This window comes from Salvelinus fontinalis, chromosome 36 (assembly GCF_029448725.1).
Source record: "Salvelinus fontinalis isolate EN_2023a chromosome 36, ASM2944872v1, whole genome shotgun sequence".
NCBI lineage: Eukaryota > Metazoa > Chordata > Actinopteri > Salmoniformes > Salmonidae > Salvelinus > Salvelinus fontinalis.
This window is the reverse complement of record NC_074700.1, coordinates 24,295,889-24,359,498: the sequence shown is the minus strand read 5'-3', so window position 1 is coordinate 24,359,498 and position 63,610 is coordinate 24,295,889. Positions and strand designations below refer to the sequence as shown.

The 63,610-nt window shown below is 50.6% G+C and overlaps 1 long non-coding RNA gene across 9 annotated transcripts; it reads right to left on the bottom strand.

The window, feature by feature from the left end:
• Window positions 1–11,455: 11,455 nt before the first annotated feature.
• Window positions 11,456–26,932, bottom strand: LOC129835502 (uncharacterized). Of its 9 annotated transcripts, XR_008756422.1 has the most exons (7): window positions 26,827–26,932; window positions 26,463–26,573; window positions 25,944–26,264; window positions 25,389–25,506; window positions 25,036–25,100; window positions 23,382–23,533; window positions 11,630–14,554 (listed from the first exon to the last, which is right to left on the bottom strand). It is a non-coding gene; the product is annotated as an uncharacterized LOC129835502 (long non-coding RNA). The 9 variants fall into 9 exon arrangements; XR_008756418.1 differs by having other exon boundaries at window positions 11,456–14,554; window positions 23,930–25,506; XR_008756420.1 differs by having other exon boundaries at window positions 11,456–14,554; window positions 23,382–25,100.
• Between the last annotated feature and the right edge of the window lie 36,678 nt (window positions 26,933–63,610).

The window sequence follows — 63,610 nt, the reverse complement described above, 5'->3', positions numbered from 1 at the left end:
ACCCTGTTCTTAAACCCAGAGCCAGTGATGATATTCCCCCGCATGACATTCAGCACAGTCTGTCCATCCTTTTCACAGTAGACGTGTACCTCACTGTCAGGAGTTTGTTTTTTAGTTAACCTTGTTCTCTAAGCTCACTCCGCCTGTGAAATCTCCTTGGTGCAGTGTAGCGACCGTGGTGTGTGTAACACCTGATTTACTCTCATGGCGATGCTTCCATTCGACATCACCGTGACATGATCCAGAGAAGGGGAGTGTGAGAGTCTCATTCAAAACGACTGTAATTGTAGGAAGAACAGAGGATTCCGCAAAGTAGAAAAACACATAAAAAGCAATAAACACTGTCTTCCAAAAACAATTCGTTGTAGAATGCTGGACAGCGGTGAGCAAAGCTGGCCGTTTGGGTTCGGGGGGCCGGGCTGGAAGTTGGGTTTCGGGGGGCCGGGCTGGAAGTTGTGGTTCGGGGGCCGGGCTGGAAGTTGTGGTACGGGGGCTGGGGTGGCTGTTTGGGTCATGGGGGCGGGGTTGGCTGTTTGGGTCATGGGGGCGGGGTTGGCTGTTTGGGTTCAAGTGGGGACTAGATGGCCGTTTGGGTTCGGGGGGCCGGGCTGGAAGTTGGGGGGCCGGGCTGGCTGTTGGGGTCAGTGGGGGCTGGGCTGGCTGTTGGGGGGCCGGGCTGTTGGGGTCAGTGGGGGCCGGGCTGGCTGTTGGGGTCCAGGAGTCCGGGCTGTCTGTTGGAGGCTGGGGGGGCAAGGGTTGCTGTTGTCGTACCAGGGGCTGGGTTGGCCGCGTTCTACTCCGCTAGCCAGCACGTCACCTTAATAGGCTTCTTCCGCCTCTAGACTCCTCCTCCTTAACATTTCCCGAGAATGGACTGCTCCTCCCCTTACCGAGGTTTAGACTGCTGCTGTTTTTGTTCCAGAGTTCTGTAGGCAATATTTTTTAATTTGAAGGTTACATTAGACACTAATACGTTTCACAAATATAACGAAAAACGAATGTAGTTAATTAACTTTGTTATTGGACGTTTAAATGTAACTGGTAAAGTAGTATAGTAATAGATTGGTCTGGTAGATATTCAGTGGTAGAGAGGCAGCGGTAGCTTGGCATGTGAAGGCTACATTTCGCCTGTAGTGTAGTAGTATGCTTGGTCCTTGTTAGATAACGTAGTGTCTACTATTTTCTAAAACATATTTATTTTATAGTGACTGACTTGACTGTCCATTTCGAACCCCAGTTCACTCAGCCTACCTAATGAGTGTTATTGTAGATATTGAGAGACGACTGTAGACTACTAGAGCACTGTCGAGTCAATAATCTTGTCAGAACCGAGACACTGAGAATGCAGAGGATAGTCAGTTTCATAACAGTATAAAGACTGAAGATACCACAGCCACTGGGGCACATGGAAATCTGCCTAACCAGCCGCGATAGCAGCTTTGATCAGCTATGCCAAGAGCAGAACATTTTAAAATTACTTTTATTTCAAGACTGCCTGGCATTCTGCACGGATCAAACAAGGAAGTGAAAGACGCTCGTCCGTCGAGCCAAAACGAGCTACACCCCAGACAGCAGAGCTGCTCAGCGGCTTCACCTGCCGCTGACTGTCGTCTCCTCACACAGCCCAGACGTTATTCTCCCGTCCGGCAACACTACAACTGCCAGTTGAAATCAAACCATTTTCAGCGTCAAACCAGTAGACTAATCCTTCTACCATTACCCATATCAACCATGTCCCTGTGTCCTCAGTATCCTTTTCTCATAAATCACAATATCGCTGCTTACACTATCCTTTTATACATTATACTATTATATTCCTGTGGTACATAAATTATCTGACAGTTCTTTTAAGTTTATTCAAGTGGTTTATTCAATTTTTCTCAAGTACGTTATTTGCCATTTACAAGTATTAATAGTAATTCATACATTGGAATTATTCGTTGGAGATCTCGCTCATATAGCAGCACATACAGGTATACAGTAAAACAGTCACAAATATAATATAAATAAATATCATAAATTTAACAACAATTCAAAGTGCAGAGTGGTAAGATTATAATAACACTACAGTAATAAATGCTAAAGTGTTAAAAACTGCAGTCAGATAAAAGCTATTCTTGACCCTGGTAGTGGAGGTGCTGCTGTCCTTCCTCCACACAGTAAACCTGTCCGACTGTCCTGTACCTCCCTCTGGATGGCAGCCGTGGCAGAGTAGAGAGAGAAACCGATGAAGTGTGTAAGTCATGCTGGTGGCTGGTAGCGGAGTCGAGTAGAGAGGAGAGAGAGAAACCGATGAAGTGTGTAAGTCATGCTGGTGGCTGGTAGCGGAGTCGAGTAGAGAGGAGAGAGAGATATTGGATCCACAGAGCGAGAGCCGTACAGAATATTCCCTTTACTCGATATCTGACGGTCCATAGACTAGAGGGAAAGAGAGATGGTGAAAGACTGGTCCGTTCAGAGAACATGGGCAAAACATGCTCAAGGGATCTCCTCCATATCTCCTTACAACATTATGCGTTTCCAACCAGTAGCGGGGTAAGTCTGGGTGAAAATGATAGTGTCAACAAATCAGATGCCTGTCGCCGCGGAGTGTAGGTAGTGGAGGTGCAGGTGGCTGCGCAGTGTGTGTAGTCGCACCGGTTGCACATTGTGAGTAGTTGGGGTGGCAGCGGAGTGCGCGTACTGTGGGTGTCGTGTAGAGCGCGTAGTTGGGGCAGCCTTCTGACACTGAGGAAGTGAAAGACTCTCGGCCGAAGAGCCTTAAAGAGCTAAAGCCCATATAGCGGAGGTGTTCGGCGGCTTCACTGGCAGTGCTCCCGATACGCCCACAGCCCAGCCGTTCTCCTCCTGACCGACACCACTACAGCTGCTACTCGGAGTTATTAAGCCGCTTTTTCATCGTCAAACCAGCAGACTAATCCAACTACCATAATCATGTCCCTGTGTCCTCTGTTCCCTTTTCTTAAATACCATCAAATATACACAATATCATTATATACATTATACTACCGTTATATTTCTGTGGTAGAGAAATTATCTGACAGTTCCAAACTCAAATTTAAGCTTTTCTACGTTTTTTCAAGTAGTTTAATCCATTTTATTCAAGTAGTATATTTGCCATTTGCAAGTATCTATTAAAAGTACTACATTGGAATGATTCGTTGGAACTCTCTCACATATAGTAGACCTACATAGCACACAGAGGTACAGTATCCGTCATCACATAATGTAAACCATGGAGTTTAACGATTGATTCAGAATTGTTGTGTCTGTATCTTGTAGAATAACATTTGAGGTATGTATCCATCATTTGATGTTGAAAATGTATTGATAATGTACAAAATACATTCTGAACTACCAAAATGTTTAAGTTAAACATTTTATTAAACAAATTGGAGACAGTAAACACTCCTGAAAAATGCATTAGAGGGAGGTCCATCAGTAGCCTTGGTAACAAGGCCGGGGATTGAGGTCAATCAGTACCATTGGTAACAAGGCCTTTGGTAGAGGGAGGTCCATCAGTACCATTGGTAACAAGGCCTGCGGTACAGGGAGGTCCATCAGTAGTCTTGGTAACGTGGTCTGGGGCAGAGGGAGGTCCATCAGTAGCCTTGGTAACAAGGCCTGGGGTAGAGGGAGGTCCATCAGTACCATTGGTAACAAGGCCTGGGGTAGAGGGAGGTCCATCAGTACCCTCGGTCACAAGGCCTTTGGTAGAGGGAGGTCCATCAGTACCATTGGTAACAAGGCCTGCGGTACAGGGAGGTCCATCAGTAGTCTTGGTAACGTGGTCTGGGGCAGAGGGAGGTCCATCAGTAGCCTTGGTAACAAGGCCTGCGGTAGAGGGAGGTCCATCAGTAGTCTTGGTAACGTGGTCTGGGGCAGAGGGAGGTCCATCAGTACCATTGGTAACAAGGCCTAGGGTAGAGGGAGGTCCATCAGTACCATCGGTAACAAGGCCTTTGGTAGAGGGAGGTCCATCAGTACCATTGGTAACAAGGCCTGGGGTAGAGGGAGGTCCATCAGTACCATTGGTAACAAGGCCTGGGATAGAGGGAGGTCCATCAGTACCATTGGTAACAAGACCCGGGGTAGAGGGAGGTCCATCAGTACCATTGGTAACAAGACCCGGGGTAGAGGGAGGTCCATCAGTAGCCTTGGTAACAAGGCCTGGGGTAGAGGGAGGTCCATCAGTAGTCTTGGTAACAAGGCCTGGGGTAGAGGGAGATTCTAACTGATCTCTGATGATACAGGCAGGTGCATAGGGGACAAAACATGTCATTGTCCCAATCCTGTCTTCTTCTGTCTCTGATTCACTTTCACTTATAGTGACAGAGAGATGCTCCCCTCCCTGTTCCCCTTCTGGACAGGGACTGAATTGAGATCTTGAACACCTCTCTTTAAACCAATCAGCCATTGTTTCTTTCAATCTACCTCCAAGAAAATAGAAAACAGCAACTAGGATGATCACCAAAACAACCACCACCACCACCACCACCACCAACACCCATGTTGGCCTTCCTGTGTCGTCGCAGTGCTTCTCTATGGAAGTGATAGTGAGAGTGACAGCTTCTGGATTTCCTCTCTGGTGTTCAGGGCCAAAGAGGCACAGGTATGTCCCCTGATCAGAAAGGTGTAGGTCAGTGAGGGGGAGGGAAATGTGTCCCTGTCTGTAAGCATCGTTGGACCCAGAATCCCAGTTCTCAAACCGAGGACCATAAGATATATTCCCTGCCGTGACATTCAGCACAGTCTGTCCATCCTTTTCACAACAGACGTGTACCTCACTGTCAGGAGTTTGTTTTTTAGTAAATCCATAGAAGTTGAGTTGAAAATTAGATCCAACAAGAGCAGGTTTACCTACAACAATGGGGACTAAAACTACAAATTGTACATCTTCTTGAGTCTTACCGCAGTGACACTCAAACCACCCGTTGTCATTAAATACAACAGAGGAGATGTTGAGATAGAGGTCTCCACCCCCGAGTTTAACCCTGTTCTCAAAGCCCACTCCGGGTGTGAAATCTCCTTGGTGCAGTGTAGCGACCGTGGTGTGTGTAACACCTGATTTACTCTTATGGCGATGCTTCCATTCGACATCACCGTGACATGATCCAGAGAAGGGCAGTGTGACAGACTCATTCAAAACGACTGTAATTGTAGAAAGAACAGAGGATTCAGCAACGTAGAAAAACACATTGTGTGAAAAAGCGATAAAAAAGGTCTTCAAAAAAGAGTTCATCGTAGAATGCTGGACAGCGGTGAGCAAAGCTGGACGTTTGGTTTGGGGGGGCCGGGCTGGAAGTTGGGGTCAGAGGGCCCAGGCTGGCTGTTGGTGTCCAGGAGTCGGGCCTGTCTTTTGGAGGCTGGGGGGGGGGGGGGGCGCAAGGGTTGCTGTTGTCGTACCAGGGGCTGGGTTGGCCGTTTTAGTCCTGTGGCCTGCTGGGGTTCAGGGGCCAAGGCAGTTCTCTTGGGCAATGCTCAAACACTCAATCTGGCATCAGGCTACTTTGTTAGTGTTGGCAGCTTCCTTGTCGCTTCCTTTCTCAGCAAACATTTTACTTATAAATGTCCTTTCTCAGCAAACATTTTACTTATAAATGGGTAAGATGGTGACTCCTCCCCCTTAAATTATTGCATCTGAGCTCCTAGTGTGGTTCTCCTTTAATTTTTAAAGCGTTCTACTCCGCTAGCCAGCACGTCACCTAAATAGGCTTCTTCCGCCTCTAGACTCCTCCTCCTTAACGTTTCCCGAGAATGGACTGCTCCTCCCCTTACCGAGGTTTAGACTGCTGCTGTTTTTGTTCCAGAGTTCTGTATGCAAGCAATATTTTTTTAATAAGAACGTTACATTAGACACTAATACGTTTCACAAATATAATGTAAACGAATGTAGTTAATTAACCCTGTTATTGGACGTGTAAATGTAACTGGTAAAGTAGTATGGTCATAACTTGGTCTGGTAGAGATTCAGCGGTGCTTGGCATGTGTAGGCTACGTTTCGCTTGGTATGCTTGATCCTGGTTAGATAACTTTATGACTACTAACCGAGACTCTGACAATGCAGATGACAGTCATAACATAATAAAGACTGATAATACCACAGCCACCGCATCACATGGAATTCTGCCTAACCAGCCGATAGCAGCTCTGATCATCTATGCCACGACAAGAGCAGAACCTTCTGGACGGATTAAAACAAGGAAGTGAAAAACGCTCGTCCGTCGAGCCAAAACGAGCTTCACCCCAGATAGCAGAGCTGCTCAGCGGCTTCACCTGCCGCTGACTGTCGTCTCCTCACACAGCCCAGACGTTATTCTCCCGTCCGGCAACATTACAACTGCCAGTTGAAATCAAAGCATTTTCAGCGTCAAACCAGCAGACGAATCCTTCTACCATTACCCATATCAACCATGTCCTCAGTGTCCTTTTCTCATAAATCATAATATCGCTGCCTACACTATCATTTTATACATTATACCATTATATTCCTGTGGTACATACATTATCTGACAGTTCTTTCAAGTTTGTTCAAGTGGTTTATTCATATTTTCTCAAGTACGATATTTGCCATTTACAAGTATTAACAGTAATTGTAACGGCTTTCCTCCTCCTCTTCATCAGAAGAGGAGGAGCAGGGATCGAACCAAAATGCAGCTGAGTTTGTAGACATGATTTATTAACGAAAAAACACGAACTCGACTAATACACTAACAAAACAAATAAACGGTGTAGACAGATCTGAACGACGGACTCACAATAACACACGAGAACGCACGAACAAGGAAAAAAGCCTACACATAAATGACACTGAACAAACAAACCGAAACCAGTCCCGTGTGGCGTAACGACATACACAAACACAGGAGACAATCACCCACAACGAACACTGTGAAAACACCTACCTAAATATGACTCTTAATTAGAGGAACGCCAAACACCTGCCTCTAATTAAGAGCCATACCAGGCAACCCATAAACCAAAATAGAAACAGAAAACATAGAATGCCCACCCAAACTCACGTCCTGACCAACTAACACATATAACAAACTAACAGAAATAGGTCAGGAACGTGACAGTAATTCATACATTGGAATTATTCGTTGGAGATCTCGCTCATATAGTAGCACGTACATGTAAACAGTAAATCAGTCACAAATATAATATAAATAAATATCATAAATATAACAACAATTAAAAGTGCAGAGTGGTAAGATTATAATAACACTACAGTAATAAATGCTAAAGTGTTAAAAACTGCAGTCAGATAAAAGCTATTCTTGACCCTGGTAGTGGAGGTGCTGCTGTCCTTCCTCCACACAGTAAACCTGTCCGACTGTCCTGTACCTCCCTCTGGATGGCAGCGGTGGCAGAGTAGAGAGAGAAACCGATGAAGTGTGTAAGTCATGCTGGTGGCTGGTAGCGGAGTCGAGTAGAGAGTAGAGAGAGAGATCGAGGGATAGAGGGAGGTCCATTAGTACCATTGGTAACAAGGCCTGGAGTAGAGGGAGGTCAATCAGTAGTCTTGGTAACAAGGCCTGCGGTAGAGGGAGGTCCATCAGTACCATTGGTAACAAGGCCTGGGATAGAGGGAGGTCAATCAGTACCATTGGTAACAAGGCCTGGGATAGAGGGAGGTTCGAACTGATCTCTGATGATACAGGCAGGTGCATAGGGGACAAAACATGTCCTTGTCCCAATCCAGTCTTCTTCTGTCTCTGATTCACTTTCACTTATAGTGACAGAGAGATGCTCCCCTCCCTGTTCCCCTTCTGGACAGGGACTGAATTGAGATCTTGAGCACCTCTCTTTAAACCAAGCAGGCCTTCTTTCTTTCAATCTACCTCCAAGAAAATAGAAAACAGCAACTAGGATGATCACCAAAACAACCACCACCAACACCACCAACACCACCACCACCCTTGTTGGCATTCCTGTGTCGTCCTCGTACTTCTCTCCGAGAGTGACAGTGAGAGTGACAGCTCCTGGATTTCCTCTCTGGTGGTCAGGGCCGAAGAAACACAGGTATGTCCCCTGATCAGAAAGGCGTAGGTCGGTGAGGAATAGGTAAATATGTCCCTTTCGGAAACCATCCATGGACACAAATACCCTGTCTTTATACCCAGAGCCATAGGTTATAGTCCCTGCCCTGATGGTAAACACATCCTGTCCATCTTTCATCCATTGGATATATATCTCACTGTCCTTTGTCCATTTTGTAGTTAAGCCATGGCAGGCAAGTGTGACATTTCCTCCAACATGGGCAGATATTTCAGTGGCGACCAAGACTTCTAGTTCTACATCTTGTAAACCCTTGTTGTTGCAGAAACACTCATACCACCCCATGTCATTGTACTCAGCTGGGGAGATGGTGAGAGAGAGGTTTCCTTTCTGGAGATCAACCCTGTTCTCATAACCCTCTCCTGGGATTAAATTATTTCCGTCAAATGTAGCAACCGTCTTATCACAGAAGCTTCCTACAGGATCCTGACAATGCCTCCACTCGATGACACCACCATGACATGATCCAGAGAAGGGAAGTTCGATCCTGTCATTCAACATCACTGGTAAATGTATAGGATCAGACAAGGAGTATTGTGCAACAAGTGCAAACAATAAAAAGGTGATGACTCGTCTCGCCCTCATAATCGACGCAGTTCTCTCTGGCAGTGCTCACGCCCTCAAATCGGCTTCAGGAAACTTTGCTGTTGCTTGGCGGTTGGCAGCACTTTTATGCATCTACACCTCAGGAGGAGGAGCTTCGGGATGATGGTGAATCATCAAATGTTCTGCTCCTTCTGCTCCTTACCAAGGTTTATACTGCTGCTGTTTTTGTTCAAGAGTTCTGGATGCAATATTTTTTATTTTCTTACATTACACACTAAAACGTTTCACAAATATAACGTAAATAATGTAGTTAATTAACTTTGTTTTTTTCGTGGGCCAGAAATTGGAGTTCCGGGATACCTTCATAACAGCCGAGCTCTTGACCGGAAACACTTTGTTTTTGCTTGGCGGTTTGCAGCTGTTACTCACACTTTTATGCATTTAGAAATCTCACTTTAGGGAAGCCCTTCGGGATGATGGTGACTCATCTCCCTTATCCGAAAATGTTCTGCTCCTTACCAAGGTACTGCTGCTGTTTTTGTTTAAGTTCTGTATGCAATATTTTTTTTTCTTCTTACATACACACTAATACGTTTCACAAATATAACGTAAATAATGTAGTTAATGAACTTTGTTTTTTTCGTGGGGCAGAAATTGGAGTTCCGGGATACCTTCATAACACAGCGGAGCTCCTGACCGGAAACACTAGAGATTCTAGTCGGACTACAGATTCTAGTCGGAGGCAAGACGCTTTTTCATCGTCAAACCAGCAGACTAATCCAACTACCACAAATAATCATGTCCCTGTGTCCTCTGTTCCCTTTTCCTAAATATCATCATATAAACACAATATCATGATATACATTATACTACCGTTATATTTCTCTGGTACATAAATTATCTGACAGTGTCAAACTCAAATAAAAAAAAATCTACATTTATTCAAGGAGTTTATGAAATAAGTTTATTCAAGTAGTATTTTTCCATTTGCAAGTATTAAAAGTAATACATTGGAATTCTTCATTGGAAGAATGTATGTCTACTATATGTGAGAGAGCTCCAACGAATCATTCCAATGTAGTACTTTTAATAGGTACTTGCAAATGAAAAATATACTACTTGAATAAAATGGATTAAACTACTTGAAAAAACGTAGAAAAGCTTCTGATTGAGTTGGAACTGTCAGATAATTTCTGTACCACAGAAATATAACGGTAGTATAATGTATATAATGATATTGTGTATATTTGATGGTATTTAAGAAAAGGGAACAGAGGACACAGAGACATCGTTATGGTAGTTGGATTAGTCTGCTGGTTTGACGATGAAAAAGCGGCTTAATAACTCCGAGTAGCAGCTGTAGTGGTGTCGGTCAGGAGGAGAACGGCTGGGCTGTGAGCGAATCGGGAGCACTGCCAGTGAAGCCACCGAACACCTCCGCTATATGGGCTTTAGCTCTTTAAGGCTCTTCGGCCGAGAGTCTTTCACTTCCTCAGTGTCAGAAGGCTGCCCCAACTACGCGCTCTACACGACACCCACAGTACGCGCACTCCGCTGCCACCCCAACAACTCACAATGTGCAACCGGTGCGACTCCACACACTGCGCAGCCACCTGCACCTCCACTACCTACACTCCGCGGCGACAGGCATCTGATTTGTAAGACTCAAGAAGATGTACAATTTGTAGTTTTAGTCCCCATTGTTGTAGGTAAACCTGCTTACAATGGATCAAATTTTCAACTCAACTTCTAAATCTTAACTAAAAAACAAACTCCTGACAGTGAGGTGTACGTCTGTTGCAGAAAGAATGGACAGACTGTGCTGAATGTCACGGCAGGGAATATATCTTATGGCCCTCGGTTTGAGAACTGGGATTCTTGGTCCAACGATGCTTATAGACAGGGACACATTTCTCTCTCTCTCACTGACTTGAGCCGTTCTGATCAGGGGACATACCAGTGCCTCCTCGGCCCTGACAAACAGACGAGAGGAAATCCAGATTCTCTCACTCTCACTGTCACTACTAGAGAAAACTGTTCTGAGGACACAGGAACCCAGTTACCATGGATAAAGATAATTTTAGCATTTGCAGTAGTAGGGTGTGTGAGTTTTCTTACAGGCAGAATGTGGCCTCAGTGGTCCAGAATGAACTGTTTAGGATTTATCTTTCGTCGCATCCCCAGGGGATCACCATAGCCTTCAAAAGAGTCCCAACAGAGTTCTGATGGTCATAGTGATGAGTTACCATGTGTCCTGAGAGGGAGAAAGACACCAGAGAGGTGAATGGATCCTCTACCATCATAGAGATGGAGGAGTTACACTAGCCTGGTCCCAGACCTGTTTGTGTGTGTGTGTGTGTGTGTGTGTGTGTGTGTGTGTGTGTGTAGCCAAGCCATTAGATGTAGGACTAGTTTTTAAGATGATTATTGAATTAAAATAGAGTTTGAGAGTTTGTTGGGAACAACAGGATTTTTTTCTCTCATTTTGGTCAGTTAGTCATTACTTCAGTTTCTCCTGCTTTCATCTGCTGTAATTCATAATACTATCAATGTATAATGTGCCTGTTTGGTTCCTGCTGTATTTGTAATATTATTGATATCTGGAACTGATTACTGGTCATCCTGCAGATGTGAGAAGGATCAAATTAACACGGTGAAGGATTTCATGAAGTTAATGTATTTTCTATTATCACTTTTAAGACTAAGTTTTAAATATCATTTTGCCTTTTAAAATGAACGGTAGTTTATTATGAAATGTATGAATAAAATATTTGTTTCATTTAAACTATTCTAATGATTTTTCTTCCATTCTTTTGTAAAACATTAAAGTTGTCAAATCCATTTTACATTTGTATTCATTGTGTATCCAAGTTTAATTTTGGATTATATACTGAATTAACAGATCACAAAGGATCATTGGTAGTGCAGAATTCTATTCATGATTAATGTTCCACATCAAATGACAAATACAAACCTTCAATGTTGTTCTACAAGATCAGACACAAAACAACAAAACAAAACATTTGGGGTTTACAATATGTTTTAGGATGGATGTTTGACAAAGTACAATATAACTAAAAATATGATGGAATATTTGGAAAAATCTTAATGCAAGCATTTAACCTTTATTTAACTCGCCAAGTCAGTTTAGAACAAATTCTTATTTACAATGAAGACATACACTGGCCGAACCCGGGCAACACTGGGAAAATTGTGTACCGCCCATGGGACTCCCAATCACGGCCGGTTGTGATACAGCCTGGATTCAAACCAGGTGTCTGTAGTGAGACCTCTAGCGCTGAGATGCAGTGCCTTAGACCGCTGCGCCACTCGGGAGCCCAAATGTAGCATTGAAGTCCACAGATTCATAACATGGTAGTTTTCAATGCAACTAAGCTGCACACTCAGCTGAAAAAAACGGATAAAATGCATTAAAAATAATATATGAATTTGTCTTTTCTTTCAAAGGCAACAATAAAGGTGCTACTCTGTCGTTCATTTAGTACTTAACTTGTTGATGGAAGAGGGAAACATGACACATCCCTTTCATATACATTACATTCCCATGCAGCTCTACACTAGTCTGATCCCAGAACAGTTTGTGCTCTCATTATGAAGACATGACATCACAGTACCATTAAGGAGTTGGTAAGAGATCAGATAACTCTACACTAGCCTGATCCCAGAACAGTTTGTGCTCTCATTATGAAGACGTGACATCACAGTACCATTAAGGAGTTGGTAAGAGATCAGAAACAGACTGACACCCAGGATAACTCTACACTAGCCTGATCCCAGAACAGTTTGTGCTCTTGACAACTCCAAACTGACCCTGTAATTATTTATTTTAATTTTCTGTAAATTGACATCTATGACGGAAGCCTTTCCTTGGTGTGAAAATAGAGTCCAGGTGATAACAGGCTACACTGGTAACCAGCTTGGTTCCCAAGTTTCTAAACCATCCTTCAGATGTGAGGTAACCAGCTTGGTTCCCAAGTTTCTAATCCATCCTTCAGATGTGAGGTAACCAGCTTGGTTCCCAAGTTTCTAATCCATCCTTCAGATGTGAGGTAACCAGCTTGGTTCCCAAGTTTCTAATCCATCCTTCAGATGTGAGGTAACCAGCTTGGTTCCCAAGTTTCTAATCCATCCTTCAGATGTGAGGTAACCAGCTTGGTTCCCAAGTTTCTAATCCATCCTTCAGATGTGAGGTAACCAGCTTGGTTCCCAAGTTTCTAATCCATCCTTCAGATGTGAGGTAACCAGCTTGGTTCGCAAGTTTCTAATCCATCCTTCAGATGTGAGGTAACCAGCTTGGTTCCCAAGTTTCTAATCCATCCTTCAGATGTGAGATAACCAGCTTGGTTCCCAAGTTTCTAATCCATCCTTCAGATGTGAGGTAACCAGCTTGGTTCCCAAGTTTCTAATCCATCCTTCAGATGTGAGGTAACCAGCTTGGTTCCCAAGTTCCTAAACCATCCTTCAGATGTGAGGTAACCAGCTTGGTTCCCAAGTTCCTAAACCATCCTTCAGATGTGAGGTAACCAGCTTGGTTCCCAAGTTTCTAATCCATCCTTCAGATGTGAGGTAACCAGCTTGGTTCCCAAGTTCCTAAACCATCCTTCAGATGTGAGGTAACCAGCTTGGTTCCCAAGTTTCTAATCCATCCTTCAGATGTGAGGTACACAGCTAGGCCTAGAAAGTGAACTTGTACCAAACACTTTTTAACCTTTAACTAGGCAAGTCAGTTAAGAACAAATTCTTATTTTCAATGACGGCCTACGAACAGAACAACAGATTTTTGTCTTGTCAGCTCGGGGATTCGATTTTGGAACCTTTCGGTTACTAGTCTGACACTAACTACTATGCTACCCTGCAGCCCCTATTGGTTTAATAAGCAAACATATTTTTGTGATCCTCCAGAAATGTATTTCCCCAGAAGTCCATTTTCTAACCTGTGTTTGAAAGCTGTTAAATGGAGTGAATTATAACATACATACTTTCCCCTCCCTCCCCTCCCCCCGCCCCTACAGTACCAAGAGTTGATGAGTTATCCTGACTTCACTAGTCGGTGACACATGCATTATATTTTAAACTTTAACGCCATCTAGTGTATCTATTTTGACATCCTATGGGCTGGAACAGGTACTCTTTTTCCACCATAAGGGTACATAGCCCTTTTAGATGGGGTGCATTACAAAGGGACATAAAGAGTCAGATCCGACCACAAACTAGCAGCTGTTAATATTCAGCATCAATACAAAATCAAAGATTCACAGAATAAATAACTGCTTTAGTTGCCTTCCTTCACACTCTCCAGGACCGTAGCTACACATGAAGACACCGAGATCCGAGGTACTTTAAATGTAATATATATATATATATATATATATATATATACAGTACCAGTCAAAAGTTTTAGAACACCTACTCATTCAAGGGTTCTTCTTTATTTTTTTTTACTATTTTCTACATTTTTTAAATAATAGTGAAGACATCAACTCTAGAAAATAACAATCATGTAGTAACCAAAAAAGTGTTAAACAAATCAAATATATATTTTCTATTTGAGATTCTTCAAAGTAGCCAGCCTTTGCCTTGATGACAGCTTTGCACACTTTTAACATTTCATCAACCAGCTTCATGAGGTAGTCACCTGGAATGCATTTCAATTAACAGGTGTGCCATCTTAAATGTTAGAGCCAATTAGTTGTGTTGTGACAAGGTTGGGGGGATATACAGAAGGCAAGCAAGAAGGCATGGCAAGAACAGCTCAAAAAAGCAAAGAGAAATGACAGTCCATCATTACTTTAAGACACGAAGGTCAGTCAATATTGAACATTTCAAGATCTTTGAAAGTTTCTTCAAGTGCAGTTGCAAAACCATCAAGCGTTATGGTGAAATTGGCTCTCATGGACCGCCACAGGAATGGAAGACCCAGAGTTACCTGCAGAGGATAAGTTCATTAGAGTTACCAGCCTCAGAAATTGCAGCCCAAAAAAATGCTTCACAGAGTTCAAGTAACAGATACATCTCAACATCAACTGTTTAGAGGAGACTGAATCAGGGCTTCATGGTTGAATTGCTGCAAAGAAACCATTACTAAAGGACACCAATATAAAGAAGAGACTTGCTTGGGCCAAGAAACATGATCAATGGGCATTAGACCAGTGAAAATGTGTCATTTGGTCTGGAGTTCAAATTGGAGATTTTTGGTTCCAACAGCTGTGTCTTTGTGTATTTCCCACCCTAAAGCATAGGGGTGTTATGGTGTGGGGGTGCTTTGTAGGTGACACTGTCTGTGATTTATTCAATGTAGAAAATAGTAAAAATAAAGAAAAACCCTTCAATTAGTAGGTGTTCTAAAACGTTTGACCGGTAGTGTTTACAGTTGAAGTCGGAAGTTTACATACACCTTCGACAAATACATTTAAACTCAGTTTTTCGCAATTCCTGACATTTAATCCTAGTAAAAATTCCCTGTCTTAGGTCAGTTACATTACACACTAATACGTTTCACAAATATAATGTAAACGAATGTAGTTAATTAACCCTGTTATTGGACGTGTAAATGTAACTGGTAAAGTAGTATAGTAACAGCTTGGTCTGGTAGATATTCAGTGGTAGAGAGGCAGCGGTAGCTTGGCATGTGTAGGCTACGTTTCGCTTGGTATGCTTGGTCCTGGTTAGATAACTTTGTGTCTACTAACCGAGACTCTGACAATGCAGATGACAGTCCATTTCATAACAGAATAAAGACTGAAGATACCACAGCCACCGCATCACATGGAATTCTGCCTAACCAGCCGATAGCAGCTCTGATCATCTATGCCACGACAAGAGCAGAACCTTCTGGACGGATTAAACAAGGAAGTGAAAGACGCTCGTCCGTCGAGCCAAAACGAGGTCCACCCCAGATAGCAGAGCTGCTCAGCAGCTTCACCTGCCGCTGACTGTCGTCTCCTCACACAGCCCAGACGTTATTCTCCCGTCCGGCAACACTACAACTGCCAGTTGAAATCAAACCATTTTCAGCGTCAAACCAGCAGACTAATCCTTCTACCATTACCCATATCAAATCAAATCAAATCAAATTTATTAGTCACATACACATGGTTAGCAGATGTTAATGCGAGTGTAGCGAAATGCTTGTGCTTCTAGTTCCGACAATGCAGTAGTAACAACAAGTAATCTAACCTAACAATTCCGCAACTACTACCTTATACACGCAAGTGTAAAGGGATAAAGAATATGTACATAAAGATATATGAATGAGTGATGGTACAGAACGGCATAGGCAAGGTGCAGTAGATGGTATAGAGTACGGTATATACCTATGAGATGAGTACTGTAGGGTATGTAAACATAAAGTGGCATAGTTTAAAGTGGCTAGTGGTCCATGTATTACATAAGATGGCAAGATGCAGTAGATGATATAGAGTACAGTATATACATATACATAAGAGATGTGTAATGTAGGGTATGTAAACATTATATTAGGTGGCATTGTTTAAAGTGGCTGGTGGTACATTTTTACATAATTTCCATCAATTCCCATTTTTAAGGTGGCTGGAGCTGAGTCAGTTTGTTGGCAGCGGCCGCTAAATGTTAGTGGTGGCTGTTTAACAGTCTGATGGCCTTGAGATAGAAGCTGTTTTTCAGTCTCTCGGTCCCTGCTTGGATGCACCTGTACTGACCTCGCCTTCTGGATGATAGCGGGGTGAACAGGCAGTGGCTCGGGTGGTTGTTGTCCTTGATGATCTTTATGGCCTTCCTGTGACATCGGGTGGTGTAGGTGTACTGGAGGGCAGGTAGTTTGCCCCGGGTGATGCGTTCTGCCGACCTCACTACCCTCTGGAGAGCCTTACGGTTGTGTGCGGAGCAGTTGCCGTACCAGGCGGTGATACAGCCCGACAGGATGCTCTCGATTGTGCATCTGTAGAAGTTTGTGAGTGCTTTTGGTGACAAGCCGAATTTCTTCAGCCTCCTGAGGTTGAAGAGGCGCTGCTGCGCCTTCTTCACAACGCTGTCTGTGTGGGTGGACCAATTCAGTTTGTCCGTGATGTGTACACCGAGGAACTTAAAACTTTCCACCTTCTCCACTACTGACCCGTCGATGTGGATAGGGGGGAGCTCCCTCTGCTGTTTCCTGAAGTCCACAATCATCTCCTTTGTTTTGTTGACGTTGAGTGTGAGGTTATTTTCCTGACACCACACTCCGAGGGCCCTCACCTCCTCCCTGTAGGCCGTCTCGTCGTTGTTGGTAATCAAGCCTACCACTGTAGTGTCGTCCGCAAACTTGATGATTGAGTTGGAGGCGTGCATGGCCACGCAGTCGTGGGTGAACAGGGAGTACAGGAGAGGGCTCAGAACGCACCCTTGTGGGGCCCCAGTGTTGAGGATCAGCGGGGTGGAGATGTTGTTACCTACCCTCACCACCTGGGGGCGGCCCGTCAGGAAGTCCAGGACCCAGTTGCACAGGGCGGGGTCGAGGCCCAGGGTCTCGAGCTTGATGACGAGTTTGGAGGGTACTATGGTGTTAAATGCTGAGCTGTAGTCGATGAACAGCATTCTCACATAGGTATTCCTCTTGTCCAGATGGGTTAGGGCAGTGTGCAGTGTGGTTGGGATTGCGGCGTCTGTGGACCTATTGGGTCGGTAAGCAAATTGGAGTGGGTCTATCTATCAACCATGTCCTCAGTGTCCTTTTCTCATAAATCATAATATCGCTGCCTACACTATCATTTTATACATTATACCATTATATTCCTGTGGTACATAAATTATCTGAAAGTTATTTTAAGTTTGTTCTAGTAGTTAATAAAATTTGATTAAAGTAGAATAATTCCCATTTGCGAGTATTAACAGTAATACATACACTGGATTTCTTCGTCGGAAATCTCTCTCAAATAGTACATAGCACATACAGGTATACAGTAAAGAAGTCATGAACAACAATTAAAATTGCAGAGGGGTAAGATTATAATAACACTACAGTCATAAATGCTAAAGTGTTAAAAACAGCAGTCAGATTAAAGCTATTCTTGACCCTGGTAGTGGAGGTGCTGCTGTCCTTCCTCCACACAGTAAGCCTGTCCGACTGTCCTGTACCTCCCTCTGGATGGCAGCCGTGGCAGAGTAGAGAGAGAAACCGATGAAGTGTGTAAGACATGCTGGTGGCTGGTAGCGGAGTCGAGTAGAGAGGAGAGAGAGATCTTGGATCCACAGAGCGATAGCAGTACAGAATATTCCCTTTACTCAATATCTGACGGTCCATAGACTAGAGGGAAAGAGAGATGGTGAGAGACTGGTCCGTTCAGAGAACAGGGGGAAAACAGGCTCACGGGATCTCCTCCATATCTCTTTACAACATTATGCGTTTCCAACCAGTAGCGGGGTAAGTCTGGGTGAAAATGATAGTGTCAACAAATCAGATGCCTGTCGCCGCGGAGTGTAGGTAGTGGAGGTGTAGGTGGCTGCGCAGTGTGTGGAGTCGCACCGGTTGCACATTGTGAGTAGTTGGGGTGGCAGCGGAGTGCGCGTAATGTGGGTGTCGTGTAGAGCGCGTAGTTGGGGCAGCCTTCTGACACTGAGGAAGTGAAAGACTCTCGGCCGAAGAGCCTTAAAGAGCTAAAGCCCATATAGCGGAGGTGTTCGGCGGCTTCACTGGCAGTGCTCCCGATACGCTCACAACCCAGCAGTTCTCCTTCTGACCGACCGTTCTCCTCCTGGACATGGGAGGAAATTCTGGACGGTAAAGGACCCTGGGCAGAGCCAGAGGAGTGTCGCCGCCCCAAAGCGGAACTGGAGGCAGCAAAAGCGGAGGCAGCATTATGAGGCGCTAGCAAGGCAGAGCGGCTGGAAGCCCGAGAGGCTCACCCAAAAATGTATTGGGGGGTGGCTAAAGGGGAGTGTGGCGACGTCAGGTAGGAGACCTGCGCCAACTTCCCGGGCTTACCGTGGAAAGCGAGAGTACGGGCAGACATCGTGTTGTGCTGAAGAGCGCACGGAGTCTCCTGTGCGTGTGCTTAGCCCGGTGTGGTACATTCCAGCTCCACGTATCGGCCGGGCTAGAGTGGTGCATCGAGCCAGGTGCCATGAAGCCGGCTCATCTGGTCTCCAGTGCGTCTCCTCGGGCCGGTGTACATGGCACCAGTCTTACGTATGGTGTCCCCGGTTCGCCAGCACAGCCCAGTGCGGGCTATTCCACCTCGCCTCACTGGCCTGGCTACGGGGAGCATTAAACCAGGTAAGGTTGGGCAGGCTCGGTGCTTAAGAGCTCCTGTAAGCCTTCACGGTCCGGTATACCCGGCGCCGTCTTCACGGTACGGTATACCCGGCGCCACCTTCCCGCCCCAGCCCAGTACCACCAGTGCCTACACCACGCACCAGGCTTCCTGTGCGTGTTCAGAACTCTGTCCCTCCTCCACGCACTCTCCCTATGGTGCGTGTCTCCAGCCCAGTACCTCCAGTGCCGGTACCACGCACCATGCCTACTGTGCGGCTCAGCAGGTCAGAGTCGGCTGCCTGCCCAGCGCCGTCTGAGCTGCCTGCCTGCCCAGCGCCGTCTGAGATTTACTGGCGGGACCAGTAAATCTGTTCACAATGCGGACACAGTGGACTGATAAGACCATGTGTAGATGCATTTCTAAAAATGTGGGCACAATCAGAATGTGGACAAGATCAGGACAAAGGACGCATGTTCACGCCAAAGTATTTTGTTTTATGTTTTTCTTCCTTTTGTTTGGTCTGCTGTTGTTAAGTTAGATTATTGATTGTTTGTTAGTTTCTACAATTGTAAGCCTATGTATGTTTCATGTATAATTATTGTTATTATTAAAGTAGAGGAGTTAGTTCAGGCAAGCAACATTTCAACACATTCTTTTCACATATCCTGTGTAGGAGTTTATTTATAAACTGGGTGGTTCCAGCCCTGAATGCTGATTGTCTGAAAGCCTTGGTATATCAGTATGACCAAACATTTATTGACATTTAATGACTGTATGACAAAACATTTATTTTTACTGCTTTAATTACATTGGTTACCGGTTTATAATAGCAATAAGGCACCTCAGGGGTTTGTGGTATGGCCAATATACCACGGCTAAGGGCTGTATCCAGGCACTCCGCATTGCGTCATGCATAAGAACAGCCCTTAGCCGTGGTATATCGCCATATACCACACCTCCTCCGGACTTATTGCTTAAATATACATGCTCACCTCTGCCAATTGGAAACTGTTGTCCACTTGTCTGTCCCATTTCCTTAATATGTTCTATTTCTCATTAGCAATCAACACCCATACCCCCACACTACAACCCTCCAACCTTCCTCCTGTTGCTGCCCAAGAACTGTCTGATACAGTTGCCCCCCAGGAGACCAGCTGCACCCCCATCCTCAACCAAGTTGAACCACCAATAACCTCCACCGCCCAGGAGACCAGCTGCACCCCCATCCTCAACCAAGTTGAACCACCAATAACCTCCACCGCCCAGGAGACCAGCTGCACCCCCATCCTCAACCAAGTTGAACCACCAATAACCTCCACCGCCCAGGAGACCAGCTGCACCCCCATCCTCAACCAAGTTGAACCACCAATAACCTCCACCGCCCAGGAGACCAGCTACACCCCCATCCTCAACCAAGTTGAACCACCAATAACCCCCACCGCCCAGGAGACCAGCTACACCCCCATCCTCAACCAAGTTGAACCACCAATAACCTCCACCGCCCAGGAGACCAGCTGCACCCCCATCCTCAACCAAGTTGAACCACCAATAACCTCCACCGCCCAGGAGACCAGCTACACCCCCATCCTCAACCAAGTTGAACCACCAATAACCCCCACCGCCCAGGAGACCAGCTACACCCCCATCCTCAACCAAGTTGAACCACCAATAACCCCCACCGCCCAGGAGACCAGCTACACCCAAACCAAAGAAGACGAGGAGAAAGTCCTGTCACCCTCAAAAAACCCTCACACTCGCTGAGCATGACACAGTCAACCCCATCCAACCCCACCCAACCCATCCTACCCCATCCAACCCATCCTACCCCATCCTACCCCATCCTACCCATCCTACCCCATTCTACCCCATTCTACCCCATCCAACCCATCCTACCCCATCCAACCCATCCTACCCCACCCTACCCCATCCAACCCATCCTACCCCATCCAACCCATCCTACCCCATCCAACCCATCCTACCCCATTCTACCCCATCCTACCCCATCCAACCCCATCCTACCCCATCCAACCCCATCCTACCCCATCCAACCCATCCTATCCCACCCAACCCCGAACAAGGAAAAGGAAATATGACTACATGCAAAAAGGTCAATCAGTATCTAACTTATATGGTTTATTCATAAATGTTACTGATGTCAATAACTTCATTTATGTTTTTAATAAATGTATAAAACAATTCCAGTGATTGACGGTCCCCTACTTTTCAGGAGGCAGGTATACTGTACACTCTTAGAAAGAAGGGTTCCAAAAGGGTTCTTCAGCTGTCCCCAAAGGAGAACCCTTTTGGTTCCAGGTAGAACTCTATTGGGTTCAATGTAGAACCCTTTGTCTTAAGGGTTCTACATGGAACCAAAAGGGTTCTACATGGAACCAAAAGGGTTCTACCCGGAACCAAAAGGGGTTCTCCTATGGTGACAGCCAAAGAACCATTTCTAAGAGTGTAGTCTAAGGCTAGGCATAGATGGAAAATGAATAATGCAATTGACTGTCCCGTTAACTTTATTCATGTTCTGGTGGGTGGTGATTAAATAAATACATGCATGTATTGTTTCAGAGTGTCCAGTGCATCCGGGGCAAACGATTTTCCCTATTCTCAAGATTCTTGCCAATAGAACTTCAAAGGTTGTCAATCTGCAGAACATTGACATTCCTTCGACTGTTTTTACAGGCTAATCCAAGTGCAACACCAATTGTAGTTAACTTGCAGTGCATAGACCTTGTAGTTAAAGTGGCAATATGTAACTTTCCGAGTGGACCGACCAAATTCACATAGAAATGTTAGTTACAGATCATCATTCTACCTGAAAGCAAGTCTAAGAAGCAGTAGATCTGTTCTACAGTGTGCGTTATTTCTATGCTTCCCGTTCTTAAGTTTTGTTATTGAGTCTTTTACTTTGGTTTTGTGTGATATTAGCTACCATGACATTGTGGAGCGATTTCTGCAAACAAGCAAGATTTCTGGCTCTCACAGACCTGTAACTTCGTCTTTAAGAGGCTCCTCTGTCCTCCACTCATTACCTGTATTAATGGCACCTGTTTGAGTTATCAGTATAAAAGACACATGTCCACAACCTCAAACAGTCACACTCCAAACTCCACTATGGCCAAGACCAAAGAGCTGTCAAAGGACACCAGAAACAAAATTGTAGACCTGCACCAGGCTGGGAAGACTGAATCTGCAATAGGTAAGCAGCTTGGTTTGAAGAAATCAACTGTGGGAGCAATTATTAGGAAATGGAAGACATACAAGACCACTGATAATCTCCCTCGATCTGGGGCTCCACGCAAGATCTCACCCCGTGGGGTCAAAATGATCACAAGAACGGTGATCAAAAATCCCAGAACCACACGGGGGGACCTAGTGAATGACCTGCAGAGAGCTGGGACCAAAGTAACAAAGCCTACCATCAGTAACACACTACGCCGCCAGGGACTCAAATCCTGCAGTGCCAGACGTGTCCCCCTGCTTAAGCCAGTACATGTCCAGGCCTGTCTGAAGTTTGCTAGAGAGCATTTGAATGATCCAGAAGAAGATTGGGAGAATGTCATATGGTCAGATGAAACCAAAAAATAACTTTTTGGTAAAAACTCAACTCGTCTTGTTTGGAGGACAAAGAATGCTGAGTTGCATCCAAAGAACACCATACCTACTGTGAAGCATGGGGGTGGAAACATCATGCTTTGGGGCTGTTTTTCTGCAAAGGGACCAGGATGACTGATCCGTGTAAAGGAAAGAATGAATGGGGCCATGTATCGTGAGATTGAGTGAAAAACTCCTTCAATCACTCCTTCCAAGGGCATTGAAGATGAAACGTGGCTGGGTCTTTCAGCATGACAATGATCCCAAACACACCGCCCGGGCAACGAAGGAGTGGCTTCGTAAGAAGCATTTCAAGGTCCTGGAGTGGCCTAGCCAGTCTCCAGATCTCAACCCCATAGAAAATCTTTGGAGGGAGTTGAAAGTCCATGTTGCCCAGCAACAGCCCCAAAACATCACTGCTCTAGAGGAGATCTGCATGGAGGAATGGGCCAAAATACCAGCAACAGTGTGTGAAAAAGACTTACAGAAAACGTTTGACCTCTGTCATTGCCAACAAAGGGTATATAACAAAGTATTGAGATAAACTTTTGTTATTGACCAAATACTTATTTTCCACCATAATTTGCAAATAAATTCATTAAAAATCCTACAATGTGATTTTCTGGATTTTTTTCCCTCATTTTGTCTGTCATAGTTGATGTGTACCTATGATGAAAATGACAGGCCTCTGTCATCTTTTTAAGTGGGAGAACTTGCACAATTGGTGGCTGACTAAATACTTTTTTGCCCCACTGTACATAAGGAATTGTTGACTTAAAAGCCCATGACCAATGTACCATCAGGATGCAAATGATTACTTGAAGACAAGGATAACATTGTTTAGTTTTTTATTAACTAAACTAATAAGCACAGCAACCTCGTTTGGATTGTTTAAATGATATAGAGTACGGTGTTATTTGATCAATTACGAATAGTTTTACATACCTATATTTGAATCGATACAGCTTCTTGTTCCCGTCCACTGACACATGCCAGGGGAACAGGGGGAACATATCGCAGACCTGATCAATTTCAGAGCGGCAGTACGTCCACTCAAAGAAGCTTTTTTGAAAAGTGTCCGCACAGATCATTCCGTTCTGGTAAGGGAAAAATACATATGCGAAATATATGAAATAACTTACAACAATAGTATAAACAAAACATACTATAATTCACTATGGCTGACTGGATTTGAGTTAAAGCAGGGCCAGTGCATAGTGTTGACAGCAAAGCAGGTGAAAGCCAATGCAAAAGTAGGACGAGTATTTATGTTGTAAAGAGCAGGAAATATTGGATGCAAGAGGGGCACAGATAAGGGGCATGGCAGGACAGTGGTGCAGGAGGCTAACACATACTATAGCAAGAGACCTGAAGTTTTAACGTAGTTGTAGTACAGGAAATACATTTTGTTACAATACTTTGTGTAACATGACTTTAACATATTGTTGACCTGAAGTCATACATTGGTAAAGCTGAGTATAATTGATTGTTACCCTGCTAAAGAAGTCAGTTCGCTGCTCCAGAATCCGCATAAACGCCAGACGGGACATTCCTGGGGCTGACACTTTCAGCTCCTCAAAAGAGCTGAACACATCTACCTGGTATATGGTGTCACGGTTGACAGTGGCAGGCCAGTACCCATTCTTTATCAGATCTGCCAAGTTTGCTGTCCAGGTGCTAAGACAAGTTGTGCAGGTCAGCACAGGCACTGTGACATCGTAGCGACCTTGAGGATTTTTTTTTAGTCTGAATTCATGTTGTTTTACATTGCATTGCTACATCACTGTTTAGTTCTTGTGGATATTGCACATACTATTTATTCCCATGAGGGTTATATGTTTCCACATTACATTTACATTTAAGTCATTTAGCAGACGCTCTTATCCAGAGCGACTTACAAATTGGTGCATTCACCTAATGACATCCAGTGGAACAGCCACTTTACAATAGTGCCTGACAAGCACCATCCATGTTGGCCATTTGCTGGTGCGGTTGGCCCTGGGTTCCTCCTAATGCAAGACAATGCTAGACCTCATGTGGCTGGAGTGTGTCAGCAGTTCCTGCAAGAGGAAGGCATTGATGCTTTGGACTGGCCCGCTCGTTCCCCAGACCTGAATCCAATTGAGCACATCTGGGACATCATGTCTCGCTCTATCCACCAACGCCACATTGCACCAAAGACTGTCCAGGAGTTGGCGGATGCTTTAGTCCAGGTCTGGGAGGAGATCCCTCAGGAGACCATCCGCCACCTCATCAGGAGCATGCCCAGGCGTTGTAGGGAGGTCATACAGGCACGTGGAGGCCACACACACTCCTGAGCCTCATGTTGACTTGTTTTAAGGACATTACATCAAAGTTGGATCAGCCTATAGTGTGGTTTTCCACTTTAATTTTGAGTGTGACTCCAAATCCAGACCGCCATGGGTTGATAAATTTGATTTCCATTGATAATTTTTGTGTGATTTTGTTGTCAGCACATTCAACTATGTAAAGAAAAAAGTATTTAATAAGAATAGTTCATTCATTCAGATCTAGGATGTGTTATTTTAGTGTTCCCTTTATTTTTTTGAGCAGTGTATATTCAATCGCTCATCAATACCTGATTCTTCCTCCTCAGTGACTGGCCCAAAATGTTGCACTAGTCTGACTCTTGATGTACTGGCCCTTGGAGTTGAAAAAAATTGTAATAAAAAGGTTTTTAATTCTAAAGATTTGCTGGAATTCTGAATCTCCTTTCGTCAAATATGTATTTTCATCAGAGACAGACAACAGTTAGAGAAAGGGAAAGGTGGGATCAGACCTGCATGTAATATATTATGTGCTGTGGGTAGATGGTACTAGACCGGATGGCACGGCAACAAATGTTCGATATGCTATGATACAGTATGTTTGAAAGGAAAAAGTCACATCAGGGACCAATAAAATTAAACACCTAGACGGGATGAAACTTACCAACAGAAGTGGATGTAGTTGTCTTCCTGGTTTGAGAAACAATCTGTCCTCTCTCATCCCTTTGTCTCCATCTGAACCTAATCCCTGGAGGCTTGTTTGTCTTCTTCTTCTTCTTTTCCTAAAAAGTGCATTTCAATTATCATGGCTGGCCCACTAATAAAAGTCTCCCACAAACATGGCTTGCTTGTGCACATATGGAGCACAAGCAATCATTTTATTTTCACGTTAAGGTTAAGTGATTTGTCAGCTGAGGAAAGGCACCTGCAGTAGACCCACGTTCTGGCTCACTCACACTGCTAACATGTGTAGAAGTTCACAAGGATGCTAACAAGTGCACTCTTGTGCCTCATGCTCAATGGGCAACATCATTGATGCCCGTGTTCAGGTCATATCACGGAGTCTACGTTTAAATTCACATTGTGCCATGTGGGGTCTACTTTGACAAACAAAAAGCAATGATAAATCATAACGCTGTGGTGCTGGGGTTGTGTTGGGAATACTTGCGCACGTATGGGAGGGGTTACATTACCGGTAATGTACGACTTGTTACATTACCCGTTCTAGGTTGAGCTCCTCAGCCAGCCTTTTGCCTCGTTAATGGCCTCATCCAGTTGGGCTTGTGGGTCCTTCTCTCGGTTGAGCTCCTCAGCAAGGTGTTCTGCCTTTTTAATAGCCTCGTCCAGTTGGTCTTGGGGGTCCTCAGAGGCCGTACCATCTCAAAAGAAACATAAAGAGACAACTTCCAATCCTAGCGGATTCCTTCACTTGTAACCTCCCGTCTATGAGAAAAGCTGCATGTCAGTGTTTTACTATGTCTTGCACGTCACTAAAGGTCTTCATCCTCCTCCACACGCAGGCTGACTGATCTACAAATCACTTTGCATAACAAATACATATGTATTACTTTTACTTGCAGACCAGTCAGTCTGTCACCATTTACCAACAATGCATTATCTGTCTGTCACTTTATTTTTCATGTTGTTCTATGACATGTGTGCAACTCCAGTCCTTAAAGGCTAGTGTCTACAAGTTTCGATCAATTTAGATCATTGACTAGTTAGGACCTTCTCTCACCTGATTGTCTTAACAGGATTTCAACTCCTTAACGCCACCCCTAGGGTCCCTCTCTCCTTCTTCCAAGGAGACGTCACAAGATGAATACAGATTGAGTGGCAATGTGTATTTCTTTGAAGATGCAAAGAGGAAAAAGGGGAATATATAGCCTAATCTTTAGGTGGCTAATATAATAAGTGAGAATGATATCCAAATATATGCAATGCAACAAAAATATCAACATTCTGTTGTGTATGCAACTTTCTTTATTCACCTTAGTAACGTAACCTTCCTTACTGGTTTAACACGTTTTTTAAACCAAACAGTTTAACAAACGTGTATGTATGCTGTATTTCTATCAACAAGGGACGAACTGGCGACCTACCTGTTATCTGTCCAGGGTCTAGACATCTGGTGTGAGCGAAAAATCTATAAACAACAAATGTCACATGACCGGATGAGGTAACCATTCTTGTTCTTCTTGTAACTTTCCGCAAGGCTAGAAGCTTTCCGGTGTTTTGCTGCCAGTCACAGGTCGACGCAGGTATTGCACTTGATTTATCGTTATCGTAACCGTAGGTGCAGCCAAGTTGGAATTGAAAGCTTTCTAGCTATTTCGTACTGACGGTAATTTTAACACAAGAAAGTTTCTAGTGAAAAGGGTGCTTACACTCAGAGCCATGATTTTACACTCAGCCAGCTCTAGTACAATTCCACCCTAGCCTTAATACGGGTTAACGTTTTCGTCATTTTGGTTGGCCAACTAAATTTAAGACTACAATGACAACATACATTTCCCAAAATGTTATACGAAAAAAAAACATGTTTTGGTATTGATGGACAATGGTAAGGCTGCTATTGTATTTTCAGTTACATTCTGGTCAATAAAAATTGTTTACACGTTTGTGTTTTGTAAGAAATACATGGAACTACAACAGAATAAAACACCATTAGCCATCATGCATTGCTTACATTCATTCTATACGGAAAAGTCTGTTCAGAAAAATCGAAAACAGTACATATAGGCATACTGTTTTAATAGGGATTAAATAAAGACAATTAAATAAAGACAAAATATCTATATATTCATAACGTAAATAAATAAATAATGAAATACAGGCTAATACGTCTATGGTTGTTGCAAAGGCTTGTGTGTCGCCTACTGGTTAAATTCGTGTCTTTTCGCACGGATTGAACCACACAAAAACGCACGAAATCTGCTGAAATACATTTTGTACATATATGCGCGAATTGAATGTGAGGTTGGGCTGTAATGGCAGATAAATAGAGCAATTAAGTTACAAACAGGCCCATTATGCAGTAATAAGAATTCCTAGTAAACATTATCTTCTGGTCATTTTGGTAATACATGTTAAATATTAAATTAGCTGAAAGTATTGCAAAGTAAAAGGCACATAGTTTAAAACACACTCCAGTGCTGCAGGACATGCTGGTGCTCTAATGTTCCTGAGGGGATGTGTTTTCTTGGTCTTGGATCTACAGAGTGACAGCCTTACAGAATATCCCCTTTATATCTGATGGTCCTATACCCCCACCCTGTAGGTTTGTGTTGGCTGACCATGTCAGGAGAGATGTTTATGCCAGTCCACCAGCTCCATGACAGCAATGTGATTATCTCCTGCTTCCTAAAATCAGCTCCAGGTTGTTTCCACTGTACCTCACTGTTAGACATTGCACTTATTGTCTGTCTATAGGCTGTCTCGACATTGTTAGTCTCAGAATGAATTTTGAGGAATCCTTTTTTTATTGTTGTGAAGATGGAACGTTCTGCATGAACAGCCTGGTCTCACGTACAATATGTAAAAAATAAAAAAGCTAAAATGTATGAAATGTTGCAAATTATAGCTAGGTCTCTAATGTTAGCTAGCTGACTAACTTTAGCTAGACTAGGGGTTAGGGTTAAATTTACATTTAGGAGTTAGGTTTAAGGTTTGGGTTACCTAAAAGGGTTAAGTTTAAGTTAAGTAGGAAGGGTTAGCTAACATGCTAAGTAGTTGCAAAGAAGAGGAAAAGTAGTAAGTAGTTGCTAATCAGTTGAAAAGTTGTCCACAATGAGATTCAAACTCGCAACCCTTGGTTTGCTAGAAGTTCCCGTTATATGCCCGTCCATCCACCCTGACCAACAACTCTATTTTCCTTCTTGCCTTGAGTAACCATGTGTCTTATGTAACCATACCAAACGTAACATATCATACTAACTTGAATGTCCCAGATTTATATTTACTATGTTATATCTAGTCTATTTCCCAAAATTCATAACATATAACACGAATTACAATTCGTAAAATACCTTACAAAATGGGTGATGGACTTCCACAAATGAATACATACCATATGAAACAGAACATAAACGTCACATATCATATTAAATGGAGTGTCTCGGATTTATGAATAGAATAATACAAAATGCTCTGAGACCAGGTTGCAATGAAAGATGTACTTTATTATTGTCAATGACTTGGCACACAACAATTCATCTTCCCATGGATAAGGCCTGTTAGACGTGATACCAATTCTGAGACTTGGTTTTTGAAACTGATAATAAAAATAATAATAATAATAATCAAAAGCATGACTATTATAAGGCCCATCACCACCACACACACATTGTCAGAGTGCTTTTCTTGCACAGGGACAGTGACTGAGAGAGTGACAGCATCTGGAATTCCCCTCTTTTTAGAGCCAAAGAAACACTGGTAATTCCCCTGATCAGAAATCTGTAAGTTGTTGATGGTGAGGGACATGTCTCCCTGTCTGTAAGCATCGTTGGACACCGACACCCTGTTCTCAAACCCAGGGTCGTAGGTATTATTCCCTGCCGTGACATTCAGCACAGTCTGTCCATCCTTTTCCCAATAGAAGTGTACCTCACTGTCAGGAGTTTGTTTTTCAGTTAAGCCGTGGCAAGTAAGTGTGGCATTATCTCCAACATGAGCAGATATTTTATTGGGGATCAAAACTTCTAGTTCTACATCCTGTAAAACTTTGTTGTTGCAGACACACTCATAGTAACGCATGTCATTGTATTCAGCTGGGGAGATGGTGAGAGAGAAGTTTTCATTCTGGAGTTCAACCCTGTTCTCATATCCCTCTCCTGTAGTTAAAACCTCTAGATCGAGTTTAGCCACCATCTTCTTGTTATCATAACGCCTCCACTCAAGACTACCGTGACACGATCCAGAGCAGGGGAGTGAAATGGAACCGTTCAAAATCACGGTTTTAGTTATAATAGTGGAATATGAGGACGACATTGCATTGAGACGGACAAGCAGGAACACAGCAAGTGTTACCTTCCAACGCATCGTTAGATAGTACTAGTACTGAGCCAGTAGTATTGTTCGATAGTACTAGTATTATTGTAAATATTGTAGTATATATTGTCAGCGGTGAGCTAGCTACCTACAGTGCACATAATCAATTTCAATTTCGCTCCAATAGGCGGAGGCTTTTACAACTTTCCGTTTCGGCCTCAGCAATCTCCAACTGTACAGAGTATATATTGTAGAATAAAGCAGAATATATTGTCAGCGGGGAGTTAGCTGCCCACTTGGCACCGACATCAATATCAGTAGTAGTCTCAGAGCAGTACCAACATATGTATCGTTACCCGTAACCGTATCTTTATCCAGTTAGATTCAGATCCAATATGCCTATGCTTTCGCAACTTTCTGTTTTTGTGCTCAGCAATCTCCAACTGTACAGAGTATATATTATCGTATATAGCAGTATATATCGTCAGTGGCGAGTTAGCTGCCCACTTGGCACCGAGATCAGTAATAGTATCAAAAGCAGTATCTGTATAAATATATGTATCGTTACCCGTAACCGTATCTTTTATCCAGTGAAATTTCGATGGAGTAGGCCGATGCTTTCGCAACTTCCCATTTCGTTCTCAGCAATCTCCAACTGTACAGAGTATATATTGTCGTATATAGTGTACAGAGTATATATAAATATATATATATGTAAAAATAGACCCGACCTGGATTTAACCAACATCTCAACTACCCTGCTTTTCCACTGGGTGGAGCTCATTACCCAGTATTATATAGAATGTGAGACTGGGTCTCTCTATTCTCACCATACATCAAGGGGTGTGGGAGGTTTTCTGTCTGGTTAATGGGTGCTGTTTTTTCATCCTTTTTCTATTACTACAGGAAACTACCAGGTGATATATACTCTCTGGCTACTAGGCTAACTCTGAATGAAATACACTAAAGTACATCTTTTTGGGATGAAAACTCAGGGGAGCCGTGACCTGAGCACAACCCTGTCCTGGATTCACTAGCAGGTCTACTGCTACTGTCCTGGGTGCCCAGCAGAGCTACTGCTACTGTCCTGGATGCCCAGCAGGGTTACTGCTACTGTCCTGGATGCCCAGCAGGGTTACTGCTACTGTCCTGGATGCCCAGCAGAGCTACTGCTACCGTCCTGGATGCCCAACAGGGTTACTGCTACCGCCCTGGATGCCCAGCAGGGTTACCGATACTGTCCTGGATGCCCAGCAGGGATACTGCTACTGTCCTGAATGACCAGTAGGGTTACTGCTACTGTCCTGTATGACCAGTAGGGTTACTGCTACAGTCCCTGGATGCACAGCAGGCCTAATGCTACTGTCCTGGATGCCCAGCAGGGTTACTGCTACTGTCCTGGATGCCCAGCAGGGTTACTGCTACTGTCCTGGATGCCCAGCAGGCCTATCGCTACTGCCCTGGATGCCCAGCAGGGTTACTGCTATTGTTCTGGATGCCCAGCACGGTTACTGCTACTGTTCTGGATGCCCAGCAGGGATACTGCTACTGTCCTGGATGCCCAGCAGGCCTACTGCTACTGTCCAGGATGCCCTGCAGGGTTACTGCTACTGTCCTGGATGCCCAGCAGGCCTACTGCTACTGTCCTGGATGCCCAGCAGGATTACTGCTACTGTCCTGGATGCCCAGCAGGGTTACTGCTACTGTCCTGGATGCCCAGCAGGCCTACTGCTACTGTCCTGGATGCCCAGCAGGGTTACTGCTACTGTCCTGGATAACCAGCAGGCCTACTGCTACTGTCCTGGATGCCCATAAGGGTTACTGCTACTGTCCTGGATGCCCAGCAGGGTTACTGCTACTGTCCTGGATGCCCTGCAGGGTTACTGTAACTGTCCTGGATGCCCAGCAGGGTTACTGCTACTGTCCTGGATGCCCAGCAGGGTTACTGCTACTGTCCTGGATGCCCAGCAGGACTATTGCTACTGTCCTGGATACCCAGCAGGGTTACTGCTACTGTCCTGGATGCCCAGCAGCGCTATTACTACTGCCCTGGATGCCCAGCAGGGTTACTGCTACTGTCCTGGATGCCCAGCAGGGTTACTGCTACTGTCCTGGATGCCCAGCAGGGTTACTGCTACTGTCCTGGATGACCAGCAGGGTTACTGCTACTGTCCTGGATGCCCAGCAGGGTTACTGCTACTGTCCTGGATGCCCAGCAGGGTTACTGCTACTGTCCTGGATGCCCAGCAGGGTTACTGCTACTGTCCTGGATGACCAGCAGGGTTACTGCTACTGTCCTGGGTGACCAGCAGGCCTACTGCTACTGTCCTGGGTGCCCAGCAGGCCTACTGCTACTATCCTGGATAACCAACAAGGTTACTGCTACTGTCCTGGATGCCCTGCAGGGTTACTGCTACTGTCCTGGATGCCCTGCAGGGTTACTGCTACTGTCCTGGATGCCCAGCAGGGTTACTGCTACTGTCCTGGATGCCCAGCGGGCTTACTGCCACTGTCTTGGATGCCCAGCAGGGTTACTGCTACTGTCCTGGATGCCCAGCAGGGTTACTGCTACTGTCCTGGATGCCCACCGGGCTTACTGCCACTGTCTTGGATGCCCAGCAGGGTTACTGCTACTGTCCTGGATGCCCAGCAGGCCTACTGCTACTGTCCTGGATGCCCGGCAGGGTTACTGCTACTGTCCTGGATGACCAGCAGGGTTACTGCTACTGTCCTGGATGACCAGCAGGCCTACTGCTACTGTCCTGGATGCCCAGCAGGCCTACTGCTACTATCCTGGATGCCCAACAGGGTTACTGCTACTGTCCTGGATGCCCAGCAGGGTTACTGCTACTGTCCAGGATGCCCTGCAGGGTTACTGCTAATGTCCTGGATGCCCAGCAGGCCTACTGCTACTGTCCTGGATGCCCAGCAGGCCTACTGCTACTGCCCTGGATGCCCAGCAGGGTTACTGATACTGTCCTGGATGCCCAGCAGGCCTACTGCTACTGTCCTGGATGCCCAGCAGGGTTACTGCTACTGTCCTGGATGCCCAGCAGGGTTACTATTACTGTCCTGGATGCCCAGCAGGGTTACTGCTACTGTCCTGGATGCCCAGCAGGGTTACTGCTACTGTCCTGGATGCCCAGCAGGGTTACTGCTACTGTCCTGGATGCCAGGCAGGGTTACTGCTACTGTTCTAGATGCCCAGCATGGTTACTGCTACTGCCCTGGATGCCCAGCAGGGTTACTGCTACTGTTCTGGATGCCCATCAGGGTTACTACTACTGCCCTGGATGCCCAGCAGGGTTACTGCTACTGTCCTGGATGACCAGCAGGGTTAGTGCTACTGTCCTGGATGCCCAGCAGGGCTACTACTACTGTCCTGGATGCCCAGCAGGGTTACTGCTACTGCCCTGGATGCCCAGCAGGGTTACTGCTACTGTCCTGGATGCCCAGCAGGGTTACTGCTACTGTCCTGGATGCCCAGCAGGGTTACTGCTACTGTCCTGGATGACCAGCAGGGTTACTGCTACTGTCCTGGATGACCAGCAGGGTTACTGCTACTGTCCTGGATGACCAGCAGGGTTACTGCTACTGTCCTGGATGCCCAGCAGGCCTACTGCTACTATCCTGGATGCCCAACAGGGTTACTGCTACTGTCCTGGATGCCCAGCAGGGTTACTGCTACTGTCCTGGAAGCCCAGCAGGGTTACTGCTACTGTCCAGGATGCCCTGCAGGGTTACTGCTACTGTCCTGGATGCCCAGCAGGCATACTTCTACTGTCCTGGATGCCCAGCAGGCCTACTGCTACTGTCCTGGATACCCAGCAGGCCTACTGCTACTGCCCTGGATACCCAGCAGGGTTACTGCTACTGTCCTGGATGCCCAGCAGGGTTACTGCTACTGTCCTGGATGCCCAACAGGGTTACTGCTACTGTCCTGGATGCCCAGCAGGGTTACTGCTACTGTCCAGGATGCCCTGCAGTGTTACTGCTAATGTCCTGGATGCCCAGCAGGCCTACTGCTACTGTCCTGGATACCCAGCCGGCCTACTGCTACTGCCCTGGATGCCCAGCAGGGTTACTGATACTGTCCTGGATGCCCAGCAGGCCTACTGCTACTGTCCTGGATACCCAGCAGGCCTACTGCTACTGCCCTGGATGCCCAGCAGGGTTACTGCTACTGTCCTGGATGCCCAGCAGGGTTACTGCTACTGTCCTGGATGCCCAGCAGGGTTACTGTTACTGTCCTGGATGACCAGCAGGGTTACTGCTACTGTCCTGGATGCCCAGCAGGGTTACTGCTACTGTCCTGGATGCCCAGCAGGGTTACTGCTACTGTCCTGGATGCCCAACAGGGTTACTGCTACTGTCCTGGATGCCCAGCAGGGTTACTGCTACTGTTCTGGATGCCCGGCAGGCCTAATGCTACTGTCCTGGATGCCTGGCAGGGTTACTGCTACTGTCCTGGATGACCAGCAGGGTTACTGCTACTGCCCTGGATGATCAGCAGGCCTACTGCTACTGTCCTGGATGCCCAGCAGGTTTACTGCTACTGTCCTGGATGCCCAGCAGGGTTACTGCTACTGTCCTGGATGACCAGCAGGGTTACTGCTACTGTCCTGGATGACCAGCAGGGTTATTGATACTGTCCTGGATGACCAGCAGGCCTACTGCTACTGTCCTGGATGCCCAGCAGGCCTACTGCTACTATCCTGGATGCCCAACAAGGTTACTGCTACTGTCCTGGATGACCAGCAGGGTTACTGCTACTGTCCTGGATGACCAGCAGGCCTACTGCTACCTTCCTGGATGCCCAGCAGGCCTACTGCTACTATCCTGGATGCCCAACAGGGTTACTGCTACTGTCCTGGATGCCCAGCAGGGTTACTGCTACTGTCCTGGAAGCCCAGCAGGGTTACTGCAACTGTCCAGGATGCCCTGCAGGGTTACTGCTACTGTCCTGGATACCCAGCAGGCCTACTGCTACTGCCCTGGATGCCCAGCAGGGTTACTGATACTGTCCTGGATGCCCAGCAGGCCTACTGCTACTGTCCTGGATGCCCAGCAGGGTTACTGCTACTGTCCTGGATACCCAGCAGGGTTACTGCTACTGTCCTGGATGACCAGCAGGGTTACTGCTACTGTCCTGGATGCCCAGCAGGGTTACTGCTACTGTCCTGGATGCCCAGCAGGGTTACTGCTACTGTCCTGGATTTCCAACAGGGTTACTGCTACTGTCCTGGATGCCCAGCAGGGTTACTGCTACTGTTCTGGATGCCCGGCAGGCCTAATGCTACTGTCCTGGATGCCTGGCAGGGTTACTGCTACTGTCCTGGATGACCAGCAGGGTTACTGCTACTGCCCTGGATGCCCAGCAGGGTTACTGCTACTGTCCTGGATGCCCAGCAGGGTTACTGCTACTGCCCTGGATGACCAGCAGGGTTACTGCTACTGTCCTGGATGATCAGCAGGCCTACTGCTACTGTCCTGGATGCCCAGCAGGATTACTGCTACAGTCCTGGATGACCAGCAGGGTTACTGCTACTGTCCTGGATGCCCAGCAGGGTTACTGCTACTGTCCTGGATGCCCAGCAGGGTTACTGCTACTGTCCTGGATGCCCAGCAGGGTTACTGCTACTGTCCTGGATGCCCAGCAGGGTTACTGCTACTGTCCTGGATGCCCAGCAGGGTTACTGCTACTGTCCTGGATGCCCAGCAGGCCTACTGCTACTGTCCTATATGCCCAGCAGGGTTACTGCTACTGCCCTGGATGCCCAGCAGGGTTACTGCTACTGTCCTGGATGCCCAGCAGGGTTACTGCTACTGCCCTGGATGCCCAGCAGGGTTACTGCCACTGTCCTGGTATTCCCATCAGGGTTACTACTACTGCCCTGGATGTCCAGCAGGGTTACTGCTACTGTCCTGGATGACCAGCAGGCCTTCTGCTACTGTCCTGGATGCCCAGCAGGCCTACTGCTACTGTCCTGGATGCCCAGCAGGGTTACTGCTACTGTCCTGGATGCCCAGCAGGACTACTGCTACTGTCCTGGATGCCCAGCAGGGTTACTGCTACTGTCCTGGATGCCCAGCAGGCCTACTGCTACTGTCTTGGATGCCCAGAAGGTTTACTGCTACTGTCCTGGATGCCCAGCAGCGTTACTGCTTCTGTCCTGGATGCCCAGCAGGGTTACTGCTTCTGTCCTGGATGCCCAGCAGGGTTACTGCTACTGCCCTGGATGCCCAGCAGGGTTACTGCTACTGCCCTGGAAGCCCAGCAGGGTTACTGCTACTGCCTTGGATGACCAGCAGGGTTACTGCTACTGTCCTGGATGATCAGCAGGCCTACTGCTACTGTCCTGGATGCCCAGCAGGCCTACTGCTACTATCCTGGATGCCCAGCAGGGTTACTGCTACTGTCCTGGATACCGAGCAGGGTTACTGCTACTGTCCAGGATGCCCTGCAGGGTTACTGCTACTGTCCTGGATACCCAGCAGGCCTACTGCTACTGCCCTGGATGCCCAGCAGGGTTACTGATACTGTCCTGGATGACCAGCAGGCCTACTGCTACTATCCTGGATGCCCAGCAGACCTACTGCTACTGTCCTGGATGCCCAGCAGTGTTACTGTTACTGTCCTGGATGCCCAGCAGGCCTACTGCTACTGTCCTGGATTTCCAGCAGGCCTACTGCTACTGTCCTGGATGCCCAGCAGGGTTACTGCTAATGTCCTGGATGCCCAGCAGGCCTACTGCTACTGTCCTGGATGCCCAGCAGGATTACTGCTACTGTCCTGGATGACCAGCAGGGTTACTGCTACTGTCCTGGATGCCAAGCAGGGTTACTGCTACTGTCCTGGATGCCCAGCAGGCCTACTGCTACTGTCCTGGATGCCCAGAAGGGTTACTGCTACTGTCCTGGATGCCCAGCAGGCCTACTGCTACTGTCCAGGATGCCCTGCAGGGTTACTGCTACTGCCCTGGATGACCAGCAGGGTTACTGCTACTGTCCTGGATGATCTGCAGGCCTACTGCTACTGTCCTGGATGCCCAGCAGGATTACTGCTACAGTCCTGGATGACCAGCAGGGTTACTGCTACAGTCCCTGGATTCCCTGCAGGGTTACTGCTACTGTCCTGGATGACCAGTAGGGTTACTGCTACTGTCCTGGATGCCCAGCAGGGTTACCGCTACTGTCCTGGATGCCCAGCAGGCCTACTGCTACTGTCCTGGATGCCCAGCAGGGTTACTGCTACTTTCCAGGATGCCCTGCAGGGTTACTGCTACTGTCCTGGATGCCCAGCAGGGTTACTGATACTGTCCTGGATGACCAGCAGGCCTACTGCTACTATCCTGGATGCCCAGCAGACATTCTGCTACTGTCCTGGATGCCCAGCAGGGTTACTGTTACTGTCCTGGATGCCCAGCAGGCCTACTGCTACTGTCCTGGATTTCCAGCAGGCATACTGCTACTGTCCTGGATGCCCAGCAGGGTTACTGCTAAAGTCCTGGATGCCCAGCAGGCCTACTGCTACTGTCCTGGATGCCCAGCAGGATTACTGCTACTGTCCTGGATGCCCAGTAGGGTTACTGCTACTATCCTGGATTTCCAACAGGGTTACTGCTACTGTCCTGGATGCCCAGCAGGGTTTCTGCTACTGTCCTGGATGCCCAGCAGGCCTACTGCTACTGTCCTGGATGCCCAGAAGGGTTACTGCTACTGTCCTGGATGCCCAGCAGGCCTACTGCTACTGTCCAGGATGCCCTGCAGGGTTACTGCTACTGCCCTGGATGACCAGCAGGGTTACTGCTACTGTCCTGGATGATCAGCAGGATTACTGCTACAGTCCTGGATGACCAGCAGGGTTACTGCTACAGTCCCTGGATTCCCTGCAGGGTTACTGCTACTGTCCTGGATGACCAGTAGGGTTACTGCTACTGTCCTGGATGCCAAGCAGGCCTACTGCTACTGTCCTGGATGCCCAGCAGGGTTACTGCTACTGTCCAGGATGCCCTGCAGGGTTACTGCTACTGTCCTGGATGCCCAGCAGGCCTTCTGCTACTGTCCTGGATACCCAGCAGGCCTACTGCTACTGCCCTGGATGCCTAGCAGGGTTACTGATACTGTCCTGGATGACCAGCAGACCTACTGCTACTGTCCTGGATGCCCAGCAGGGTTACTGTTACTGTCCTGGATGCCCAGCAGGCCTACTGCTACTGTCCTGGATTTCCAGCAGGCCTACTGCTACTGTCCTCGATGCCCAGCAGGGTTACTGCTAATGTCCTGGATGCCCAGTAGGCCTACTGCTGCTGTCCTGGATGCCCAGCAGGATTACTGCTACTGTCCTGGATGCCCAGCAGGATTACTGCTACTGTCCTGGATGCCCAGAAGGGTTACTGCTACTGTCCTGGATGCCCAGCAGGGTTACTGCTACTGTCCTGGATGCCCTGCAGGGTTACTGTAACTGTCCTGGATGCCCAGCAGGGTTACTGCTACTGTCCTGGATGCCCAGCAGGGCTACTACTACTGTCCTGGATGCCCAGCAGGGTTACTGCTACTGCCCTGGATGCCCAGCAGGGTTACTGCTACTGTCCTGGATGCCCAGCAGGGTTACTGCTACTGCCCTGGATGACCAGCAGGGTTACTGCTACTGTCCTGGATGATCAGCAGGCCTACTGCTACTGTCCTGGATTCCCAGCAGGATTACTGCTACTGTCCTGGATTCCCAGCAGGGTTATTGCTACTGTCCTGGATGCCCAGCAGGGTTACTGCTACTGTCCTGGATGCCCAGCAGGGTTACTGCTACTGTCCTGGATGACCAGCAGGGTTACTGCTACTGTCCTGGATGACCAGCAGGCCTACTGCTACTGTCCTGGATGACCAGCAGGCCTACTGCTACTGTCCTGGATGCCCAGCAGGCCTACTGCTACTATCCTGGATGCCCAACAAGGTTACTGCTACTGTCCTGGATGCCCTGCAGTGTTACTGCTACTGTCCTGGATGCGCAGCAGGGTTACTGCTACTGTCCTGGATGCCCAGCGGGCTTACTTCCACTGTCCTGGATGCCCAGCAGGGTTACTGCTACTGTCCTGGATGCCTGGCAGGTTTACTGCTACTGTCCTGGATGACCAGCAGGTTAACTGCTACTGTCCTGGATTACCAGCAGGCCTACTGCTACTGTCCTGGATGCCCAACAGGGTTACTGCTACTGTCCTGGATGCCCAACAGGGTTACTGCTACTGTCCTGGATGCCCAGCAGGGTTACTGCTACTGTCCTGGATGCCCAGCAGGGTTACTGCTACTGTCCAGGATGCCCTGCAGGGTTACTGCTACTTTCCTGGATGCCCAGCAGGCCTACTGCTACTGTCCTGGATACCCAGCAGGCCTACTGCTACTGCCCTGGATGCCCAGCAGGGTTACTGATACTGTCCTGGTTGACCAGCAGGCCTACTGCTACTGTCCTGTATGCCCAGCAGGGTTACTGCTACTGTCTTGGATGCCCAGCAGGGTTACTGCTACTGTTCTGGATGCCCAGCAGGCCTAATGCTACTGTTCTGGATGCCCGGCAGGGTTACTGCTACTGTCCTGGATGCCCAGCAGGGTTCCTGCTACTGTCCTGGATGCCCGGCAGGGTTACTGCTACTGTCCTGGATGCCCAGCAGGGTTCCTGCTACTGTCCTGGATGCCCAGCAGGGTTACTGCTACTGTCCTGGATGCCCAGCAGGCCTACTGCTACTGTCCAGGATGCCCTGCAGGGTTACTGCTACTGCCCTGGATGACCAGCAGGGTTACTGCTGCTGTCCTGGATGATCAGCAGGATTACTGCTACAGTCCTGGATGACCAGCAGGGTTACTGCTACAGTCCCTGGATTCCCTGCAGGGTTACTGCTACTGTCCTGGATGACCAGTAGGGTTACTGCTACTGTCCTGGATGCCCAGCAGGCCTACTGCTACTGTCCTGGATGCCCAGCAGGGTTACTGCTACTGTCCAGGATGCCCTGCAGGGTTACTGCTACTGTCCTGGATGCCCAGCAGGCCTTCTGCTACTGTCCTGGATACCCAGCAGACCTACTGCTACTGCCCTGGATGCCTAGCAGGGTTACTGATACTGTCCTGGATGACCAGCAGACCTACTGCTACTGTCCTGGATGCCCAGCAGGGTTCCTGCTACTGTCCTGGATGCCCAGCAGGGTTACTGTTACTGTCCTGGATACCCAGCAGGGTTACTGCTACTGTCCTGGATGCCCAGCAGGGTTACTGCTACTGTCCTGGATACCCAGCAGGCCTACTGCTACTGTCCTGGATGCCCAGCAGGCCTACTGCTACTGTCCTGGATACCCAGCAGGGTTACTGCTACTGTCCTGGACGCCCAGCAGACCTACTGCTACTGTCCTGGATGCCCAGCAGGGTTAGTGTTACTGTCCTGGATGCCCAGCAGGCCTACTGCTACTGTCCTGGATGCCCAGCAGGGTTACTGCTACTGTCCTGGATGCCCAGCAGGGCTACTGCTACTGTCCTGGATGCCCAGCAGGGTTACTGCTACTGTCCTGGATACCCAGCAGGCCTACTGCTACTGTCCTGGATGCCCAGCAGGGTTACTGCTACTGTCCAGGATGCCCTGCAGGGTTACTGCTACTGTCCTGGATGCCCAGCAGGCCTACTGCTACTGTCCTGGATTTCCAGCAGGCCTACTGCTACTGTCCTCGATGCCCAGCAGGGTTACTGCTAATGTCCTGGATGCCCAGTAGGCCTACTGCTGCTGTCCTGGATGCCCAGCAGGATTACTGCTACTGTCCTGGATGCCCAGCAGGATTACTGCTACTGTCCTGGATGCCCAGAAGGGTTACTGCTACTGTCCTGGATGCCCAGCAGGGTTACTGCTACTGTCCTGGATGCCCTGCAGGGTTACTGTAACTGTCCTGGATGCCCAGCAGGGTTACTGCTACTGTCCTGGATGCCCAGCAGGGCTACTACTACTGTCCTGGATGCCCAGCAGGGTTACTGCTACTGCCCTGGATGCCCAGCAGGGTTACTGCTACTGTCCTGGATGCCCAGCAGGGTTACTGCTACTGCCCTGGATGACCAGCAGGGTTACTGCTACTGTCCTGGATGATCAGCAGGCCTACTGCTACTGTCCTGGATTCCCAGCAGGATTACTGCTACTGTCCTGGATTCCCAGCAGGGTTATTGCTACTGTCCTGGATGCCCAGCAGGGTTACTGCTACTGTCCTGGATGCCCAGCAGGGTTACTGCTACTGTCCTGGATGACCAGCAGGGTTACTGCTACTGTCCTGGATGACCAGCAGGCCTACTGCTACTGTCCTGGATGACCAGCAGGCCTACTGCTACTGTCCTGGATGCCCAGCAGGCCTACTGCTACTATCCTGGATGCCCAACAAGGTTACTGCTACTGTCCTGGATGCCCTGCAGTGTTACTGCTACTGTCCTGGATGCGCAGCAGGGTTACTGCTACTGTCCTGGATGCCCAGCGGGCTTACTTCCACTGTCCTGGATGCCCAGCAGGGTTACTGCTACTGTCCTGGATGCCTGGCAGGTTTACTGCTACTGTCCTGGATGACCAGCAGGTTAACTGCTACTGTCCTGGATTACCAGCAGGCCTACTGCTACTGTCCTGGATGCCCAACAGGGTTACTGCTACTGTCCTGGATGCCCAACAGGGTTACTGCTACTGTCCTGGATGCCCAGCAGGGTTACTGCTACTGTCCTGGATGCCCAGCAGGGTTACTGCTACTGTCCAGGATGCCCTGCAGGGTTACTGCTACTTTCCTGGATGCCCAGCAGGCCTACTGCTACTGTCCTGGATACCCAGCAGGCCTACTGCTACTGCCCTGGATGCCCAGCAGGGTTACTGATACTGTCCTGGTTGACCAGCAGGCCTACTGCTACTGTCCTGTATGCCCAGCAGGGTTACTGCTACTGTCTTGGATGCCCAGCAGGGTTACTGCTACTGTTCTGGATGCCCAGCAGGCCTAATGCTACTGTTCTGGATGCCCGGCAGGGTTACTGCTACTGTCCTGGATGCCCAGCAGGGTTCCTGCTACTGTCCTGGATGCCCGGCAGGGTTACTGCTACTGTCCTGGATGCCCAGCAGGGTTCCTGCTACTGTCCTGGATGCCCAGCAGGGTTACTGCTACTGTCCTGGATGCCCAGCAGGCCTACTGCTACTGTCCAGGATGCCCTGCAGGGTTACTGCTACTGCCCTGGATGACCAGCAGGGTTACTGCTGCTGTCCTGGATGATCAGCAGGATTACTGCTACAGTCCTGGATGACCAGCAGGGTTACTGCTACAGTCCCTGGATTCCCTGCAGGGTTACTGCTACTGTCCTGGATGACCAGTAGGGTTACTGCTACTGTCCTGGATGCCCAGCAGGCCTACTGCTACTGTCCTGGATGCCCAGCAGGGTTACTGCTACTGTCCAGGATGCCCTGCAGGGTTACTGCTACTGTCCTGGATGCCCAGCAGGCCTTCTGCTACTGTCCTGGATACCCAGCAGACCTACTGCTACTGCCCTGGATGCCTAGCAGGGTTACTGATACTGTCCTGGATGACCAGCAGACCTACTGCTACTGTCCTGGATGCCCAGCAGGGTTCCTGCTACTGTCCTGGATGCCCAGCAGGGTTACTGTTACTGTCCTGGATACCCAGCAGGGTTACTGCTACTGTCCTGGATGCCCAGCAGGGTTACTGCTACTGTCCTGGATACCCAGCAGGCCTACTGCTACTGTCCTGGATGCCCAGCAGGCCTACTGCTACTGTCCTGGATACCCAGCAGGGTTACTGCTACTGTCCTGGACGCCCAGCAGACCTACTGCTACTGTCCTGGATGCCCAGCAGGGTTAGTGTTACTGTCCTGGATGCCCAGCAGGCCTACTGCTACTGTCCTGGATGCCCAGCAGGGTTACTGCTACTGTCCTGGATGCCCAGCAGGGCTACTGCTACTGTCCTGGATGCCCAGCAGGGTTACTGCTACTGTCCTGGATACCCAGCAGGCCTACTGCTACTGTCCTGGATGCCCAGCAGGGTTACTGCTACTGTCCAGGATGCCCTGCAGGGTTACTGCTACTGTCCTGGATGCCCAGCAGGCCTACTGCTACTGTCCTGGATACCCAGCAGGCCTACTGCTACTGCCCTGGATGCCTAGCAGGGTTACTGATACTGTCCTGGATGACCAGCAGGCCTACTGCTACTGTCCTGGATGCCCAGCAGGGTTCCTGCTACTGTCCTGGATGCCCAGCAGGGTTACTGTTACTGTCCTGGATACCCAGCAGGGTTACTGCTACTCTCCTGGATGCCCAGCAGGCCTACTGCTACTGTCCTGGATACCCAGCAGGGTTACTGCTACTGTCCTGGTTTCCCAGCAGGCCTACTGCTACTGTCCTGGATGCCCAGCAGACCTACTGCTACTGTCCTGGATGCCCAGCAGGGTTACTGTTACTGTACTGGATGCCCAGCAGGCCTACTGCTACTGTCCTGGATTTCTAGCAGGCCTACTGCTACTGTCCTGGATGCCCAGCAGGGTTACTGCTACTGTCCTGGATGCCCAGCAGGATTACTGCTACTGTCCTGGATGACCAGCAGGGTTACTGCTACTGTCCTGGATGATCAGCAGGCCTACTGCTACTGTCCTGGATGCCCAGCAGGCCTACTGCTACTATCCTGGATGCCCAACAGGGTTACTGCTACTGTCCTGAATGCCCAGCAGGGTTACTGCTACTGTCCTGGATACCGAGCAGGGTTACTGCTACTGTCCAGGATGCCCTGCAGGGTTACTGCTACTGTCCTGGATACCCAGCAGGCCTACTGCTACTGCCCTGGATGCCCAGCAGGGTTACTGATACTGTCCTGGATGACCAGCAGGCCTACTGCTACTATCCTGGATGCCCAGCAGACCTACTGCTACTGTCCTGGATGCCCAGCAGTGTTACTGTTACTGTCCTGGATGCCCAGCAGGCCTACTGCTACTGTCCTGGATTTCCAGCAGGCCTACTGCTACTGTCCTGGATGCCCAGCAGGGTTACAGCTAATGTCCTGGATGCCCAGCAGGCCTACTGCTACTGTCCTGGATGCCCAGCAGGATTACTGCTACTGTCCTGGATGACCAGCAGGGTTACTGCTACTGTCCTTGATGCCAAGCAGGGTTACTGCTACTGTCCTGGATGCCCAGCAGGCCTACTGCTACTGTCCTGGATGCCCAGAAGGGTTACTGCTACTGTCCTGGATGCCCAGCAGGCCTACTGCTACTGTCCTGGATGCCCTGCAGGGTTACTGCTACTGCCCTGGATGACCAGCAGGGTTACTGCTACTGTCCTGGATGATCAGCAGGCCTACTGCTACTGTCCTGGATGCCCAGCAGGATTACTGCTACAGTCCTGGATGACCAGCAGGGTTCCTGCTACAGTCCCTGGATTCCCTGCAGGGTTCCTGCTACTGTCCTGGATGACCAGTAGGGTTACTGCTACTGTCCTGGATGCCCAGCAGGGTTACCGCTACTGTCCTGGATGCCCAGCAGGCCTACTGCTACTGTCCTGGATGCCCAGCAGGGTTACTGCCACTGTCCAGGATGCCCTGCAGGGTTACTTCTACTGTCCTGGATGCCCAGCAGGGTTACTGATACTGTCCTGGATGACCAGCAGGCCAACTGCTACTATCCTGGATGCCCAGCAGACCTACTGCTACTGTCCTGGATGCCCAGCAGGGTTACTGTTACTGTCCTGGATGCCCAGCAGGCCTACTGCTACTGTCCTGGATTTCCAGCAGGCCTACTGCTACTGTCCTGGATGCCCAGCAGGGTTACTGCTAAAGTCCTGGATGCCCAGCAGGCCTACTGCTACTGTCCTGGATGCCCAGCAGGATTACTGCTACTGTCCTGGATGCCCAGTAGGGTTACTGCTACTATCCTGGATTTCCAACAGGGTTACTGCTACTGTCCTGGATGCCCAGCAGGGTTTCTGCTACTGTCCTGGATGCCCAGCAGGCCTACTGCTACTGTCCTGGATGCCCAGAAGGGTTACTGCTACTGTCCTGGATGCCCAGCAGGCCTACTGCTACTGTCCAGGATGCCCTGCAGGGTTACTGCTACTGCCCTGGATGACCAGCAGGGTTACTGCTACTGTCCTGGATGATCAGCAGGATTACTGCTACAGTCCTGGATGACCAGCAGGGTTACTGCTACAGTCCCTGGATTCCCTGCAGGGTTACTGCTACTGTCCTGGATGCCCAGCAGGCCTACTGCTACTGTCCTGGATGCCCAGCAGGGTTACTGCTACTGTCCAGGATGCCCTGCAGGGTTACTGCTACTGTCCTGGATGCCCAGCAGGCCTTCTGCTACTGTCCTGGATACCCAGCAGGCCTACTGCTACTGCCCTGGATGCCTAGCAGGGTTACTGATACTGTCCTGGATGACCAGCAGACCTACTGCTACTGTCCTGGATGCCCAGCAGGGTTCCTGCTACTGTTCTGGATGCCCAGCAGGGTTACTGTTACTGTCCTGGATACCCAGCAGGCCTACTGCTACTGTCCAGGATGCCCTGCAGGGTTACTGCTACTGCCCTGGATGACCAGCAGGGTTACTGCTACTGTCCTGGATGATCAGCAGGCCTACTGCTACTGTCCTGGATGCCCAGCAGGATTACTGCTACAGTCCTGGATGACCAGCAGGGTTCCTGCTACAGTCCCTGGATTCCCTGCAGGGTTACTGCTACTGTCCTGGATGACCAGTAGGGTTACTGCTACTGTCCTGGATGCCCAGCAGGGTTACCGCTACTGTCCTGGATGCCCAGCAGGCCTACTGCTACTGTCCTGGATGCCCAGCAGGGTTACTGCCACTGTCCAGGATGCCCTGCAGGGTTACTGCTACTGTCCTGGATGCCCAGCAGGGTTACTGATACTGTCCTGGATGACCAGCAGGCCTACTACTACTATCCTGGATGCCCAGCAGACCTACTGCTACTGTCCTGGATGCCCAGCAGGGTTACTGTTACTGTCCTGGATGCCCAGCAGGCCTACTGCTACTGTCCTGGATTTCCAGCAGGCCTACTGCTACTGTCCTGGATGCCCAGCAGGGTTACTGCTAAAGTCCTGGATGCCCAGCAGGCCTACTGCTACTGTCCTGGATGCCCAGCAGGATTACTGCTACTGTCCTGGATGCCCAGTAGGGTTACTGCTACTATCCTGGATTTCCAACAGGGTTACTGCTACTGTCCTGGATGCCCAGCAGGGTTTCTGCTACTGTCCTGGATGCCCAGCAGGCCTACTGCTACTGTCCTGGATGCCCAGAAGGGTTACTGCTACTGTCCTGGATGCCCAGCAGGCCTACTGCTACTGTCCAGGATGCCCTGCAGGGTTACTGCTACTGCCCTGGATGACCAGCAGGGTTACTGCTACTGTCCTGGATGATCAGCAGGATTACTGCTACAGTCCTGGATGACCAGCAGGGTTACTGCTACAGTCCCTGGATTCCCTGCAGGGTTACTGCTACTGTCCTGGATGCCCAGCAGGCCTACTGCTACTGTCCTGGATGCCCAGCAGGGTTACTGCTACTGTCCAGGATGCCCTGCAGGGTTACTGCTACTGTCCTGGATGCCCAGCAGGCCTTCTGCTACTGTCCTGGATACCCAGCAGGCCTACTGCTACTGCCCTGGATGCCTAGCAGGGTTACTGATACTGTCCTGGATGACCAGCAGACCTACTGCTACTGTCCTGGATGCCCAGCAGGGTTCCTGCTACTGTCCTGGATGCCCAGCAGGGTTACTGTTACTGTCCTGGATACCCAGCAGGGTTACTGCTACTGTCCTGGATGCCCAGCAGGGTTACTGCTACTGTCCTGGATACCCAGCAGGCCTACTGCTACTGTCCTGGATGCCCAGCAGGCCTACTGCTACTGTCCTGGATACCCAGCAGGGTTACTGCTACTGTCCTGGATGCCCAGCAGACCTACTGCTACTGTCCTGGATGCCCAGCAGGGTTACTGTTACTGTCCTGGATGCCCAGCAGGATTACTGCTACTGTCCTGGATGCCAAGCAGGATTACTGCTACTGTCCTGGATGCCCAGAAGGGTTACTGCTACTGTCCTGGATGCCCAGCAGGGTTACTGCTACTGTCCTGGATGCCCTGCAGGGTTACTGTAACTGTCCTGGATGCCCAGCAGGGTTACTGCTACTGTCCTGGATGCCCAGCAGGGCTACTACTACTGTCCTGGATGCCCAGCAGGGTTACTGCTACTGCCCTGGATGCCCAGCAGGGTTACTGCTACTGCCCTGGATGACCAGCAGGGTTACTGCTACTGTCCTGGATGATCAGCAGGCCTACTGCTATTGTCCTGGATTCCCAGCAGGATTACTGCTACTGTCCTGGATTCCCAGCAGGGTTATTGCTACTGTCCTGGATGCCCAGCAGGGTTACTGCTACTGTCCTGGATGCCCAGCAGGGTTACTGCTACTGTCCTGGATGACCAGCAGGGTTACTGCTACTGTCCTGGATGCCCAGCAGGCCTACTGCTACTATCCTGGATGCCCAACAAGGTTACTGCTACTGTCCTGGATGCCCTGCAGTGTTACTGCTACTGTCCTGGATGCGCAGCAGGGTTACTGCTACTGTCCTGGATGCCCAGCGGGCTTACTTCCACTGTCCTGGATGCCCAGCAGGGTTACTGCTACTGTCCTGGATGCCTGGCAGGTTTACTGCTACTGTCCTGGATGCCCAGCAGGGTTACTGCTACTGCCCTGGATGACCAGCAGGGTTACTGCTACTGTCCTGGATGATCAGCAGGCCTACTGCTATTGTCCTGGATTCCCAGCAGGATTACTGCTACTGTCCTGGATTCCCAGCAGGGTTATTGCTACTGTCCTGGATGCCCAGCAGGGTTACTGCTACTGTCCTGGATGCCCAGCAGGGTTACTGCTACTGTCCTGGATGCCCAGCAGGCCTACTGCTACTATCCTGGATGCCCAACAAGGTTACTGCTACTGTCCTGGATGGCCTGCAGTGTTACTGCTACTGTCCTGGATGCGCAGCAGGGTTACTGCTACTGTCCTGGATGCCCAGCGGGCTTACTTCCACTGTCCTGGATGCCCAGCAGGGTTACTGCTACTGTCCTGGATGCCTGGCAGGTTTACTGCTACTGTCCTGGATGACCAGCAGGTTAACTGCTACTGTCCTGGATTACCAGCAGGCCTACTGCTACTGTCCTGGATGCCCAACAGGGTTACTGCTACTGTCCTGGATGCCCAACAGGGTTACTGCTACTGTCCTGGATGCCCAGCAGGGTTACTGCTACTGTCCTGGATGCCCAGCAGGGTTACTGCTACTGTCCAGGATGCCCTGCAGGGTTACTGCTACTTTCCTGGATGCCCAGCAGGCCTACTGCTACTGTCCTGGATACCCAGCAGGCCTACTGCTACTGCCCTGGATGCCCAGCAGGGTTACTGATACTGTCCTGGATGCCCAGCAGGGTTACTGCTACTGTCCTGGATGCCCAGCAGGCCTACTGCTACTGTCCTGGATGCCCAGCAGGGTTACTGCTACTGTCCAGGATGCCCTGCAGGGTTACTGCTACTGTCCTGGATGCCCAGAAGGGTTACTGCTACTGTCCTGGATGCCCAGCAGGGCTACTGCTACTGTCCTGGATGCCCAGCAGGGTTACTGCTACTGTCCTGGATGCCCAGCAGGCCTACTGCTACTGTCCTGGATGACCAGCAGGCCTACTGCTACTGTCCTGGATGCCCAGCAGGCCTACTGCTACTATCCTGGATGCCCAACAAGGTTACTGCTACTGTCCTGGATGCCCTGCAGTGTTACTGCTACTGTCCTGGATGCGCAGCAGGGTTACTGCTACTGTCCTGGATGCCCAGCGGGCTTACTTCCACTGTCCTGGATGCCCAGCAGGGTTACTGCTACTGTCCTGGATGCCTGGCAGGTTTACTGCTACTGTCCTGGATGACCAGCAGGTTAACTGCTACTGTCCTGGATTACCAGCAGGCCTACTGCTACTGTCCTGGATGCCCAACAGGGTTACTGCTACTGTCCTGGATGCCCAACAGGGTTACTGCTACTGTCCTGGATGCCCAGCAGGGTTACTGCTACTGTCCTGGATGCCCAGCAGGGTTACTGCTACGGTCCAGGATGCCCTGCAGGGTTACTGCTACTTTCCTGGATGCCCAGCAGGCCTACTGCTACTGTCCTGGATACCCAGCAGGCCTACTGCTACTGCCCTGGATGCCCAGCAGGGTTACTGATACTGTCCTGGATGCCCAGCAGGGTTACTGCTACTGTCCTGGATGCCCAGCAGGTCTACTGCTACTGTCCTGGATGCCCAGCAGGGTTACTGCTACTGTCCAGGATGCCCTGCAGGGTTACTGCTACTGTCCTGGATGCCCAGAAGGGTTACTGCTACTGTCCTGGATGCCCAGCAGGGCTACTGCTACTGTCCTGGATGCCCAGCAGGGTTACTGCTACTGTCCTGGATGCCCAGCAGGCCTACTGCTACTGTCCTGGATGCCCAGCAGGGTTACTGCTACTGTCCAGGATGCCCTGCAGGGTTACTGCTACTGTCCTGGATGCCCAGCAGGCCTACTGCTACTGTCCTGGATACCCAGCAGGCCTACTGCTACTGCCCTGGATGCCTAGCAGGGTTACTGATACTGTCCTGGATGACCAGCAGGCCTACTGCTACTGTCCTGGATGCCCAGCAGGGTTCCTGCTACTGTCCTGGATGCCCAGTAGGGTTACTGTTACTGTCCTGGATACCCAGCAGGGTTACTGCTACTCTCCTGGATGCCCAGCAGGCCTACTGCTACTGTCCTGGATACCCAGCAGGGTTACTGCTACTGTCCTGGTTTCCCAGCAGGCCTACTGCTACTGTCCTGGATGCCCAGCAGACCTACTGCTACTGTCCTGGATGCCCAGCAGGGTTACTGTTACTGTACTGGATGCCCAGCAGGCCTACTGCTACTGTCCTGGATTTCTAGCAGGCCTACTGCTACTGTCCTGGATGCCCAGCAGGGTTACTGCTACTGTCCTGGATGCCCAGCAGGATTACTGCTACTGTCCTGGATGACCAGCAGGGTTACTGCTACTGTCCTGGATGATCAGCAGGCCTACTGCTACTGTCCTGGATGCCCAGCAGGACTACTGCTACTATCCTGGATGCCCAACAGGGTTACTGCTACTGTCCTGGATGCCCAGCAGACCTACTGCTACTGTCCTGGATGCCCAGCAGGGTTACTGCTACTGTCCTGGATGCCTGGCAGGTTTACTGCTACTGTCCTGGATGACCAGCAGGTTAACTGCTACTGTCCTGGATTACCAGCAGGCCTACTGCTACTGTCCTGGATGCCCAACAGGGTTACTGCTACTGTCCTGGATGCCCAACAGGGTTACTGCTACTGTCCTGGATGCCCAGCAGGGTTACTGCTACTGTCCTGGATGCCCAGCAGGGTTACTGCTACTGTCCAGGATGCCCTGCAGGGTTACTGCTACTTTCCTGGATGCCCAGCAGGCCTACTGCTACTGTCCTGGATACCCAGCAGGCCTACTGCTACTGCCCTGGATGCCCAGCAGGGTTACTGATACTGTCCTGGATGCCCAGCAGGGTTACTGCTACTGTCCTGGATGCCCAGCAGGCCTACTGCTACTGTCCTGGATGCCCAGCAGGGTTACTGCTACTGTCCAGGATGCCCTGCAGGGTTACTGCTACTGTCCTGGATGCCCAGAAGGGTTACTGCTACTGTCCTGGATGCCCAGCAGGGCTACTGCTACTGTCCTGGATGCCCAGCAGGGTTACTGCTACTGTCCTGGATGCCCAGCAGGCCTACTGCTACTGTCCTGGATGACCAGCAGGCCTACTGCTACTGTCCTGGATGCCCAGCAGGCCTACTGCTACTATCCTGGATGCCCAACAAGGTTACTGCTACTGTCCTGGATGCCCTGCAGTGTTACTGCTACTGTCCTGGATGCGCAGCAGGGTTACTGCTACTGTCCTGGATGCCCAGCGGGCTTACTTCCACTGTCCTGGATGCCCAGCAGGGTTACTGCTACTGTCCTGGATGCCTGGCAGGTTTACTGCTACTGTCCTGGATGACCAGCAGGTTAACTGCTACTGTCCTGGATACCCAGCAGGCCTACTGCTACTGCCCTGGATGCCTAGCAGGGTTACTGATACTGTCCTGGATGACCAGCAGGCCTACTGCTACTGTCCTGGATGCCCAGCAGGGTTCCTGCTACTGTCCTGGATGCCCAGTAGGGTTACTGTTACTGTCCTGGATACCCAGCAGGGTTACTGCTACTCTCCTGGATGCCCAGCAGGCCTACTGCTACTGTCCTGGATACCCAGCAGGGTTACTGCTACTGTCCTGGTTTCCCAGCAGGCCTACTGCTACTGTCCTGGATGCCCAGCAGACCTACTGCTACTGTCCTGGATGCCCAGCAGGGTTACTGTTACTGTACTGGATGCCCAGCAGGCCTACTGCTACTGTCCTGGATTTCTAGCAGGCCTACTGCTACTGTCCTGGATGCCCAGCAGGGTTACTGCTACTGTCCTGGATGCCCAGCAGGATTACTGCTACTGTCCTGGATGACCAGCAGGGTTACTGCTACTGTCCTGGATGATCAGCAGGCCTACTGCTACTGTCCTGGATGCCCAGCAGGACTACTGCTACTATCCTGGATGCCCAACAGGGTTACTGCTACTGTCCTGAATGCCCAGCAGGGTTACTGCTACTGTCCTGGATACCGAGCAGGGTTACTGCTACTGTCCAGGATGCCCTGCAGGGTTACTGCTACTGTCCTGGATACCCAGCAGGCCTACTGCCACTGCCCTGGATGCCCAGCAGGGTTACTGATACTGTCCTGGATGACCAGCAGGCCTACTGCTACTATCCTGGATGCCCAGCAGACCTACTGCTACTGTCCTGGATGCCCAGCAGACCTACTGCTACTGTCCTGGATGCCCAGCAGGCCTACTGCTACTGTCCTGGATTTCCAGCAGGCCTACTGCTACTGTCCTGGATGCCCAGCAGGGTTACTGCTAATGTCCTGGATGCCCAGCAGGCCTACTGCTACTGTCCTGGATGCCCAGCAGGATTACTGCTACTGTCCTGGATGACCAGCAGGGTTACTGCTACTGCCCTGGATGCCAAGCAGGGTTACTGCTACTGTCCTGGATGCCCAGCAGGCCTACTGCTACTGTCCTGGATGCCCAGAAGGGTTACTGCTACTGTCCTGGATGACCAGCAGGCCTACTACTACTGTCCAGGATGCCCTGCAGGGTTACTGCTACTGCCCTGGATGACCAGCAGGGTTACTGCTACTGTCCTGGATGATCAGCAGGCCTACTGCTACTGTCCTGGATGCCCAGCAGGATTACTGCTACAGTCCTGGATGACCAGCAGGGTTCCTGCTACAGTCCCTGGATTCCCTGCAGGGTTACTGCTACTGTCCTGGATGACCAGTAGGGTTACTGCTACTGTCCTGGATGCCCAGCAGGGTTACCGCTACTGTCCTGGATGCCCAGCAGGCCTACTGCTACTGTCCTGGATGCCCAGCAGGGTTACTGCCACTGTCCAGGATGCCCTGCAGGGTTACTGCTACTGTCCTGGATGCCCAGCAGGGTTACTGATACTGTCCTGGATGACCAGCAGGCCTACTGCTACTATCCTGGATGCCCAGCAGACCTACTGCTACTGTCCTGGATAACCAGCAGGGTTACTGTTACTGTCCTGGATGCCCAGCAGGCCTACTGCTACTGTCCTGGATTTCCAGCAGGCCTACTGCTACTGTCAAGGATGCCCAGCAGGGTTACTGCTAAAGTCCTGGATGCCCAGCAGGCCTACTGCTACTGTCCTGGATGCCCAGCAGGATTACTGCTACTGTCCTGGATGCCCAGTAGGGTTTCTGCTACTGTCCTGGATGCCCAGCAGGCCTACTGCTACTGTCCTGGATGCCCAGAAGGGTTACTGCTACTGTCCTGGATGCCCAGCAGGCCTACTGCTACTGTCCAGGATGCCCTGCAAGGTTACTGCTACTGCCCTGGATGACCAGCAGGGTTACTGCTACTGTCCTGGATGATCAGCAGGATTACTGCTACAGTCCTGGTTGACCAGCAGGGTTACTGCTACAGTCCCTGGATTCCCTGCAGGGTTACTGCTACTGTCCTGGATGACCAGTAGGGTTACTGCTACTGTCCTGGATGCCCAGCAGGCCTACTGCTACTGTCCTGGATGCCCAGCAGGGTTACTGCTACTGTCCAGGATGCCCTGCAGGGTTACTGCTACTGTCCTGGATGCCCAGCAGGCCTTCTGCTACTGTCCTGGATACCCAGCAGGCCTACTGCTACTGCCCTGGATGCCTAGCAGGGTTACTGATACTGTCCTGGATGACCAGCAGACCTACTGCTACTGTCCTGGATGCCCAGCAGGGTTCCTGCTACTGTCCTGGATGCCCAGCAGGGTTACTGTTACTGTCCTGGATACCCAGCAGGGTTACTGCTACTGTCCTGGATGCCCAGCAGGGTTACTGCTACTGTCCTGGATACCCAGCAGGCCTACTGCTACTGTCCTGGATGCCCAGCAGGCCTACTGCTACTGTCCTGGATACCCAGCAGGGTTACTGCTACTGTCCTGGATGCCCAGCAGACCTACTGCTACTGTCCTGGATGCCCAGCAGGGTTACTGTTACTGTCCTGGATGCCCAGCAGGATTACTGCTACTGTCCTGGATGCCCAGCAGGATTACTGCTACTGTCCTGGATGCCCAGAAGGGTTACTGCTACTGTCCTGGATGCCCAGCAGGGTTACTGCTACTGTCCAGGATGCCCTGCAGGGTTACTGTAACTGTCCTGGATGCCCAGCAGGGTTACTGCTACTGTCCTGGATGCCCAGCAGGGCTACTACTACTGTCCTGGATGCCCAGCAGGGTTACTGCTACTGCCCTGGATGCCCAGCAGGGTTACTGCTACTGTCCTGGATGCCCAGCAGGGTTACTGCTACTGCCCTGGATGACCAGCAGGGTTACTGCTACTGTCCTGGATGATCAGCAGGCCTACTGCTACTGTCCTGGATTCCCAGCAGGATTACTGCTACTGTCCTGGATTCCCAGCAGGGTTATTGCTACTGTCCTGGATGCCCAGCAGGGTTACTGCTACTGTCCTGGATGCCCAGCAGGGTTACTGCTACTGTCCTGGATGACCAGCAGGGTTACTGCTACTGTCCTGGATGACCAGCAGGCCTACTGCTACTGTCCTGGATGACCAGCAGGCCTACTGCTACTGTCCTGGATGCCCAGCAGGCCTACTGCTACTATCCTGGATGCCCAACAAGGTTACTGCTACTGTCCTGGATGCCCTGCAGGGTTACTGCTACTGTCCTGGATGCGCAGCAGGGTTACTGCTACTGTCCTGGATGCCCAGCGGGCTTACTTCCACTGTCCTGGATGCCCAGCAGGGTTACTGCTACTGTCCTGGATGCCTGGCAGGTTTACTGCTACTGTCCTGGATGACCAGCAGGTTAACTGCTACTGTCCTGGATTACCAGCAGGCCTACTGCTACTGTCCTGGATGCCCAACAGGGTTACTGCTACTGTCCTGGATGCCCAACAGGGTTACTGCTACTGTCCTGGATGCCCAGCAGGGTTACTGCTACTGTCCTGGATGCCCAGCAGGGTTACTGCTACTGTCCAGGATGCCCTGCAGGGTTACTGCTACTTTCCTGGATGCCCAGCAGGCCTACTGCTACTGTCTTGGATGCCCAGCAGGGTTACTGCTACTGTTCTGGATGCCCAGCAGGCCTAATGCTACTGTTCTGGATAACCGGCAGGGTTACTGCTACTGTCCTGGATGCCCAGCAGGGTTCCTGCTACTGTCCTGGATGCCCGGCAGGGTTACTGCTACTGTCCTGGATGCCCAGCAGGGTTCCTGCTACTGTCCTGGATGCCCAGCAGGGTTACTGCTACTGTCCTGGATGCCCAGCAGGCCTACTGCTACTGTCCAGGATGCCCTGCAGGGTTACTGCTACTGCCCTGGATGACCAGCAGGGTTACTGCTACTGTCCTGGATGATCAGCAGGATTACTGCTACAGTCCTGGATGACCAGCAGGGTTACTGCTACAGTCCCTGGATTCCCTGCAGGGTTACTGCTACTGTCCTGGATGACCAGTAGGGTTACTGCTACTGTCCTGGATGCCCCTCAGGCCTACTGCTACTGTCCTGGATGCCCAGCAGGGTTACTGCTACTGTCCTGGATGCCCAGCAGGCCTTCTGCTACTGTCCTGGATACCCAGCAGGCCTACTGCTACTGCCCTGGATGCCTAGCAGGGTTACTGATACTGTCCTGGATGACCAGCAGACCTACTGCTACTGTCCTGGATGCCCAGCAGGGTTCCTGCTACTGTCCTGGATGCCCAGCAGGGTTACTGCTACTGTCCTGGATACCCAGCAGGCCTACTGCTACTGTCCTGGATGCCCAGCAGGCCTACTGCTACTGTCCTGGATACCCAGCAGGGTTACTGCTACTGTCCTGAATGCCCAGCAGACCTACTGCTAATGTCCTGGATGCCCAGCAGGGTTACTGTTACTGTCCTGGATGCCCAGCAGGCCTACTGCTACTGTCCTGGATTTCCAGCAGGCCTACTGCTACTGTCCTCGATGCCCAGCAGGGTTACTGCTAATGTCCTGGATGCCCAGTAGGCCTACTGCTACTGTCCTGGATGCCCAGCAGGATTACTGCTACTGTCCTGGATGCCCAGCAGGGTTACTGCTACTGTCCTGGATGCCCAGAAGGGTTACTGCTACTGTCCTGGATGCCCAGCAGGGCTACTGCTACTGTCCTGGATGCCCAGCAGGGTTACTGCTACTGTCCTGGATGCCCAGCAGGCCTACTGCTACTGTCCTGGATGCCCAGCAGGGTTACTGCTACTGTCCAGGATGCCCTGCAGGGTTACTGCTACTGTCCTGGATGCCCAGCAGGCCTACTGCTACTGTCCTGGATACCCAGCAGGCCTACTGCTACTGCCCTGGATGCCTAGCAGGGTTACTGATACTGTCCTGTATGCCCAGCAGGGTTACTGCTACTGTCTTGGATGCCCAGCAGGGTTACTGCTACTGTTCTGGATGCCCAGCAGGCCTAATGCTACTGTTCTGGATGCCCGGCAGGGTTACTGCTACTGTCCTGGATGCCCAGCAGGGTTCCTGCTACTGTCCTGGATGCCCGGCAGGGTTACTGCTACTGTCCTGGATGCCCAGCAGGGTTCCTGCTACTGTCCTGGATGCCCAGCAGGGTTACTGCTACTGTCCTGGATGCCCAGCAGGCCTACTGCTACTGTCCTGGATGCCCTGCAGGGTTACTGCTACTGCCCTGGATGACCAGCAGGGTTACTGCTACTGTCCTGGATGATCAGCAGGATTACTGCTACAGTCCTGGATGACCAGCAGGGTTACTGCTACAGTCCCTGGATTCCCTGCAGGGTTACTGCTACTGTCCTGGATGACCAGTAGGGTTACTGCTACTGTCCTGGATGCCCAGCAGGCCTACTGCTACTGTCCTGGATGCCCAGCAGGGTTACTGCTACTGTCTTGGATGCCCTGCAGGGTTACTGCTACTGTCCTGGATGCCCAGCAGGCCTTCTGCTACTGTCCTGGATACCCAGCAGGCCTACTGCTACTGCCCTGGATGCCTAGCAGGGTTACTGATACTGTCCTGGATGACCAGCAGACCTACTGCTACTGTCCTGGATGCCCAGCAGGGTTCCTGCTACTGTCCTGGATGCCCAGCAGGGTTACTGTTACTGTCCTGGATACCCAGCAGGGTTACTGCTACTGTCCTGGATGCCCAGCAGGGTTACTGCTACTGTCCTGGATACCCAGCAGGCCTACTGCTACTGTCCTGGATGCCCAGCAGGCCTACTGCTACTGTCCTGGATACCCAGCAGGGTTACTGCTACTGTCCTGGATGTCCAGCAGACCTACTGCTACTGTCCTGGATGCCCAGCAGGGTTACTGTTACTGTCCTGGATGCCCAGCAGGCCTACTGCTACTGTCCTGGATTTCCAGCAGGCCTACTGCTACTGTCCTCGATGCCCAGCAGGGTTACTGCTAATGTCCTGGATGCCCAGTAGGCCTACTGCTACTGTCCTGGATGCCCAGCAGGATTACTGCTACTGTCCTGGATGCCCAGCAGGGTTACTGCTACTGTCCTGGATGCCCAGAAGGGTTACTGCTACTGTCCTGGATGCCCAGCAGGGCTACTGCTACTGTCCTGGATGCCCAGCAGGGTTACTGTTACTGTCCTGGATGCCCAGCAGGCCTACTGCTACTGTCCTGGATGCCCAGCAGGGTTACTGCTACTGTCCAGGATGCCCTGCAGGGTTACTGCTACTGTCCTGGATGCCCAGCAGGCCTACTGCTACTGTCCTGGATACCCAGCAGGCCTACTGCTACTGCCCTGGATGACTAGCAGGGTTACTGATACTGTCCTGGATGACCAGCAGAACTACTGCTACTGTCCTGGATGCCCAGCAGGGTTCCTGCTACTGTCCTGGATGCCCAGCAGGGTTACTGTTACTGTCCTGGATACCCAGCAGGGTTACTGCTACTCTCCTGGATGCCCAGTAGGCCTACTGCTACTGTCCTGGATACCCAGCAGGGTTACTGCTACTGTCCTGGTTTCCCAGCAGGCCTACTGCTACTGTCCTGGATGCCCAGCAGACCTACTGCTACTGTCCTGGATGCCCAGCAGGGTTACTGTTACTGTACTGGACGCCCAGCAGGCCTACTGCTACTGTCCTGGATTTCCAGCAGGCCTACTGCTACTGTCCTGGATGCCCAGCAGGGTTACTGCTACTGTCCTGGGTGCCCAGCAGGATTACTGCTACTGTCCTGGATGCCCAGAAGGGTTACTGCTACTGTCCTGGATGCCCAGCAGGGTTACTGCTACTGTCCTGGATGCCCTGCAGGGTTCCTGTAACTGTCCTGGATGCCCAGCAGGGTTACTGCTACTGTCCTGGATGCCCAGCAGGGCTACTACTACTGTCCTGGATGCCCAGCAGGGTTACTGCTACTGCCCTGGATGCCCAGCAGGGTTACTGCTACTGTCCTGGATGCCCAGCAGGGTTACTGCTACTGCCCTGGATGACCAGCAGGGTTACTGCTACTGTCCTGGATGATCAGCAGGCCTACTACTACTGTCCTGGATTCCCAGCAGGATTACTGCTACTGTCCTGGATTCCCAGCAGGGTTATTGCTACTGTCCTGGATACCAGCAGGGTTACTGCTACTGTCCTGGATGCCCAGCAGGGTTACTGCTACTGTCCTGGATGACCAGCAGGGTTACTGCTACTGTCCTGGATGACCAGCAGGCCTACTGCTACTGTCCTGGATGACCAGCAGGCCTACTGCTACTGTCCTGGATGCCCAGCAGGCCTACTGCTACTATCCTGGATGCCCAACAAGGTTACTGCTACTGTCCTGGATGCCCTGCAGTGTTACTGCTACTGTCCTGGATGCGCAGCAGGGTTACTGCTACTGTCCTGGATGCCCAGCGGGCTTACTTCCACTGTCCTGGATGCCCAGCAGGGTTACTGCTACTGTCCTGGATGCCTGGCAGGTTTACTGCTACTGTCCTGGATGACCAGCAGGTTAACTGCTACTGTCCTGGATTACCAGCAGGCCTACTGCAACTGTCCTGGATGGCCAACAGGGTTACTGCTACTGTCCTGGATGCCCAGCAGGGTTACTGCTACTGTCCTGGATGCCCAGCAGGGTTACTGCTACTGTCCTGGATGCCCAGCAGGGTTACTGCTACTGTCCAGGATGCCCTGCAGGGTTACTGCTACTTTCCTGGATGCCCAGCAGGCCTACTGCTACTGTCCTGGATACCCAGCAGGCCTACTGCTACTGCCCTGGATGCCCAGCAGGGTTACTGATACTGTCCTGGATGACCAGCAGGCCTACTGCTACTGTCCTGTATGCCCAGCAGTGTTACTGCTACTGTCTTGGATGCCCAGCAGGGTTACTGCTACTGTTCTGGATGCCCAGCAGGCCTAATGCTACTGTTCTGGATGCCCGGCAGGGTTACTGCTACTGTCCTGGATGCCCAGCAGGGTTCCTGCTACTGTCCTGGATGCCCAGCAGGGTTACTGCTACTGTCCTGGATGCCAAACAGGGTTACTGCTACTGTCCTGGATGCCCAGCAGGGTTACTGCTACTGTCCTGGATGCCCAGCAGGGTTACTCCTACTGTCCTGGATGCCCAGCAGGATTACTGCTACTGTCCTGGATGACCAGTAGGGTTACTGCTACTGTCCTGGATGACCAGTAGGGTTACTGCTACTGTCCTGGATGCCCAGCAGGGTTACTGCTACTGTCCTGGATGCCCAGCAGGATTACTGCTACTGTCCTGGATGCCCAGCAGGGTTACTGCTACTGTCCTGGATGACCAGTAGGGTTACTGCTACTGTCCTGGATGCCCAGCAGGGTTACTCTTACTGTCCTGGTTGCCCAGCAGGCCTACTGCTACTGTCCTGGATGCCAAGCAGGGTTACTGCTACTGTCCAGGATGCCCTGCAGGGTTACTGCTACTGTCCTGGATGCCCAGCAGGCCTACTGCTACTGTCCTGGATACCCAGCAGGCCTACTGCTACTGCCCTGGATGCCTAGCAGGGTTACTGCTACTGTCCTGGATGACCAGCAGGCCTACTGCTACTGTCCTGGATGCCCAGCAGGGTTACTGTTACTGTCCTGGATGCCCAGCAGGGTTACTGCTACTGTCCTGGATGCCCTGCAGGGTTACTGCTACTGTCCTGGATACCCAGCAGGGTTACTGCTACTGTCCTGGATGCCCAGCAGGCCTACTGCTACTGTCCTGGATTTCCAGCAGGCCTACTGCTACTGTCCTGGATGCCCAGCAGGGTTACGGCTAATGTCCTGGATTTCTAGCAGGGTTACTGCTACTGTCCTGGATGCCCAGCAGGGTTACTGTAACTGTCCTGGATGCCCAGCAGGGTTACTGCTACTGTCCTGGATGCCCAGCAGGGTTACTGCTACTGTCCTGGATGCCCAGCAGGGTTACTCCTACTGTCCTGGATGCCCAGCAGGGTTACTGCTACTGTCCTGGATGACCAGTAGGGTTACTGCTACTGTCCTGGATGCCCAGCAGGGTTACTGCTACTGTCCTGGATGCCCAGCAGGATTACTGCTACTGTCCTGGATGCCCAGCAGGGTTACTGCTACTGTCCTGGATGCCCAGCAGGGTTACTGCTACTGTCCTGGATGCCCAGCAGGGTTACTGCTACTGTCCTGGATGCCCAGCAGCTCTACTGCTACTGTCCTGGATGCCCAGCAGGGTTACTGCTACTGTCCAGGATGCCCTGCAGGGTTACTGCTACTGTTCTGGATGCCCAGCAGGCCTACTGCTACTGTCCTGGATGCCCAGCAGGCCTACTGCTACTGCCCTGGATGCCTAGCAGGGTTACTGCTACTGTCCTGGATGACCAGCAGGCCTACTGCTACTGTCCTGGATGCCCAGCAGGGTTCCTGCTACTGTCCTGGATGCCCAGCAGGGTTACTGTTACTGTCCTGGATGCCCAGCAGGATTACTGCTACTGTCCTGGATACCCAGCAGGGTTACTGCTACTGTCCTGGATGCCCAGCAGGGTTACTGCTACTGTCCTGGATGCCCTGCAGGGTTACTGCTACTGTCCTGGATGCCCAGCAGGGTTACTGTTACTGTACTGGATGCCCAGCAGGCCTACTGCTACTGTCCTGGATTTCCAGCAGGCCTACTGCTACTGTCCTGGATGCCCAGCAGGGTTACTGCTACTGTCCTGGGTGCCCAGCAGGATTACTGCTACTGTCCTGGATGCCCAGAAGGGTTACTGCTACTGTCCTGGATGCCCAGCAGGGTTACTGCTACTGTCCTGGATGCCCTGCAGGGTTACTGTAACTGTCCTGGATGCCCAGCAGGGTTACTGCTACTGTCCTGGATGCCCAGCAGGGCTACTACTACTGTTCTGGATGCCCAGCTGGGTTACTGCTACTGCCCTGGATGCCCAGCAGGGTTACTGCTACTGTCCTGGATGCCCAGCAGGGTTACTGCTACTGCCCTGGATGACCAGCAGGGTTACTGCTACTGTCCTGGATGATCAGCAGGCCTACTGCTACTGTCCTGGATGCCCTGCAGGGTTACTGTAACTGTCCTGGATGCCCAGCAGGGTTACTGCTACTGTCCTGGATGCCCAGCAGGGCTACTACTACTGTCCTGGATGCCCAGCAGGGTTACTGCTACTGCCCTGGATGCCCAGCAGGGTTACTGCTACTGTCCTGGATGCCCAGCAGGGTTACTGCTACTGCCCTGGATGACCAGCAGGGTTACTGCTACTGTCCTGGATGATCAGCAGGCCTACTGCTACTGTCCTGGATTCCCAGCAGGATTACTGCTACTGTCCTGGATTCCCAGCAGGGTTATTGCTACTGTCCTGGATACCAGCAGGGTTACTGCTACTGTCCTGGATGCCCAGCAGGGTTACTGCTACTGTCCTGGATGACCAGCAGGGTTACTGCTACTGTCCTGGATGACCAGCAGGCCTACTGCTACTGTCCTGGATGACCAGCAGGCCTACTGCTACTGTCCTGGATGCCCAGCAGGACTACTGCTACTATCCTGGATGCCCAACAAGGTTACTGCTACTGTCCTGGATGCCCTGCAGTGTTACTGCTACTCTCCTGGATGCCCAGCAGGGTTACTGCTACTGTCCTGGATGCCCAGCAGGGTTACTGCTACTGTCCAGGATGCCCTGCAGGGTTACTGCTACTTTCCTGGATGCCCAGCAGGCCTACTGCTACTGTCCTGGATACCCAGCAGGCCTACTGCTACTGCCCTGGATGCCCAGCAGGGTTACTGATACTGTCCTGTATGCCCAGCAGGGTTACTGCTACTGTTCTGGATGCCCAGCAGGCCTAATGCTACTGTTCTGGATGCCCGGCAGGGTTACTGCTACTGTCCTGGATGCCCAGCAGGGTTACTGCTACTGTCCTGGATACCCAGCAGGCCTACTGCTACTGTCCTGGATGCCCAGCAGGCCTACTGCTACTGTCCTGGATACCCAGCAGGGTTACTGCTACTGTCCTGGATGTCCAGCAGACCTACTGCTACTGTCCTGGATGCCCAGCAGGGTTACTGTTACTGTCCTGGATGCCCAGCAGGCCTACTGCTACTGTCCTGGATTTCCAGCAGGCCTACTGCTACTGTCCTCGATGCCCAGCAGGGTTACTGCTAATGTCCTGGATGCCCAGTAGGCCTACTGCTACTGTCCTGGATGCCCAGCAGGATTACTGCTACTGTCCTGGATGCCCAGCAGGGTTACTGCTACTGTCCTGGATGCCCAGAAGGGTTACTGCTACTGTCCTGGATGCCCAGCAGGGCTACTGCTACTGTCCTGGATGCCCAGCAGGGTTACTGCTACTGTCCTGGATGCCCAGCAGGCCTACTGCTACTGTCCTGGATGCCCAGCAGGGTTACTGCTACTGTCCAGGATGCCCTGCAGGGTTACTGCTACTGTCCTGGATGCCCAGCAGGCCTACTGCTACTGTCCTGGATACCCAGCAGGCCTACTGCTACTGCCCTGGATGACTAGCAGGGTTACTGATACTGTCCTGGATGACCAGCAGGCCTACTGCTACTGTCCTGGATGCCCAGCAGGGTTCCTGCTACTGTCCTGGATGCCCAGCAGGGTTACTGTTACTGTCCTGGATACCCAGCAGGGTTACTGCTACTCTCCTGGATGCCCAGTAGGCCTACTGCTACTGTCCTGGATACCCAGCAGGGTTACTGCTACTGTCCTGGTTTCCCAGCAGGCCTACTGCTACTGTCCTGGATGCCCAGCAGACCTACTGCTACTGTCCTGGATGCCCAGCAGGGTTACTGTTACTGTACTGGATGCCCAGCAGGCCTACTGCTACTGTCCTGGATTTCCAGCAGGCCTACTGCTACTGTCCTGGATGCCCAGCAGGGTTACTGCTACTGTCCTGGGTGCCCAGCAGGATTACTGCTACTGTCCTGGATGCCCAGAAGGGTTACTGCTACTGTCCTGGATGCCCAGCAGGGTTACTGCTACTGTCCTGGATGCCCTGCAGGGTTACTGTAACTGTCCTGGATGCCCAGCAGGGTTACTGCTATTGTCCTGGATGCCCAGCAGGGCTACTACTACTGTCCTGGATGCCCAGCAGGGTTACTGCTACTGCCCTGGATGCCCAGCAGGGTTACTGCTACTGTCCTGGATGCCCAGCAGGGTTACTGCTACTGCCCTGGATGACCAGCAGGGTTACTGCTACTGTCCTGGATGATCAGCAGGCCTACTGCTACTGTCCTGGATTCCCAGCAGGATTACTGCTACTGTCCTGGATTCCCAGCAGGGTTATTGCTACTGTCCTGGATACCAGCAGGGTTACTGCTACTGTCCTGGATGCCCAGCAGGGTTACTGCTACTGTCCAGGATGCCCTGCAGGGTTACTGCTACTTTCCTGGATGCCCAGCAGGCCTACTGCTACTGTCCTGGATACCCAGCAGGCCTACTGCTACTGCCCTGGATGCCCAGCAGGGTTACTGATACTGTCCTGTATGCCCAGCAGGGTTACTGCTACTGTTCTGGATGCCCAGCAGGCCTAATGCTACTGTTCTGGATGCCCGGCAGGGTTACTGCTACTGTCCTGGATGCCCAGCAGGGTTGCTGCTACTGTCCTGGATACCCAGCAGGCCTACTGCTACTGTCCTTTGATGCCCAGCAGGCCTACTGCTACTGTCCTGGATACCCAGCAGGGTTACTGCTACTGTCCTGGATGTCCAGCAGACCTACTGCTACTGTCCTGGATGCCCAGCAGGGTTACTGTTACTGTC